This window comes from Nicotiana attenuata, unplaced genomic scaffold (assembly GCF_001879085.1).
Source record: "Nicotiana attenuata strain UT unplaced genomic scaffold, NIATTr2, whole genome shotgun sequence".
Lineage (NCBI taxonomy): Eukaryota > Viridiplantae > Streptophyta > Magnoliopsida > Solanales > Solanaceae > Nicotiana > Nicotiana attenuata.
The window spans coordinates 78,714-148,817 of record NW_017671586.1 but is presented as its reverse complement, the minus strand read 5'-3'; the positions used below and the strand labels follow the sequence as shown (position 1 = coordinate 148,817).

The 70,104-nt window shown below is 38.2% G+C and overlaps 5 protein-coding genes across 10 annotated transcripts; 1 reads left to right on the top strand and 4 right to left on the bottom strand.

The window, feature by feature from the left end:
- The first annotated feature begins 19,356 nt into the window (after positions 1-19,356).
- On the top strand, positions 19,357-20,086 carry LOC109209132 (14 kDa proline-rich protein DC2.15-like). Its single transcript, XM_019372323.1, has one exon. It carries the CDS (start codon positions 19,460-19,462, stop codon positions 19,847-19,849), a length of 390 nt encoding a protein of 129 aa, XP_019227868.1. The 5' UTR covers positions 19,357-19,459; the 3' UTR covers positions 19,850-20,086.
- Positions 20,087-39,738: 19,652 nt separating this feature from the next.
- On the bottom strand, positions 39,739-40,848 carry LOC109209136. The gene is made up of 3 exons (XM_019372328.1): positions 40,057-40,848; positions 39,940-39,963; positions 39,739-39,873 (listed from the first exon to the last, which is right to left on the bottom strand). The coding sequence occupies exons 1-3, from the start codon at positions 40,846-40,848 to the stop codon at positions 39,739-39,741; spliced, it is 951 nt and encodes a 316-aa protein (XP_019227873.1).
- Positions 40,849-40,871: 23 nt separating this feature from the next.
- LOC109209135 lies at positions 40,872-42,404 on the bottom strand. The gene is made up of 2 exons (XM_019372327.1): positions 42,355-42,404; positions 40,872-41,373 (listed from the first exon to the last, which is right to left on the bottom strand). The coding sequence occupies exon 2, from the start codon at positions 41,361-41,363 to the stop codon at positions 40,872-40,874; it is 492 nt and encodes a 163-aa protein (XP_019227872.1). The 5' UTR covers positions 41,364-41,373; positions 42,355-42,404.
- A 12,989-nt stretch (positions 42,405-55,393) lies between these two features.
- Positions 55,394-57,000, bottom strand: LOC109209134 (ATP synthase subunit b', chloroplastic-like). Its single transcript, XM_019372326.1, has 2 exons — positions 56,996-57,000; positions 55,394-55,860 (listed from the first exon to the last, which is right to left on the bottom strand). Exons 1-2 carry the CDS (start codon positions 56,998-57,000, stop codon positions 55,521-55,523), a joined length of 345 nt encoding a protein of 114 aa, XP_019227871.1. The 3' UTR covers positions 55,394-55,520.
- A 151-nt stretch (positions 57,001-57,151) lies between these two features.
- LOC109209131 (U11/U12 small nuclear ribonucleoprotein 25 kDa protein-like) lies at positions 57,152-61,198 on the bottom strand. Of its 6 annotated transcripts, none has more exons than XR_002065313.1 (6): positions 60,704-61,172; positions 60,250-60,349; positions 59,609-59,708; positions 58,454-58,542; positions 57,387-57,774; positions 57,152-57,292 (listed from the first exon to the last, which is right to left on the bottom strand). XR_002065313.1 is itself a non-coding variant. In XM_019372319.1 (6 exons), exons 1-6 carry the CDS (start codon positions 60,891-60,893, stop codon positions 57,584-57,586), a joined length of 585 nt encoding a protein of 194 aa, XP_019227864.1. In that variant the 5' UTR covers positions 60,894-61,194; the 3' UTR covers positions 57,152-57,583. The 6 variants fall into 6 exon arrangements, 5 of the variants coding, with proteins under 5 accessions (XP_019227864.1, XP_019227862.1, XP_019227865.1 ...); XM_019372319.1 differs by having other exon boundaries at positions 57,152-57,645; positions 57,731-57,774; positions 60,704-61,194; XM_019372322.1 differs by lacking the exon at positions 57,152-57,292 and having other exon boundaries at positions 57,543-57,645; positions 57,731-57,774; positions 58,458-58,542; positions 60,704-61,198.
- Positions 61,199-70,104: the final 8,906 nt, after the last annotated feature.

Below are 70,104 nucleotides of genomic sequence, written 5' to 3'. Positions count from 1 at the left end.
AGTAGTAGAGGGGGGGGGGGGGGTTAAGAAGAGCATAGGGTGAAAAAATGGGGCTGATTGGACCACTACCGGCGGCGGCGCATGGTGGTAGCAGTGGTGGAGCGGCGGCGGCTTAGAGAGAGGGTGAGAGAGAGAAGAGAGAAGGGGAGCGGTTTTAGGGTTTGGAAAATAGGGAAAAATCTGGTTTTTAGCTTTTATATTTTAGTTAGGGATAAATTCTGGCCATTAGATTAAGATGGAGTGAATGGCCATGATGGATTTTCATTTACTTAACCAAAACGACGTAGTTTTGTCTTGAAACTACGTCATTTTAAATCCTCTCATGCCAGCCCCTTGTCTTGCACTCTTGGCCACTTTCTCTTTCAAATTTGGCCCAACTTCTTTCTTAATCATACTTATTAAACTAATTTTACACAAACAAATAAATTAATTAAATAACTTATTAAAATGATCAATTAACTAGATTAATTCACCAATTGAACGGTTAGTTAATTCCTAAAATGCACAAAACGAAAAGATGAACTATTTTTTGGTATTTTATGATAGGAAATATGCAATTAAAGACACAAAATTGAGAAAAACAATTAAAATAACAAAAGACTAATGACTTTAGGAGGTGTTAAAATTATGCAAAAATTAGGTGTTCACAGAGACGATAATTAAACTATACTATCTTTGGCTAGCAATCATCGGTTTCGTGTTGTGTTTTGCGCTCGTCAAGTGAGTCAAATAGTAAATATACTTTTAGAAAGCTCATTGCATTGTAATGGTGAATATATGGAGGAGATACCATATGAGAATTAGCCTACCCAAGAGGATGAACATATACAAAGAGAAGTTATCACTCTACAAGAACACTATGATTCAATCGAGATGATAGAAGATGAGGCTTTGGTTGATTGCGAAGCAATAAAAGAAGAGTTCAAAACTCCATCTACCTTTGTACATTTACAGCCTATACTGTAAGAGAATGAGAAACAACTGGTCTTGGACATACCACAATAATCTCATGACCTTTCTTTTTTGTTTTCTTATTCTAACATTAATCATGTGGATTTTATTTTGAGGATTTATAGAAAGATGCATAGAGTGATCATATAAAAGAATGCAAAAACACATTGAGAATCATCCTGCACGAACAATTCACCGCTTAAAATGAGGCCAAGCAAGAAAGAAAAGAGCGGATCTTGCAGATATCCTCAGAGTGCTTTGGCCTAATGAGCTCTATAAAGAAGTTCGAGAAGCGAAAACAAGGAATGAATTCAGAATTGGGGGTGCAGTTCATAAGTTCTCGGAAAAGAAAAAAATTCAGGGGAGTTTTCTTTACCTCTTGCTTTTTACTTGTGTGTCATGGGGACATGCCACAATTTCAAGTGTAGGGTGAGGGGTGTAAATATGTACATGTGTATTTATTTTTCTTCTTTGTTTAATAAAAAAAATTTAGACTCTTCCCAACGATGGATTTCCTTGACTGTCTTCATGAAGGATTTGAAGTCGAAAAAAAATAATACAACAAAAAATCCCACCCCATAGGGATTGGTTTGTTGCACTATTTGAACTACGTGAAAGACGTGTACTCGAAGTGACGAGTGTGTACACGACTTTTTATGTGGAAATTTGACTGGTTTAGACTTTTAGGGTTCTTATGCACACTAAATTGAAGTTGCTCTATCATGTTATGTCCTCTACTGAGTCACTCTTATATACCTTATTTGAAGTTGTTGGTTCCTGTTCTATCTTTTGTTGCCAAATTTACTCATACATGCTTTAACTCTAATTGTTGCCTCTTTATTTCTATGTTATCTCTTTCATAGTTGAGTTATTCTTATTTGAAGTTATAGTTACATGTATCTCCTTCGTAGTTGAGTATCCTTATTAGAAGTTATTGTTACATGTTATCTCTTCAGTAGTTGGTTATCCTTATTGAAGTCGATGTTACATATTCTCTCTTATTGTTGAACTACTCTTACTTGAAGTCATTATTACTTGTTATGTATTTCATTGTTTGAGTACCCAATTTTTTTCTCATATTTTTCCAAATATATATATATATATATATATATATATATATATATATATAGTGCACATGCATCATCATTTCATTTACAAGCATGCACAAGTATTTTTCATAGTTTTCCAAAGTTTTTAAAAGCCTTAAATCAATTTATATGCATTTTATTACATAAATATCCAATAATTATCTTTCATATTATTTTTATGATAATTTAATCATCTAAATTTATCATTTGCACCAATATGAGGTCTTAAATATTTTCAGTGCATTACATTTGTATTTTTAAGGTTAAATTGCACATCTTTGCAATAATAGTCCATATTAATTTATAATTACTTTATTAATGCAGAAAATGGTTTTTTATATTTTTAAAATGTTAAGTAATTATTTTAAATTATTTCAATGCACAAATGATATTTTATTATATATATCACATTTATAAATTATTTATTTATTAAATATTGGGTATTTAGCAACTAGCCTAAACATCACCCATTTTCGGACCAATTGCTAGCCCAAACCTAACACCCTAGACCAATAAATATCAAGCCCAAACCAAAAAACCCTTTACAAAACCCAGTCGGTACCCACTTTATACGACCCGACCCGTTTATCTTTAATNACCCGTAACGACCGCCGCCGTCCTCAAAAACCCCTCCCCCTAATCCCCTCTTCTAATCGGGATTTCCCTCTCATCTCCTTACCATATTAGTATCTTTCCGCTGCTTGGTGTTTCTCCATGGTATTACTTAGTACTTGCCTAAACATGGAAAGTACTATCTCTCCGATTCTGTCCAAATGAGTTCTATTTCTGGAATCTTGATTGTATTTCGTCTACACGCGTTTAATTCTGTACTATGTGAGTCCGATATCGTTTGGATTTCTGGGATCTACACCTTTCCTAAAAAACTAGTGTTTACCGAATTTCTTTCTCAAATCGAGATCAAAATTGATTTGCATATTTTCTTTCCTTGTTTCTTGTTTATTCTACTTTGTTTCCTTATATGTTTGCCCGATTTTTCTTTTATATTTTTGTCAATATTCATCTGGCCCTAATTTAGGGTTTTCAGATCTCTTTAGATCGGACCAAAATTAGTTCGATTCTCTGATTTTTAGTGTTATTTGTGTCTATATTCATCCTATGCTATTGTTTTTATGTATATTTCGTTGATACTTGTTTTCCTAAAAACTAGGGTTTACTTATTTTTTTTCCCAAATCTAATTCTTTATTGATTTTGTATGTTATTGCTTCCTTATTTGTGTTTGATTTTACAGTTTTCCTTGTTTACTCGTTCAAACTCTGCTACTATATAAACCCCTCCCCATCCCCCTTTTAGGATAGACCTGAATCGCGATAATCTCACTAAAATTTGAAGTTTTGTTCTGTGGTTCTTTCATTATCTTGTTCTATACTCTGGTTCTTGGCCGGCTGAAAGCCAACGCCACCGAAATTCTGGGTTCTTGCTCTTGTTGATATTCAGAATACTGTAGACTTTTATTTTCTTGTTCTTCGCTTAACTGGTGAGTTACTAGACTTTGTAATTTCGTTCCTATGTATCTATGACTTGCATATGTTCTCATCTCTGAAGTTCATGGCTTAATGTGTTTCTGGGTTACTTTTGTGTGCAACTCTGTTAGCTTCACATTCGTTTTAAATCTCTTTAGTATTTTAATTTCACTTACTGCTAGTTCTGAGATTGTTCGCGTCTAACTTGAATGATCTGAACCCTCATAAGTTTGTTTAGTTAATGCATTCAGGACTGCTCCTGTATGCAACTTTGTTAGGTTTGCACTTGCATTGAATCTTTTAAGTTCATATTAGTCTACTGGTCAATACCTGAATGTCTACAATACTGATCAACCTAAGTCTGTTTTCCTACTCTACTTTGAGTTCCTGCAATGACTGCTTCACATTTGTAACAATTTGTGACTTGCTTCCCTGCTAATATGTCTCTCAGCATGTCTTTGCCTCACTTGATTCCATATTCCTTCAGTGATTACTTGACTCTAGGATAGTTATCAAATTTGTGTTTCCCCACCATGTCTAAATGTTGTTTTGTTTCCTGATGTGAGTTAACATGGCTTTATTTTGATGCTGGGATGTACACTTAGCATAAATTGGACCTTTTAAGTTTTAACTTGTCTGGTAATATGCACCTGTGTACAACAATCTTTGAAAATACTGCAAATTGTTTCTCCCTAACTCTTTCAATATGATTCTGCCTATGTATTGTTTTGCTAAATGATAAACCTGTTTCTAAGTCTTGTTGACCTTTTGATCAACTGTTCTGTGTTTTAAACTTTGCTATGTCTGCTTCCTAAAACTAAGTACATCTTTTCAAATTCTGTCCCTTAACCATTGCCCACTCTCTCTCATTTGTTACCTATCCTATTTTGAATCCTCATTCTTAGCCGGCTGAAAGCCAATGCTATTTAGGTTCTATCCTTGACCTCCCTAGTGTGAGAACTGCTCGGGGTCCATGTGATACCCTTGTGAACTCTGACACACTAGGATTTGGTCTCTAGTCTTCCTTGAACTCTTTCTGATCAGTTTCTCTAGTGTGAGCACTGCCCTGGGTTCTTGAAGCCCTCGGGAACTCTGACACACTAGAGATTTGGGTTCTTTATGCTTATCCTTGAACATGGGTAAATCACTCACCACTGGTCATGTTGTATTTATGAACATGGGCTTCTGGAGCTATTGTGATTTGAAGGCCTGGCATGTCCAGGTGTATTTGGGCCTGCTGTAGGCTTCCTATAGTTATACTTATTCTATAATTCACTACATTCATTTCTGGGTCTGTAATAATTATTGTAATAACATTTTAGGGTGTTAGTGAAATTGGGAAAGGGATTTTTGTATACTTGCAACAAATTGGGTAGAAATCCTGCCTATAGGTTCAACAACATTTGTATGTTCAGTTATTGTGTGTTAGAAAGCATGCCTATAGGTATCCTATTATGTTCAGTCGTTATATGTTAGCAATCCTTCCTGTAGGTTCAATACTTGGTTTAATTGTGTTAGAAACCATGTATATAGGGAATTGTACATTCAATGTGCGTGCAAAACCTAATTCACATGCCGTTCTTTTTGCAAATTATAGAAATCATGTCTATAGGATCTAAAATTGGAACAAATTGTACAAAGCATGCCTATAGGTTTGAATCAACCAAATAATCATTTATGCCCGTCTGTTCACGAGTTTCCAAATGATGCGCTGTTACTCTCACTAGAAAACATACCTATAGGATTCAACAAATAATTCTGGATCTATGACCTGCCACTGTTTCCTATTGCATAAATCATCTAGATATCGTGCCTATAGGTTTAACCGCTTACAATGTATAATCATTAGGCAATTGTAAGGAATTGGATTCTATATATGAAACTCCCTGCCCATTAAAATCCAGAATCACATAGAGACCATGCCTATAGGATTCAATAACTTTAATTAGTCTAAAATCAGCAACTAACCTTGTTAATCTGACTTGCATGCATTTGTTGTCTAATTGCGAAGGCCAACTTGAGCCCTTATCTGCTTATAAATGAAAGTCCTAATTTTTTGTCTGTCACTTAGTATTTTTCCCTTTTGAGCAACCTAAGTTAAGGTCTAGAACTACCTAAATATAGGTCCAAAGCCTCCTAGACCAGAGGCGTGGGACGAGTAGTGCACACATAGGGTACGGTTTAGAATCAACTAGTGCACTTTAGGTAACAACATATCAGGTAACAGGAGATTATAGTCTGTGCCCGCTGAATAATATGAGTAACACCCAATCTTGAGGGAGTTACGAAGTATTATTTATGTTGCACTGGGTGATTCTTTAGGCTAAAAAAATTAGGACTCCCCCCCCCCCACCTTGTCTTTCAGTCAAGTATTTGTGTTTAATAATGAATTTCCCAGGTTCCTTATTTTTCTTATCTTTGATCACATAGACTAATTCATATAATTGAGTTCGGCGGGGACCCACAGTTGTGGACCTCGAAGAGTGTCTAACACCATCTTTTCGAGGTAATTTCGAGCCCTTACCCGATCTTTGGTGACGCAAACTGGTTAAACAGAGTTATCTGCAAATAGGTGCCCTAACGCACCTTAATCCGTTAGGTGGCGACTCTCTCTTTTAATATTTTCCTTAAAAGAGTTGTCACATGTCGCCGATTTTGCGAGAAAAGGGGGCGCGACATTGTTGAGCTTATTCTTCCACTTCATTATATTGTTGTAATTCTTATGTTAATTTACTTGTCGTACCCTCGTGTTATTGTTGTTCTTGTTGTACTAGGTGTTGTCGAGCCGTAGGCTATGTGTGATTGTGGTATTGGAATTGTTGTTGTGAAAACATGTAGTGCGGTTTGTTATATTATGTTGTTATATTTTGGCACATGTGGTATTATTGAGAGAATTTTCGGAATGTTTGCACGTGAGTTGTCTGTGCTATTATTATTAATATTGATATTTATTTTCACATGCGTGTGACAAGGCGTGCTATATATGTTGGGTTTGTGCATGTAGTGAGACAAGGTGGGATAATTGTTATGCGCATGTGGTGAGACAAGGCAGGCATTTACTTTATTATAGCGCACGCGGTGAGACAAGGGGGACTATGTCAAGGACGATTTGTGATGACCTTGGGGCATTGTTATTGATGATATTTGAGTGGTGGTGTGCCTATCACGGGTTTTATTGTGTTGTTTCCAATGTGCCATACGTTGTCTCCGATCTTGTTTGTTGAATCGAGATGTGATAGCACATTTGTACAAACATACACTGTAATCTGTCACTTATATTAGTCCAAGAATATGAACCTTGATGTTGGATGATAATTTACATGTAATTTCTTTATACCTGCCTTTTGTGCGCGAGTTGTACTATTGGCATGTGGGTTATCCGTGCGGATATGAGATATTGTTACTATTGGCACGTGAGTTGTCCGTGGTATTGTTACTGTTAGCATGTGAGTTGTCCATGCAGATATGAGGTATTGATAGTATTGGCACGAAAGTCATCCGTGCAACACGTGAGTTGTCGGTACGGTTGTGATTGGTAATGTGGGCACACGATGCCAAGTGATTAGGGTCTGTGATTTAGGACCCGTGATTGGTGATTATGACGTGTGATACTGTCACGACCTAAATTCACGTGACCGACACCCGGCACACTATCCGACCCGAGCGAACCAACCCATATGATGCACCCACCATATGCATGAAAACCAATTTAACTGTGGAAGCTCTTTGAAAATTTTATATATTTTCAAGTTAAACCATGGAATAATTTTTCAATTCAAAATCATACATGAACCCTCTCATAATCATAACAACGAGGCTAACTAAATAAATATATTTTCATGTATGTCGCATACAACCCCATTACTACAAATTTTCACAACTATCTATGGAGCCTATTTACCAAGGAATAGAACTAAACACTTGGGATAATGCCCGACTAACATAAGTTAAGAAAACAACATGATAGCTACCACGAAATAAGAGTGGTGCCTCACCATCTACATCAAGAAGAGAGTCATCCTAGCCATGTCTGTATGCCACGTACCATACCTCATCCAGAAACATGTAAAGTAAGTGGGACCCTGGAGGGGGGCCCTAAGGGCTGAGTACACCACCGCGGTACTCAGTAAGTGTCATAGACTCTCTCTGACTCAAGTTCTTGGGACAAGATTTTACAAAAACTATGCAATCAATATTGGACATAAAGGAATAAATAGTTACATAAATCATGCTCTTTATTATTTTAGATAAAAGACAAGTAAAATGTAAGCCATACTATAAAGTTTTAGAACATCTCTATCAACCCAAGATTTTTATAAAAATCATATAAAACCATTTCAATCTCATTAAGTCATGGAAATTGCTTTGACTACAGAACCATGCTTGTCTGTTGGAGCGAATTGGATGATCGGGCCGAGGGCTGCCCCCTCTTCCCCTCATCTCCTACCACTTTATTTTATACTCTATCCAGAAGATGAGAAATTTTTTTTTTAGATTTAAATAGAGGTAGTCCTAGATAAAAATATTAGGAATCAAAGCAAGGAAAGTAGCATTGATGGAACGGGGGATTGCACCTTCAGCGAAGAAATAAGGTGACCAGCTGGAAGTTTTTGAAATCCCAACAATATTTTCTATATAAAAAGTAATTTAAAAGTTAAATCGAATTTTCTATTCTTACTTATTTTGAGTCTTTGCTAAATTTCGGCTCCTTAGGCCTAAACATAAGAAAGTTCTCTTTTACCTTTCACCGGGAGTACTATATCGACACCGACATAATAAACAACTACTAGGTGATCGACCTAGTAACAAGTATTTGACCCTACTTGTCTGGGCGGCTTCCCGTAGTGCCGTACGAGTCGACTTAACGTTATTACTTTAAGTAATGATCATTTGCCCTCTCAATGGAGGACTTTATCCCACAAACCTTGGCTTAGCCTAGGAACGTGTCCCTACACCGACACGTGTAGTTCTATGGTAACGAAATCAACATTTGCACCAATCTTGGTGGTCTTCACTAGTAATTCCCAAAACATTTGATATTTCAAAAATAGATTCACAGCATAATTGCCTCAAAGGATCTAATTTTATCAAATCATGATTTTCATAGCCAATCCAAACCATTTGAACAAGATCAAATGAATAAACTTTTTTTTGTAAAAGCCTTTAGCAATTAACATCAATCATAAGATACAACAGGTGCTTCCTTTGTTAAAATTTCAAAAGATAAACTTGTTCATGAAAACATATATTTTTAGCACTCAAGCATTTTATACACTTATCAACAAATAAGTTTTGATAAAACTCACAAGAATTTTCTTAAGTGTCATCTTGCCAACACATTTTGAAAACAAGACTTTTATAAAATCTCATGACACTTCATAAGAAACAATCTAGAAACACATGGTGACATCTTTCCCGCTTGTCCCCACAAGTACGGATGCACATTTACAAACCAACTTACGTAATAACTCAAATATGATTTTTAGAGAAAATACCTCAAGAAGAGCAAGTATTAATCAACTTACCTCAACCTTCAAGCTCCGAAAATACTACAATGCTCCAATTCATTAAAATGTCCAAATAGCACCCACAATTCAATATCTACCATTAGATACTCCAACTACATCAAAACAAATACGAAAAGATTCATAAATATCCATGTAGGCTTCACAATTCCGTAACAAGCCTTCAACCATCACAAATTCTTCAATAGGCTCACCCATTAGCCTATTAAATTCCATTCTTATCATTTAATACTCATTTGGAGTCATTAATCATATTACGTTAATTACCCAACATCATCAAGTCGCTATTCATTGTCTTTTCCAACAAAAATCTAGGTTCAAGAACACCCATTCCAAGAACTAGTGTTGTATCTTGTCCAAATGGTGATTCCTTATTCAATTCTTTCATCATTAAGTTATCAAGTCTATTGGAATCATTAGAAACTCAAAAAAAATCCTTTTATACCAATTCATCACTATTCATCTTCTTCTTTGCCCAAAATATCATTTTCAAGACCCTTCCTTAGCGTTCATACAATATACCATATAACTTCAAATAAAACTCATAAACATGCTACCCATACTCCAATATGACATATATATGAAGCTCAAGTGAAGGGATTATCTCTTGGTGGAAGAATCTAACTTTTTCTCTTATTGGTGTTCTTGAAGATTCAACCCATTTCCTAGGGATTTGATCCATAATAATGTTAGTGTTATCACTAAATGATGTTATATAATCACATTTGTACCAAAATAACTTACCTTGAAGTGTATCCATGGTGGAAGGGATCCTCCTTTCTAGAAATCCGTTCCAAGTTAAAGAACTAACTATTTCTCTCTCTAAACCCCTAATTTCTACACTTTAAAAATGGGTCTGATGGGTGCGTAGCTGTCACGACCCTAAAATCACTAGTCGTGATGGCAACTAACTCAATCCACTAGGTAAGAAAACTAACAGAAAATACAATCCCAATGAGATTATAGGAAGAATAGAGAAGAATTATCAGAAAATTGACAAATTTACCCAAGAGTTGGTAGTACGAACCATGAGCTTCTAAGACTTGGAATGTACAAAGCTAGTAGAAATAATTACACGATCTGTTTGAAATTTACATACAGATTAGCAAAATCTACGCCACCAAGGACAAGTGGCAGCTATATTCGGAATGCACGAACATCTTCAGAGTCAGCACCCAACAACACTAGCAGCTCCGCTCCAAAAATCTGCACGCAATGTGCAGAAGTGTAGTATCAGTACAACCGACCCCATGTACTAGTAAGTATCTTGTCTAACCTCATTGAAATAGTGACGAGACTTTTTAGTTAAAAGATACTTACTGATAAAACATGCACCGTAAATCAGTAATTGAACTATACCACGATATAACAAAGAAGAATACATGAAACGAATACACAAAGCAATAACCGAGTGCTAGCAAAGATCACAATTTAGCATCTTCCAATACCTCGACCAATTCTTTCCTTAGAACGAAACCAATAAACCACGACAGTCACTTCATAAACTTCATAGCATGAGGAATGTACTCGGATATCAATGTCAATTACACGGCAACACCCTTCGTGCTTTTATCTCATCCGCTCCCAATATACGTATAACAGAACCAACCAGACGACAGAAATATGGATAACAGGAATTACAAAGTGGGAAATACACAAGTAACGATAATGAACGAGGATATATATGTGGGCAACGGTAAAAGACTAGGCGGGAAGCATGTGAGTAATGACAGCAATTGGAAAACAAGGAATATCAACTTCAATTAACTAGCATGATGGAGGCCTAAGTACAGATATAACAAATAAGAAGGAAACACATGATCTTTACAAGTTAACAAGTGGAGGCATGAATGACTAACATAGGAAAAAGGGCTTGTACTAAAATGCAACAGAATAGACACGACATGGAGGTAATTATAACAGCAGGAAATAGGCATGTGTTTGCAAATTAAACAAGTAGAAGATATGGACAACACAACAACGATTTAAATAGAGAGCAAGAACGGGACAATAACAACAAGTCACACGAGGTCTATAAATACGACAATAACCGCTCAAGATAAAGAAGTGAACATATACAAGCAAAACAGATATCACAACATAATGCATGTCCCTCATCCTCGCCTGCACGGAAACACCCATCGTGCCATGACCTCTCGATAATATAAAAGCGTAAAAATATAAATGAAATGGCACGACATCACCCTTCGTGCTTTTACTCCCAAATGATGTGACACGGCATCACCCTTTGTGTTTTTACTCTCAATAATATGGCACGGCATCACCCTACGTGCTTTTACTCTCAAATAATATGGCACGACATCACCCTTCATGCTTTTGCTCTCAAATGATATGGAACGGCATCACCCTTCGTGCTTTACCTCTCCCTCACATGATAATGTATAAACAATGGCACGGCATCACCCTTCGTGCTTTACACTCTTCCTTACCAAACATGTGTATATCAATGACAAACAAGGCAGGAAGCATAAATAACATCAATGAGAGTGTTTAAACGAATATTCCAAAAAAAATCCCAATCACAACTTTCCAAGCCAACGACAATTCAATAAATCCTCAAGAACCGTGTTATTCAAGTACTTTCACAAATCTCCCATATGATCAACAACACAAGTATAGAACCTAATATCTCAAGAAGATCGGTTGTAGCAATGTATTAATGACTACGCATAGTGATAACCAAATTAGACACATCAATGTATTCTCAGAATTTCCATCATTTTGATCAAGTTATACTAAGCTAAGTCTTGATTTCTAACGTTTAATACTATGTTCTTAGTATCTAAGAGTCAAGTAAGACATGAAGCAAGAAAGTCACATAATTCTACAAGGCAAAATTATACCATAATCCACCCACAAGCTTGATTAACCCTTGCACATACATATACGCTCGTCACCTCATATATGTATCACCCCCGCATGTGGCAAACAATGTCAAATAGGAGGAAAACTTCCCTCAACAAAGTTAGGCAAGACACTTACCTCAATTCGGCCAACTCAATACTCAAATTTAGCTTTTTCCTTTATCAATTCACCTCCGCTCGGCTCAATCTAGCCAAAGACGACTTGAATACATCACACAATGCAAGAGAAAATAATTTCGATTAATAAAGCTGTGATTTTTATTAGATTTCTAGAAAGTCAACAAAAGTCAAACCCCGGGCCCGCCCGGTCAAAATCTGGGTCCAAGGGTAGGTCTTGATTACCAATATCCTCACTAGCCCAAATATATATTTTGTTTTCAAATCCGATTCCTATTCGACTCTCAAATCCCAAATTTTATTTTTCAAAACTTTGACAAAATCCCCAAAATTTTCCCTAGATTTCTCATGAATTTGATGTTAAATCTTATATAAGATCATGAAATATAGTTGAGAATTGACTAGAGGCACTTACCCAATAATTTGGTATGAAAATATCTTCACAAAATTGCCTCTCATCGAAGCTAGGGTTCAAAATATATGAAAATGAAGCTAAGTCACGAAATTCTCAGCTATATGCAGGTTGCATATGTCGCATTTGCGATATGGGGTTTGCAAATGCGAACCTTGCAAATGCGAAGAACTCATCGCAAATGCGAAGATTGAAATTCTCTGTTGCCTTCGCAAATGCGACCGAAAAGGTCGCAAATGCAAACACTGGACCTTCACAAAAGCGACCAGTTGGTCGCAAATGCAAACAAACCCAGCTCAGGCCTATATCGCAAATGCGACACTGAGCAAATGCGAACTCAACAGGCCTCGCAGAAGAGGCGAATTCCTCGCAAACGCGAGTCGCAAATGCGATGACACCAGTACCAGCAATCAAAGATCATGGAAAATCATTCTGAAACCAATCCGAAACTCACTCGAGCCCTTGAGGCTCCAAACCAACCATGCACCCAGGTCCATAAACACAACACGAACTCGCTCGCGTGATCAAATCATCAAAATAACCTCTAAAACCACAAATCGGACGCCAAAACACATGAAGATCAAACTAAACTTCAAGAACTTCTAGAATCACAACCAAGCGTCCGAACAATATCAAATCAACTCCAAATGGTATCAAATTTTGCGGACAAGTTCTATATGAAAACACGGACCTACTCGAAGCTTCAAATCACGCATAACAACCTCGAAACAAAGAATCACACCTCAAGTCCAAGTCAATGAACTTTGAAACTTCAACTTCTACAATTGATGCCGAAACCTATCAAATCAACTCCAATTGACCTCAAATTTTGCACACAAGCCACATTTGCCATTATGGACCTACTCCAACTTCGGGAATTGGAATCCAACCCCGATATCAAAAAGTTCACTCCCGATCAAACTTCCTAAAAATTCAACTTTCGCCATTTCAAGACTAATTCGACTACGGACCTCCAAATTACAATCTGGACGTGCTCCTAAGTCCAAAGTCATCCAACAGAGCTAACGGAACTCCATTTCCAGGTCAAATGCTAAAAAGTCAAACTTGGTCAACTCTTCCAACTTAGAGATTAAATATTGAAGTTCATTATTTCAAATCGATTTCGGATAACTTGAAAACCAATACCGACAATTTATGCAAGTCATAATACATCATGTGGAGATACTCGAGCCCTCAAAATATCAAGCAAAGTGTAGATACTCAAAACGACCAGTCGGCTCGTTACAGTAGCCCCCTGCGTAGGCTACGTACAAAGGCTACGCAGGGTGGCCTTCCTTTCCTTTTCAATTGGCAGGTTCTGGATTTGCCTACGCAACGGTGCGTAGGCTACACTTTTATGGTACGTAGGCTACGCTACTATGTTGCGTAGGCTACGCAGACTCGCGTAGCTGTTCTGCCACCCTTTAGTAAAAAGGTCTTAGTTTCTTTTTGGAATCTCCAAATGACTAACGGTTTGAAGATTAGAAACTCGACACATATACCTTTCATTTGATAGTTATACACCATATAACTCTTCATATCTTGAGAGTTATGCTCATTTGTAGTTAGGTCTTATGCGAATTCACTTGAAACTTGATCCTATCATATAATTTTCAACTTGACTTAGACTTAGGTCTCTTCTTAGACTATAAACCATTCTTAATGCACTTCATACATATATTATTATGATCAATTGATATCATTCATATTATTAGTCTTATTCATACCCGAATTAATATAATTAGCATCGGTCAATATTCTTATGGTCTTAAAACACTTCAAAAATTTCCGGGGTGTTACAGATACCTTGGAAAAATTCTTGTATAAGCCTTGTGTGAGAGAGTTTGATTATTGGATTGTTACTTGTTCTTTCTTACTTTGTTTCACTGGACTTAAACTGTATTCTGCTTACGTTACGACGTTATTACCTGTTTTTCTTCTTGTTGCTAATTGTTGCTTCTAGCTTCCATTTGCAAGTATTATATTCTTGTTCTTACCATGTTTATCTTTATATTGATATTGTTCCCGGTTAGTTTATATTCATACTTGTACATGTTGTTATGTCTAGTAGGTGTCTTGACTGTTACTCGTCACTATTCCACCGAGGTTAGTCTCGATACTTACTGGGTATCGCTGTGGTGTACTCATGCTATGCTTGCTGCATATTTTTGCGCAGATACAAGTACCTCGGAGCGTCTTAGACATTAGTTAGCTGACTGTGAGTTGCAGCGGAGACTTCAAGGTATACCTGCCGTTGCGTTCGCATGCCTCGGAGTCACCTTCTAAAGCTTTATTTAGTTACTGTTTATTTCCATTCCAAATAGTGATGCATTTGATATTCTTAGTTAATATTAGAAAAGCTTATGACTTGTTCTACCGGTCTTGGGATGGTGTATATCTACATTAGATTTTTAGCTTGTATAGAAATTTTTGGTTCATGTTTAATTATTAACTGGTTTAAATTTATTGATAACTCTCTATATGTTAGGCTTACCTAGTTCTAGGGAATAGGTGCTATCACGACTCGTAAAGAAGAATTTTGAGTGGTGACAAGGAGGTTGTTGATGAGTCATGTCGAGGGAGATTATTGGATGTACAAATTAATAAGGTCAAATATATCGCCAGCCCCTTAAAGTTGTCTTCACTTTCACTTAGACATTCCATTTTAAGTCCGTTTCAATTGAACACTCCAACCACATCCCAAATGTGTCATTTAGACACAAAATTAATAGGCAGCCAAATACAAAAGAAGCATGTATTTCACAAGCTAGAGTGACGCATAATACGGGGACAAGTGGATATAATTTGAACAAATAAAAAAGAAATAATTGAGAAAAGAAAAACTTTTTTAAAGAGAAACAAGAACCCATCCCTTTGTCATCTTCCCCAGGACCCAACGACTCCCTTCCCCTCCTTCCGTCTTCTTCTTTCAAAAGAAAGAACAGAGGTATAAACTCACTCTCCTGACACCACTCTTTTTCCTCCTAATCTCCACCTCCAACCCTCTACAAGATTAAGAACATGTATAAAACTTAGAAATTAACTAATAATTTCTCTGTCACGGAGGATCAATCATAGATTTCCAGAAATCAAACCCACCACAAGAAATTTCACCCCTCGCTATCGAGATCTTCTGGAACCGAACAATACACCAAATATTCTATCATGGAGCAATTTTTGTCAAAACTTTTCTTTCTTTTTTTCTTTTTGTTGAAAGTTCCTTCTTTTAGTAATTGTTTGAAATCTTTGACCAAGAATTATTCACTAGAGATCGTTTCTGAAATTTTGAATTGCTGTGAATATGAGATTGTTTGGATTGAAATCTTTGGACTATTTTGTTGGGTTTCGAGATCTGCTTGAATCTCATTGTTTGGTTTGAAAACCTTCGGATCTGACTCTAAGCATATGAATGTTGAAGTTTGAATCCAAAAAATTTTGGAGCTCTGGTTATTGTGAAAAGAATCGTATGGGTTATTAACTGATAACTGAAATCGGCTATTGATTTAGTTCTTGATAATCAAAATTTCATATTAGTTATTGTTGAGGTTCGAATCTTTAGCGACAAAGAAGAACAAAACATTTGAGATTTTTCTGGCGATTTCTATTTATTCCGGCAATGGAAACTAGAATAGTAAGGTGATGGTGGTGGACTAGTGGAGGGAGAGAGGAAGGTGGTGACCTGGACAATGGCGTGTGAAAGAATAGGAGGAAAATAAAACAAGGAAAAAATTCTAAAAGGTAAAATTATATTCTCACGCTCTAAAAAATGGTCTATGTCACATCATCAAATTGGGTCTAAATGTATAAATATGGTTGGAGTGTTCAAATTAAAACGGACTTAAGATAAAGTGTCGTGGTTGGCGATGTATTTGGCCAATTAATAAAGCTCCACATTAATAGCCGAAAAGAAAGGACGTATGACCTGATATCAAAAAAACTTAAATATGATCCGTGATCAGAATCACATATCGAAAATCTGTATTGCTTCAATAATTGATGTATGATTCATCGGATTATTACTGTACAAACCATAGGACAAGGAAACATTAAAGAGATTGTCCATTTCTTTCCCTAACGATAGTCTTCTTATTATACTAGTTCACAAGCTGGATACGAACCCTTTCCTTGCTAGTGTAAAACAATTTACAGTACTATATCAGTGTAACTTAACGTACTTTTAATAGTTTCTGGTTCCTAATTTCACTTACTATGGGTAATATGTCTTTTAGCTAACCAACAACAATGTAAAAAGTCTTATATACTGTTTAGAAATTATTAAACTCTTACAAAGTAAAGAGTCTTGTAATACGTCTAGGTTTCAAATGTCCAAAACCGTACATATTTGAAGCATGCTTCATTTTGATAAATTCAAGACGTGTGCAATCTCAAAAATTGATACTACAACTCCATAAGCATTCCATCTCCAATTCGCTGGAAATAGAAGTTAATATGAACATAAATAACAATTTTTTGGTTTCCTGCCAAACCATAATCAAGACATCTATCTTGAGTTCAGACGATCCATAAATATAATCTGGTAAACTGTTTCTTCTTTCAGAATACGTCATTGCTAGGGGTGGGCATCGGCCGGTTCGGTTCGGTTGTGAATATTATCGGTTTTGCATATCGGTTATCGGTTTACGAATATGATAAACCAATAACCGAACCGATAAGATATCGGTTAATCGGTTATTGACCATTATCGGTTTAGTTATCGGTTTACCCGATAAGATAACTCAATCTAGAGTTAAGCAAAAAAAGAAGACAATTCACTGGACTTAAGCAAAAAAGAGAAAAATTCACATATAGTATGCTACTTATTTCTGCGTTCTGGCCACAACTAATATTTGAAGCATGCTTCATTTTGGTAAATTCAATACCTTTGCAATCTCAAAAATTGATACTACAACTCCATAAGCATTCCATCTCCAATTCGCTGGAAATAGAAGTTAACATGAACATAAATAACAATTTTTTGGTTTCCTGCCAAACCATAATCAAGAGATCAATGTCTTTTTTCAGAGTCTAATTGTAGCAAGAGCAACAAGAGTACTAGTAATTCAACAGTTGTCCAAACACAACTGAAATAGTACTAATTCTTATTAGGTTATCGGTTAACCCGTTAAGAAATTGGGCAAATCGAGGCCCGAACCGATAACCCAATAGCGAAAAAATATTAAACCGTTACCGAATCGTTAACCCAATAACCCGATATCGATACCCCCAATAAGCTTTTTTCAGTTTGGGCTATTGGTTATACCCGATATATGCCCAGCCCTAGTCATTGCAGCTAGCTACTATTCTCCCCTTGAGTACTAATACCCCGTTTGGCCAAGCTGCGAAAATCAACTTATTTTGAGAAGTTCTTTGTTTTAAAAGCGTTTTCTCAAAAAGTACTTTTGGTGGGAAGTAGTTTGTGTTTGGCTAATTAATTTGAAAAGCACTTCTGTGCAGCAATTAATGTTTGACCAAACTTTTTAAAACTGCTTCTAAGTGTATTTTTGTCAAAAGTGTTTTTCAAGAAAAGTTCTTTTTGGAGAGAAACTACTTTTTTCTGCTTTTGATTCTCCTCAAAAGCACTTTTTTCCTTCCAATAGCTTAGCCAAACACTTCAACTTTGAAAAAAAAATATTTTTTTATTAAAAAATATGCTTTTAGAATGGGAGAAGCTTGGCCAAACAGGATATAACATTCAAGAAAAATGTAGAAGTTTTGAGGCACAAATAGAATCGGCCTTAAACAATGTATTTGTAAATCATTAATACAATTTAAAAAAAAAACATGTAGTTGAAGAATAATAGCACAAAAATCTTCTCTTCTCTATGTTTACGTATCGTATGAAGATTTAATATGTTTAAAATTGCCGTTGGAATATTCTTGTGCGAAATTATAAGAAACTATAGCAAGGATACTATTTGTTACTCTAGTGTACTTCTTTGGAATGCACTCGTTATCGGAGGTTGAGCCAGGATTCTGATTTTATAGGTTCTGTTTAGAATAACTACTTCAAGTACTAATAATAAGGTTCTAAATTTAATGTTTATATATATAACTAATGATTTTTTAAAGTTCGAACAAAAGCTACTGAATTCGATCGAACATATAAACGGATTTCTAGCTTTATCCCTGCTCGTTATGTAAAAATTCAACCGTTGATCACCTCTTGTATATATATTTTTTGAAAAGATGAGTTGATCAGAGTGAAAATATGAGGTAGGTCCATAACACAATGTGCCCAGTGGCGTGCTTTGTCCTGTCGATGAAACACTTGCTACCGCCAAGGAAATTAACTACAAGAGGTCAAAATTACAACCAACTTTTCCACAAACTTACAAAAAATTACGACTGGTTCAGCATCATCTGTTTTTTCACTCTCTTCCACTCAATCAAACTTCCAACTTCAACCTCACAATTTTTCCCAAAATATGGATTTAACTTACATACATTCATAGTGCAAAAAACTTTTATACTATTAATTATTAATTTAACTTGTTATAGCATGTAATATATCTTATATTACTAATCTCATTTTGAATAAAGTTACTTGCTATCTTACTCAAATTCTCCAAATAATGTTGTTATACCTGTATCGAATTCTCCAAAAATAATGTGCATTATTTTTGAGGATCTGATAGGAGTACGTCAACATTTTTGGAGGATCTTAATAACATAGATGACCTTACTTATTTTTTAAGTAATTTGATAGTGTAAGAACTCTTTTACATTGTACCTGTACATGACATGTGGAATCTGGGGAGAATAGTCATGTGTACGCAAATCTTAATTCTATACCTTGTGGAGGTAGAGAGGCTGTTTCCAATAGATGCTCGGAGACCTTGCCCTCACCGTGTGCAGAAAGTTAAACTCTATAAATATAGCTCTTTTTTTCTCATACAAGAGCACCTACCCCTTAAACTCTATAAATATAGCTCTTGTTTTCTCATACAAGAGCACCTACCCCTAACTCTAGAAGCCAAGCTACTAAAGCTCTCTACAGCCATGGCCAACTTCTCCTCCACCATTTTCATTCTTTCCCTTCTCCTTGTTGCAACATTCACTACTGCTTGTGGTCCATGCAGTGAACCAATCAAGCCAAAGCCATCACCAAAGAAAGCACCCCCAGCCAACCCCTTTTGCCCAAGGGACACATTGAAGCTTGGTGTTTGTGCTGATGTACTTGGGCTTGTTAATGTAGCAGTTGGGAGCCAAGTGTCAAGTCCTTGTTGCTCATTGCTTCAAGGTTTGGCTGATTTAGAAGTTGCAGCTTGCCTTTGCACTGCAATTAAGGCTAATGTGCTTGGAATTGTCAAATTGGATATCCCTATTGCACTTAGTGCTTTGGTTAGTGCTTGTGCTAAGACCATTCCCACAGGTTTCAAGTGTAATTAAAGAGAGGGAAATGCATCAAGATTTGCTAACTAGTACTCCTGTTTTAATCCTTAATTAATTTTCAATCATTGGGTTGTAAAATGTTGTTTGTGTTGTGATTTATCTCTATGTTTGCCTGATTTGTTATCAAGGTAGCTTCCTTTATATTTTCACTGTTAAATTGTTTTCTTTTGGTTGTGTGTAAAACAATTTGTAATTTGTGATAATAAGAAGGTGAAACATTGTTCACCTTGTGAAGTTGCCCTTTGTACGAAAAGTTCAAGTCCAAAACAATGATATTGTAAAAGCAACTACAGGTACCAATGCACTGCAATTGCTATAATAAGCGATTGCTTGTATGGCTGAAAATGAAAAGTAACCTCCTATAATAAGTTAAGTTGTACCAATAATGTAAAACAAAAAAAGAAAAAAAAATCACCATGCATATAATAGGTTGTATAATAAATTAGATTTTTGTAGAAAATGTAATAGGTTGGTTATTCAGTAACCTCTTGTTGGTTTCCAAATACACGCAAATATACGTGGCCTTCAAGTAATAAAATGATTCGAAAGTCGGATGTCGAACCCACAAACACTTAAATTAGTCGAACTAAGCTAACTAAAATCAATTAAATGTCCAAGATAATCAAAAATATTATTTTTCCACTAAACTACTTTTGAAGAAATTGAACAAGTTATTAGTTAAACTAATTAGGAGCAAGCGATTGTGGTTGGATTTTATTCAAAGGAGATGAAGATTCCAGGGTTGTGGTCGGTTTATCAATCCTATTGGGTTGGTAATTACACATGTTAATCCAAATTATCTATGATTTCTAGTTGACCAAATCGTTTATATAAATAGCATGTTCCCACAATACTATCCGTCTATCCACAATATATCAACTCTATATTCCTATGGTATTGAATATATCATGAACGAATATAATACGGTATTCAACTAAGCAAGACTTTTAGGTATATTTCTTTCCTAACCGCGAGATCTTTCCCCGAGCCACGGGTTCAGAAACAAGCTCTCTCTAATTCTACTCTAATCTAAACACGGCTCTTCCAAGCATAGCATAGATAGTAAATAGAACTCAACTGGTGGCCAAACAATTAAGCAATTATGCACACAATTAGAGAAACAACCAAAGATGATAACTCGAATTAACAGTAATGTAATTAATAAACTTCAATATTCATGACAATCACAACTCTAGAACGTGAAGTTTAGCTCCACATAGATATGGTAGCATAACAACAAATCATCAAAAAAGCAAAGATTACTAAGTTTGATGGAAGAAAGATGGAATATGATGAATTCCGGGCCTCTACAGCGGCTCCATGCTCTCCCTTGGTCCAATGTATCTTCTCCCTTTCAAAAATAGTCTCCCCCTTCAAAAAACATGTTTTAGGATGTATTTACAGCGGCTATGGTTTGTATGGGGCAAATTGGGCTTCTCCTAATTCGGGTTGGAGAAGCTGATTTCGTCTGCTCCGGTCCCGGTCTGGCGAAGTGGCCCTCACTTCGCTGTCCGGGACTTTTCTGGTTTCTTCTGCTGTGGTCCCGATCTGACGAAGTGAACCTCGCTTCGCTGTCCGGAACCTGGGCACCAAACTTATACTTCATTGAGATTCTTCCCTTTTTGCTTCACTTTGCATGCAAGCTTTCCAAATCACTTTCAATTGACTCCTACACATATAAATCCCATTATTTAGCTGGAGTCACAAATATTCACACAAAAATTAACAAGATCGAGGTATAATGCAAGGCAAAATACATGTAAAAACATGGATTTTTAGCCAAACATAATCTCTAATCAGAGGCAGAGTCAGGATTTGAAGTTTATAGGACCGAGATTCTACTCCATTTAAGTAACTAGGTTCTCAGTTAATAATTTGTAAATATTTAATAAGTTTCCTAGAGTTCGGACTAAGTTTATTGGATTTGGCCGAACCCGTATTCTGCATCCTAGCTCCGCCCTGCTTCAAATGACCTCTTACCCCAACACCCGCTCCAAATAATATAGGAATATATTTTATTTAGTTATTAAAGATGTAAATATTTATTCATGACTTATACTTGCACACAGTTCAGTGTAACTTAACCAACTCCAGCAACTTATACCGTCCTCTTCACCAAATATTCAACCAATATGTTGTATAGATATTTACTTGCAACTGACTCTTTAATCACAGACTTAACTGTGTAATATTACGATAAATTTTAATGGATAAGTTAAAACTTAAATTCATTCGACAAGAAATTGGGAGTTTGGTTCTGGGCTTTTACTTGCAACTTGTACATGAGTAATGACAATGTTGCCCTCATTAGACTGTGGAAGCTGTGATTCACCCTAAGCAGGTCCAAATTAATTAAGGAAACCTAAAATAAGTAATCATATCGATCAATCAACTACTAGGCATTAATCTTATATTAGTTTGGATGGTTATATGTGTATACGGTCAAATTGGGCTTTCCCTTTTTAGTATGACTAATCGAGATCGGGGCGTGACAGGCCAAGGTTCGACCCCATATCGTACCGGATCGTGACACGAAGTTAGATAGCCAAGCTCGTGACTCAGGGACCGACCGAGATCGAGATCAGCCAAGACCGAAATCGAGCGGGAAAGAGGTCGAGTAAGATCAAGGGAAGTATGTCGAACAAAATAACGGAAAGCCAAGATATCCGCGATCAGGCGAGGATCACGGCGGAAATCTTGGCACGTATCAAGGAGAGGCTGATTTATCAGTTAATCATGAGATTTCTTATCGTATTTAGGATTGTACTAGGAGTAGGACTCCCCTACTATATAAAGGGGAGCTAATCATTTGTATTCATCATCATATTCACGTTACATAAAGGAGTATATTCTTTTTCTCATAAGCTCTCAATATTACTGTTACTTTGTTCATACTTTCCGGCGAAATATCTATTTGATTCAAGGGCAACCTAGCTCAAGGATCAAAGCTATACATTTCATTTGGTTTGCTTTATTTATATTCGCAGATAATTTCATTGTCAATTTACGTTTTCTCTCAATTTGTGCTAAGTAAATCACGTGTCCTTAAAACCACAGTATAAATTCAATTGTTACCCGTTTTTAGGGTAAACAGTTTGGCGCCCACCGTGGGGCTAAGGATAATAGTGATTGTCTGGTACAAATTTTCGTAACACACACTATTTTATGCTTGTTCTTTGAAGTGTCTTTGATTGCAGGATTAAAAGATGTCTAACTCTTAGTCATCACCTCAACACATTGACAATGATCTCAGCCACCACGGCGAGAATGAGAACATTGCACCAGGAAACGTTGCACCCCCTGCTGGCCTCGATGGAGTTCCGGCTGTAGACCCAATCGACATCAGTTCACATGTAGCCATCAATGGAAATTTGGCCGTCGATCCAGAAAGCAACGTTCGTGGGGGTACCCGAGCAGCTACTCAGAATGCACATGGCATTGAAGATGGCAGGATCAACCTATGGGTAATCTTCGAAATGTTGCAGGCCTAACAGACAGTAATAGCTCAACTCCAAAATCAGAACCAAACGCCAAGCAGGGTCGAACTCGAGCCGTCCCAAGAAGTGATACAGAGGGTCGAATCGGCTTCGAGAATATCGAACGAGAAGGAATCAGAGACCAATCCTGCTATTATAAAGATGCTTGAAGAATATACAAGGCAAATCGAGACGGGGGAAAAGAAGTTCGAGGAAAATGATAAGGTGGAAACCTGTAACTCCAGGGTCAACCAAATCCCGGGGGCACCCCCGATATTGAAAGGACTAGATTCTAGAAAGTTTGTACAAAAACCTTTCCCCCAAGTGCGGCTCCCAAGCCAATCCCCAAGAAGTTCCGTATGCCCGAGATCCTTAAGTATAACGGTACGACTGATCCAAATAAACATGTCACCTCGTATACGTGTGCCATCAAATGAAACGACTTGGAAGATGATGAAATTGAATCCGTATTGCTAAAGAAATTCAGGGAGACTCTATTGAAGGATGCCATGATATGGTATCGTAATTTATCGCCTAATTGTATTGACTCGTTTGCTATGCATGCATATTCTTTTATAAAGGCACACGCCTGAGCCATTAAGGTCGCAACAAGAAATTTGGACCTTTTCAAGGTAAGGCAGAAGAACAACGAGATGCTCATGGAATTCGTATCTCGGTTTCAAACGGAGAGAATGGATTCGCCACCGGTCACCGACGATTGGGTTGTTCAAGATTTCACTTAAGGTCTCAACATTCGGAGTTCCATAGTTTCATATCAGTTGAAGCAAAATTTGATCGAGTATCCAGTTGTCACTTGGGCCGATGTACATGATCGATATCAGTCAAAGATCAGGGTCGAGGATGATCAACTGGGACTCCTTCTGGGTCCGTTTATCCTAACAGGCCTGTGGATAGAATCAAGAGGGATATCGACCTAGATCCAAGGTCAAATAGAGATCGATATCAACCGTACAACAGAGACCGTAGAGGCAGTGGGTCTGGGTTAAACTTTGCACGGAATGAGAGGAGAAATGATCGAGGTCAAAGTTCATGGGGTACTCATGAGCAAGGGTGGTTTCGACAGGGATGTCGGGCCCAAAGAAGCGCCAAGACTGTCGGAATATAACTTCAACGTAGATGCATCTGCCATCGTATCAGTCATCAGACGTATGAAGGATACTAGATGGCCTCGACCTCTGCAGACCAATCCGGCCCAGAGAAATCCCAACCAAATATGCAAGTATTATGGCACCCATGGCCATAAAACAAAAAATTGCAGACAGCTAAGGGAGGAAGTAGCCCGATTGTTCGACGAGGGGCATCTTCGGGAATTCTTAAGCGAATGGGCCAAGAATCACTTCAAAAATAGAGATTCCAGTAGACAGAACAAGCAGGAATAACCGCTACACATTATTCATATGATCGCTGGATGGGTCGATACTCCTCAAGGACCAATGTTAAAGCGCACCAAGGTGTCAATCACAAGGGAGAAACGAACTCGGGATTACGTACTAGAGGAACCTTGTCTTTCAGTGACGAGGATGCAGAAGGGATCGAACAACCCCACAACGATGCACTGGTAATATCTGTACTTATGAATAAGACTCAAGTTAAACATATTTTGATTGATCCAGGTAGCTCGGCCAACATAATTCGATCAAGGGTCGTAGAACAGCTCGGCCTTCAGGATCAGGCTATACCTGCGGCCTGAGTTCTAAAGTTCAATATGGAATGTGAAACCACCAAAGGTGAAATAACTTTGCCAATAAAAATGGCTGAGACCATCCAAGAAATGAAGTTCCATGTGATCGAGGGAGATATGAGGTATAATGCGCTATTTGGGAGACCGTGGATCCATAACGTGAGGGCAGTGCCTTCGACCCTTCACCAGGTTCTAAAGTTCCTATTTCCAGAGGGAGTCAAAACAGTCTACGGGGAGTAACCCGCCGCCAAGGAAATGTTTGCCATCGACGAAGTGATACCGATATCGGCGCTCTCATCGACAAAAGGGTCAAGTTCGAAGGGAAAGCAGGAGGTTAAATAGCAACGACAGACACTGGCCATGACCCAACCGGAGGAGCACGGGACTTGTGAGGATGATGACTATATGATACCTCGATCCTTCATAATTCCCGATGATTCTAACGCCACAAAATAAATGATCGAAGAGCTGGAAAAAATCGTACTGATTGAGCATCTGCCCGATTGAAAGGTATACCTAGGCACGGGGTTAACTCCCGAGCTCAGGAAAAAACTTATTCAATTTCTTATAGCTAATATGGATTGTTTTTCCTGGTCCTATCCCGATATGATAGGGATCCCACCGGAGATCACTACTCATGAACTAAGCTTGGACCCAAAGTTCCACCCGGTCAAACAAAGAAGGAGGCCTCAGTCCGAGGTCGAACACACTTTCATCAAAGACGAGGCAACCAAACTTCTCAAAATAGGATCCATACGGGAAGTAAAATATCCCAAATGGTTAGCGAATGTAGTAGTAGTCCCTCAAAAAGGGAAACAAGCTTAGGATGTGTATAGACTACAAAGAACTAAATAAAGCATGCCCCAAGGATTCTTTTCCTTTGCCTAACATCAATCGCATGATCGATTCCACGGTCGGCCACGAGATCCTCAGTTTTCTCGACGCCTATTCCTAGAACAGCCAAAGACAAATGAACCCGGAAGACCAGGAAAAAACTTTGTTCATCACTAAGTATGGTACCTACTGTTATAATGTAATGCCATTCGGACTAAAAAATGCTGGTGCAACCTATCTATGCCTAGTAAACCGAATGTTCGAAGAACAAATAGGGAAATCTATGAAAGTTTATATTGATGACATGCTAGTTAAGACCCTACGAGCAGAGGACTATTTGAAGCATTTGCAGGAAACGTTCAGTATACTGAAGAAAGACAACATGAAGCTCAACTCGGAGAAATGTGCATTCGAAGTCAGGTCCGGCAAGTTTCTCTAATTCATGGTGTCGAATCAGAGGAATCGAGATCAACCCCGATAAAATCAAAGCAATCGAGGATATCACGATAGCGCATAATGTGAAGGTCGTACAAAGGCTAACCGGGCGCATTGCAGCCCTGGATCGATTCATCTCGAGATCGTCCGACAGAAGTCATCGATTCTTCTCTTTGCTGAAAAAGAAGAACAACTTCACATGGACCCCAGAATGTCAATGAGCTTTGGAGGAACTTAAGCGATACTTATCGAGCCCGCCGCTGCTTCACTCGCCGAAGGCAGACGAACAACTTTACTTATATCTGGCAGTATCGGAGATAGCGGTAAGTGGGATCCTAGTTTGAGAAGAACAAGGTATGCCATTCCCTATCTATTATGTTAGTTGGACCCTAGGTGAAGCCGAAACTAGATATCCTCATCAAGAAAAGTTAGCACTCGCTTTGATAAGCGCCTCTAGGAAACTTAGACCATACTTTCAATGTCATCCCATATGTGTTGTAACAACTTATCCTCTTCAAAATATTTTGCATAAACCCGAGCTTTCAGGGAGATTGGCCAAATGTGTCGTAGAACTTAGCAGGTACGATATTGAGTATCGACCCTGAACAACCATCAAGTCTCAAATCTTGGCAAATTTGTGGCTGACTTTACACCAACCCTAGTGTCCGAGGTTGAAAGAGAATTATTAGTCAACTCGGGTACATCTTCGTGGATCTGGACCCTCTTTACAGACAATGCTTTAAACGTGAAGGGGTCCGGACTCGGCATCGTACTGAAACCACCCGTAGGTAATGTGGTTGGACAATCTATTAGAACTGTAAAATCGACTAACAACGAGGCCGAATATGAGGCCATGATTGCAAGTCTCAAACTAGCCAAAGGCTTCGGAGCAGAGGTAATCGAAGCCAAATGCGACTCCCTCCTCTTTGTGAATCAGGTTAACGGAACCTTTGAAGTTCGGGAGGAACGAATGCAAAGATACTTGGATAAGCTACAAGTAACTCTACACCGGTTCAAGGAATGGACTTTGCAACATATGCCTCGAGATCAAAATATCAAAGCCGATGCCCTCACAAATCTAGGCTCGTCGGTCGAACACAATGAACTCAATTTGAGGGTTGTCGTACAACTCATGAGGTCAATGGTCGAAGAAGGCCATGCTGAGAAAAACTCTACAAGCTTGACCTGGGATTAGAGAAACAAATACACGGAGTATTTGAAGAACGGAAAACTTCCTTCAAATCCAAAGGAATCGAAGGCCCTGTGTACGAAGGCAGCCCGATTTAGCTTGTCTGAAGATAGAACCTTACTCCGAAGGATCTTTGACAGTCTGCTAGCGATATGTCAGGGACCGAGAGATACCGAGTATGTTTTGAGGGAAGTCCACGGAGGATCATGTGGAAACCACTTAGGTGTCGAATCACTAGTTCGAAACGTAATCATAGCCTACTATTATTGGATTGATATGGAAAAAGATGCGAAGGAGTTTGTGCGAAAATGTGATAAATGTCAAAGACATGCTCTGATGATTCATCAACCCGGGGAGCTGCTGCATTCGGTTTTATCCCTATGGTCGTTCATGAAGTGGGGGATGGACATCGTCGGCCCTCTTCCATCATCACTAGGTAAGGCTCAATTTGTTTTATTTATGACTGACTATTTCTCTAAGTAGGTTTAAGGACAGGCGTATCAGAAGGTCAGGGAGAAAGAAGTCATCGATTTTATTTGGGACCACATCGTATGTCTATTCGGAATACCATCCGAAATTGTATGTGACAATGGAAAACAGTTTTTCGGCAGCAAGGTGACCAAATTTCTCGAAGGCTTCAAGATCAAAAGGATTTTATCAATATCTTATCAAAATAGTGGGAATGGTAAAGCCGAATTGACCAACAAAACCATAATACAAAACCTCAAGAAAAGTTTGACCGACGCCAAAGAAAAATGGAGAGAAGTCCTGCCCGAAGTCCTGCCCGAAGTCCTTTGGGCATATCGCACAACTTCGAAGTCTGGTACCGGGGCAACCCCGTTCTCTTTGGTTTATGGCACCGAAGCTTTAATATCGATTGAAGCTGGGGAGCCAAACATCAGATTCCGATATGCGACGAAGGAATCAAATGACGAGGGCATGAATACGAGCCTGGAGCTATTGGATGAACGACGTAAAACTGCCTTTGTTCGATTGGCTGCCCAGAAACAATGAATCGAGAGGTATTAAAATCGAAGGGCCAACCTTCGATACTTTAATGTCGGGGACTTGGTACTGAGGAAGGTCACGCTAAACACCCAAAATCCAAATGAAGGAAAACTGGGTCCGAACTGGGAAGGGTCGTACCAGATTCTCAAAATCACATGAAAATGATCCTATAAGCTCAGAACGATGGACGAAGCTCAGCTACCAAATAATTGGAATGTAACTCATCTCAAACGATATTACTGCTGAGGTATGAACCCATTTCAATTCTTTCTATTTTTTGACTAACACTTGCAGGTTATCGACGAGGAGCGGTACGAAGCCTTTAGGCCTGAAAGAACGCATTGCACTTTTTTTCCCTTGAACCATTTTGGTCCCAAATGGGTTTTTTGGCAAAGTTTTTAATGAGGCAATAGTGGATCGTGCTACCTTATAGTTGAAAGCCGATCACGAATCGGTATCAAAGACTGTGTTTATAGTATCCGAGATTTCTCTACAATCAACCTCGAATACTAGGGGGCATTATCCTCGAATATTGAATTATTCTATCAAGGAAATTATTTCGAAATAAAAGGGTCTCAATAGGTAGGATTTATTTTAAGGGCCAAACAGTCAAAACGAACCATGCCCACATAGATTGCTCGAGCCCTAACATAGAACATGTACGCCATGTGTGCTTATTTTTGACAAGAATAAAGAAAAGTACTTTCCTTGCAACTATTTAATATCTTGGAAATATTTTCACTTTATAACCCCATACTTTTGATCTATTATGGAAACGAGCCCAAGGGTCGATTGCAATCGGAGGTGGGATAATCACTCCAACACTCGGGGATAGTTGTCCATAAAATAAACTCGAGCAGCTCGAACTATTGAACATCGAAGGCATAAGACCTCTTAGTCAACCCTCAAATTTTAAAGGCCACAGCCATAACCACTCGGGGACTGTTATCTTAGGCAAGCCTGGATAACTCAGGAAAGCAAGCTCACTGGGCTACACCCGCACTAAAAGGCTACGGCCCATTTAACATGGTTCGGAGATGTTCGAAATTCATAAGAAATATAGGCCTTACAAAAATAAAAAACTCTTTCACAACCGGTTCTAAAGGATACCCTCGGCATAACTTTAAAATTAAGATATTTTCGGGAAAAAACTTCGGTAAACACCGAAACCCGATAACGCCTTAACCCAAAAAGACAATAAAGGCAAGTTTTGTTTGAACCCTCAAACACAACCTTATTATTTTGTGATAAGGGACTCCAACCTTTGTGAATACAAGCAATAAAGCAAAGCAAAAAATTTTGAGCCGAAAAGGGTGGAAAGCCTTATATATATAAACGATCGTTTCACAAAAGCCAAATCGGCCAAAAACAAAAGAAAGTAAAATACAAAGTCCTAAGGGTACTTTTACTTCGAGTTCGAAAGATCATTCTCACTCGACTAGAAAGCCTAAGGGCTATCTTATTTCGAGTTCAGGAAAGACCTCACTCGACTATTAAAGCCTAAGGGTTACCTTTATTTTCGAGTTCAAGAAACCACTCTCACTCGGCTATTCAAACTTAAGGGTTACTTAATTCAAGTTCGAATAAATGATCTCACTTGGAACAAAATGTAACACCCCGTAAATTCGGCTTAGGTGTGAATGTTTTAAATGAGTGGTAAGATTATATTTTGAACATGTGAAGTCCCATCGGGATGATTATGGGTGAAAATAGTTGTTTCAAAATCAAGATAGAAAGTAAGGTGCATAAGATTTGACAAAATCGACTAAGTTTGCAGAAGTTCTGTCTTCTAGCAGGATTTATTGAAAATTTGTAAGGTATTTGGGTTAACTCAAAGCACCAAAGTGTAGGCCATTCAAATTTCTTTCCAACGATATATTATGGAGCTTGAACAGATTTCTGTGCAAAATGTTATGTGCGTTTTGCAGAACAGTATGTGATATACACGCCCTGTAGCGCGCCCCTAGCGCGACCGCGCTAATTTTGAGGCAGTGTTACTACAGTTTTGCGCGGTCAGTAGCGCGGGCAGGTCTTCTGGTGCGCGGGCGCGCTTGTGAGGGGTCTTTTTAAAGCTATATTTCGTCCCCCACAGCCCCAAAACATAAAAACTTACTCTAGAAAGGGGAACTCTCAAAAACCTAACTCCTTAAGGGTCCTTCCACCACCCAAGGTAAGTTCTAATGGTGATTCTAAGTTAATTTCAATTTCCCAACATCTTATTAACATGGGTAAACCCTCCATATCATTAGATATTCGATTGGGACATCATTGTTGAGAGAAGGAAGCCTAGAACTCGAATTCAAAGGGTTTGAACTTCAAAAAGGTAATGTCTTCACCCTCTAATTGATTCTAGCATTTGTTTAATGATTATAAACTCTAGTTCATGAGATATGAGCTAATGAGTTTGATATAAAAGCATGAACGATTATAGGGTTGGGGTGTTGATTGTTGATTAGTGGTTAAGGGTGTTGTTTACCTCATGGGTGATGAAGAATAATGTTGATTATAATTATTTGAGACTTTAGAATTTATCTAGGAACAAGAGAATGGGTTGTTGGGTGTAGAGACACCATTAATAAGGACTATGAAGCTTTATTTTCACCAAGTATATAATAAAATATTTAAGTGACCAAAACATGAGCATCATAGCTAATATGGAATCCCTTTGACTTGTATTGCTATAGATTAAAGTTGAAAGGGTTGACAAACGTTGTATTACGCTCAAGAGCAGGAAGTTAAGGTATGTGAGGCTAACTTTCTATGTTTGGGAATTTTAATGATTCTCCCTACATTACGTTTCTTTTACGACGTAAGTAATTGCCTAAAAAATATAGTTTAGCCTAGTTCCTTGAATAGTTGCAGAACTTCTATTCTCTAACTTCATAACTCGTTCACCACTTTCATTCTGAACGTTGTGAGCTCAATGCGTATTCAATGTAGACTTGGGTTTGATGCCCCCGAGTCTTAGTATAGATTACTCAATATCCATAAACAGTTGATGTTTCAGTGTTCATAATCAGTTCAAGAATACATGTCTCAGTCTAGTCCTATTCAGTATTCCAGTATTATGTAACTCAGCGTGATCCAGTATTCAAATATAATGTAACTCAGTGTAATTCAGTATTTCACTATCATGTATTGCAGTATGATTCTCAGTTCCTGAATGTTTAACACCTGTATTTGGGCCTGAGGCCGCAGTTTATGCTTTATGCATCTTTGGGCCTGAGGCCGCAGTTTATGCTTTATGCATCTTTGGGCCTGAGGCCGTAGTTTATGCATTATGCATCTTTGGGCCTAAGGCTGCAGTTTATGCTTTACGCATCTTTGGGCCTGAGGCCGCAATTTATGCTTTATGCATCTTGGACCTGAGGTCGCAGTTATGTATACGTATACTTGGGCCCGAGGCCGCAGTTGTGCACATATATATATTGGGCCTGAGGCCGCAGTTTAATATTCAGATAAATAGGTTGTTCATCATTTAGAAGAGGGAGTATTAATATCCTTACTTCCTTTATCATTTTAGTTATCAGTTCAGTTATCCGTTATCAGTTATCATTTCAGTTTCACTTTCAATAGTTATCATTTCAGTTATCAATTATCAATTCTCAGTTATCAGCTTAGTTTCAGTTTCAGCATTTTTAATTCTTTCTTTCAGTTGCTTTACATACCAGTGCAATTCAAATGTACTGGCGTCCCTTTTGCCCAGGGCCTGCATCTCACGATGCAGGTAATGATTTACAGGTTGATGATTCAGAGCGCTAGGATTCTCGTACCAGCTATTTGGTGATCCCCAGTTCTTTCGGGGCATTATCATTACCTTATAGTCTTCAGTATTTTCAGATAGTCAGTATTTTCAGTACTTTATTAGAGGCTTCATACACTAGAGTAACAGTTAGACAGAGTCTCAGGCTTTTCATATTAAGAAATATTGGCTACATATATGTTTCAGACTTGTATTAGTATTTTCGCATTTTGATTTATATCATCCAGACTTTCAGTATATCAGCATGTGTTAGTTTATCTTCCGCATTCAGTATGTTATGATATCACATGTTGATTCAGCCAGCCAGTTGGTTCTCTCGGTCACATGTAGTTAGGCACCGAGTGTCGTGTTATGTCCAGGCCTAGGTTCGGGGCGTGACACAAAACCGCCTCAGTTCGAATTCGAGCTTTTGATCGAGGTTTATCGATCAGGAATGGTTGAGGATAGTACTTTACATTGGTCCTTACAATCTCAAAGCTTCGAATGTGATCCCTTTATTTCATGCTAAGGCACTTTGACCTTTGTATAAACTAACAAAAAGGCAGAAAATTTAGAAGCCATGGAAGGGAAGAAAGTTTTTAACATATATCTCAAAAACCTTTTACAAGGACCGTATGGATCGATTAAGAGTTCTTTACAAGGGCCGATCGGCTTCAAAATAAAAACAAAAAATTACAAAATTACAAAGCCTAAGTAGCATGGTCCTTATCAGAAAAGGCATCTACGCCCTCAGTGTCTTCTCCACCGTCGGATTCGCTCAAATTCTCGAAGTCTTCCTCGAGAAAATCCAGCTTCCGAGCCTTTGTTTCCTCTGCCCTAGCAATCTCGATTTCAGCAGATACATCAAAGTTTTGATCACAGGCCCCTTCGAGGGCTTCCCTTCTATCTTGCCATCTCGCATGATCCACCATGCTCTTGGCCTGCACTAGGGCAGCTTCAACATCGACCTTGTATTGGGTCGCATTAGCCTGGGCCTTATTATTGGCCGCGGTCACATCAGATCTGGCCACCTCGAGCTCTTTGGACAAGTTCGCTAAATTAAACTGAAGCTCCTCGATTTTCTTTGCCTGAACCAAGGCATTCTCCCTTGCAGCCCGAAGTTGAGACTCGGCCGACTCCACCTCTGCTTGGACAGCCTCCTTTTTTGAAGCTAAGATGTCCAGACACCCCTTGAACTTTTCAGCCTCGGATTGTACTTCATCTATTTGCCTTTGAAGGTCCTTGATCTGTTTGAACCTCTGTCGAACCTGCAGAATCAGATCTTTATTTGTTATCTCCAACTCATCTATATTATCATGAAGCACTCGGAATACCTACTCGGCCATCTCGGCATGCTCTTCTCGAGCCATCACCAAATCTGCCTGAAGCTTCTCACTGAGAAGCTTGTAGGTATCACATTTCTCCGTGAGGCCCCGAACCTTAGACTTGCGCTCTTCTTGAATTCGAAGGAAGGCCTCGTGATGCAACATTGAAGCCTGCAAGTAAGGAAGAAAATGTTAGAACTATCTATAATTCAAAGTTTTAAAAGATAATGGGATGGCCCTCGAACTTACCCGATTCAGAGCATGTTGGGCCTCGTTGAACAAACATGCAACTTCCACCTTGTCCATCTTGGCTTGGTCCTCTTCGGTGACCAAGTCGGTGATAGCTAGCCACCCTACGGGGGCAGAAAAAACCCAAGCATCCTCCGGGACCGAGATGATAATTGATCGCTTACGCTCAGGATCGACATTGGGGGTTGAAAACTGATTGTTCAGTTTAAAGCTCGAGGAAACCTCACTCAAGCCCTTCCTCGGTACATCCAAGTCACCCAGACCGGTGACATCTTCCACTCCAACAAAATAGCCACGGAAAGGGTCTTGTGCTCCATGGATCCCTTCACCATGGCAAGTCTCCATCGCCTGAGCATCATTGATCATCAAATAAGAGAACGAAGGCAATAGGGGGGAATCTCCAATCTCTTATTGCCCCGAGTAAATCTTTTGGGGTTCCGCCTTCATCTCGGGAAGCCTCTAGCATGTTTTCTACACCAGCATCGACCGCCTCCTCGGTAGCCTCCTCACCTCGATGTGAAGTGTCTTCAGCTCTTTCTGGCTCGGGGAATTCATCTAATCGAGGCTGAGCAGTTTCAGCTCCCGCCAACCCAATGGTTTCTTGAATTTTAGTGCCAGCACACGGGCCACCAGCCCGGAGTCTTCTTTTTCTTCTTCGTCTTCTTCGGCCTCATCCCTTAGCTGTTGGACTAACTCCAAAGTTAGGCAGATGACGTTCCCCTTAGTTTTACGGGGCCTCGCCGATTTTTTCTTTTTCGGACCCGGAGAGCTCAGAGCCCCTTTTCTTTTCTTCTCTTATGCCTGCTTCGGGGCAGGCGGAGTGGAAAACGCCTCTTCTTCAGCAGAAGGGAGCCTCATTGCTACATCCTTCCCGAGGCCTACAAAAAGAAAAAGACGAGTAAGTTCAATACGAATACCGAATGGAGACGGCTATAAGAAAAGAAGATTACCATGGTTACGGGCCTCTAATTGACCCTTTGATAACTCCATCCAAGCACGCTCGGAGTAAGACTTCTGTGACACTAAGCCCTCGACACATTGCTTGAGATCGAGGATTACTTCCGGCACGTCGGCCACAGCTGCAACACAAAAAACTTAGATGAGGAAAGAAGATGAGAAGTAAAACGACAACGTTAGATATTCAAGGCAAATCAATACTTACAATTCATGTTTCATTTTTCAGGAAACGACATGTCTTCGGCAGGGATTAGGTATGAAGTCTTTATTCGGACAAATCGGCCTATCCAACCTCGTTCTCGGGTCTCGTCTATGCTCGAGAATGGGGGTTTGGTGGCTCGACGGTAAAGCTTGATCAATCCTCCTCGATAAAGACGGGGACTATAGAGACGCATAAAGTGATCGAGGGTAAAAGGATGCCCCTCGCTCTTGCTTACAAAAAATCGGAGGAGGATCATGATCCTCCAGAATGATGGATGGATCTGGCCAAGAGTCACATTGTACCTCTTGCAGAAGGCAACGATGACGGGGTCTAAAGGACCCAATGTAAAAGGATAAGTGTAAACACTTAAAAACCTTTCCACATGAGTAGTGATTGATTCCTCAGGCGAAGGCACCACCACGTGCTTGTCAACCCAATTGCAGTCATTTTAAACTTGGTCGAGGAGACCGGCGGTAATTGTGCATGTGTATCTCAACATCAGTTCACATCGAACCGGTGTCGAGGGTGTATTATCTACCTTAAAGTCGGCAGCAGTAGGGCACTTTGTCGGAACGAAGTCCTCTAGGGGACTCCGCCACAGTTTTGTCACCGATGGGCCTTGATGAATAAGAGGTTTCCTTTTGCAAAACTATTTTTGAAGTCTTACCCATTTTACTTTTGTGAAGGAGAATGGAAATTGGGAAGAAGCACTTGGAATTTTGCGATGAAACAAGCGAAGGAACCCGAAGATCTGGGAATACAAAGCTTTGATGAAGGGGAAGGATTTTGAAGACTAGAGTGAAGAAGATTTGGAAGTAATGTTTGAAAAGTGAAGAAGAAGGGTATTTATAATTGCACAATGACGGTTCAAAGCCAGTAATGGCCGACCGTCGACTGACGCGTATTAAATGCCTGGGAAACTGTACCTACGAGACGTTTCGGTTATCTCTGCTACTTGCATCATGGTGCTTACGTCAAGATATATCGAAGTGAAGATCGAAGGCTCAAATGGTTCTTGTCATAACTCTCCAAAAAACGAGGGACTATCTGTATATGGTCAAATCGGGCTTGCCCTTTTAGTATGACTAGTCGAGACTGTGGTGTGACAGGCCAAGGTTTGACCCTATGTCGTACCGGGTCGTGACACGAAGTTAGATGGCCAAGCTCGTGACTCAAGGACCGATCGAGATCGAGATCAGCCAAGACTGAGATCGAGCGAGAAAGAGGTCGAGCAAGATCGAGGGAAGAATGTCGAACCAAATAAAGGAAAGCAGAGATATCCGCGATCAGGCGAGGATCGCGGCAGAAATCTAGGCACGTATCCAGGAGAGGGTGATTTATCAGTTAATCATGGGATTTCTTACCGTATTTAGGATTGTACTAGGAGTAGGACGCCCCTACTGTTTGAAGGGGAGCTAATCATTTGTATTCATCATCATATTCACGTTACATAAAGCAGTATATTCTCTTTCTCATAAGCTCTCAATATTACTGTTACTTTGTTCATACTTTCCGGTGAAATATCTATTTCATTCGAGGGCAACCTAGCTCAAGGATCAAAGCTATACATTTCATTTGGTTTGCTTTATTTATATTCGCAGTTAATTTGTCAATTTACGTTTTCACTCAATTTGTTCTAAGTAAATCACGTGTCCTTAAAACCATAGTATAAATTCAACGGAAAAGGGCCAAAAATACCCCTAACCAATTGAAAATGGCTCACAAATGTCCTTCGTTAACCTTTTAGTCTAAATATACCCTTAACGTTTTCTTTGAGTTTAAATATACCCTTAAAACTAACGGAATTCTGTTATAACTAACTGTTCGAACGGTTAAGGGTCAAATATATCCTTGTACTATCAAAAATAGGCCTTATTTATCCCCCGTTTGAGTTTCTTACCAAAAAAAATCCCCACCGTTATACATTATTTCTACATTTATCCCTTAGCCGTTAAAACACCCTCTCAGATTTTTAAGGAGCACGTGGCATCCTATGATTGGACCAGACGACCCCGCCCATTCTTTTAATTTAACCCGCCCGACCCAAGACTATTAAACCCATCGTTATATTTGTTCCATTTTCCATCGAAAAGACCTAGGATTTTTTTATCAGTCGCTACTTTCAGCTCCATTGAAAGGCCTTCTCTCCCATTTCCTTTCTTCTTCGCTTAACATACATTGGGTTTTGAAGATTTTCCACCATAGAAAGTTTTCTCATGTCAGAAAGTAGTTATTCATCAAAGAGGAGGTGCCATTGTGGGGAAATTGCCAATCACTTCACTTCAACGACTCCATTTAATCACGGAAGGAGATTCTTTAAGTGCCCTAAAACTGATGTACGTATTATTTCGTATATTCTGGTTCCATCTGATTTTTTAGATAATTTAAATTTTTCCCTTGTATTATTGGTTCATAATTACAAGTCCTATGCTTTGTGTTTGGTAGATAAGCTCGTGCGGTTATTGGGAATGGCAAGATGATGTGTTACCAGATCGAGCGGTCATTACAATTAACAATATGAATTACAAATTGGATGCCGCTAATGTTAAACTCAACAATATGAAGTCAACGTTGGATGCGACTATTCTTGAAAGAGACAGATTAAAGGAAAGAGTGGATAGCTTGAAGGCTTTAAAGAATTCGGAAGCGAACAAAGCCCGTAAATTGGAAGAGAAAGTCCTAAATATGAAGATCGTCATTATGATTTCATGGGCAATATTTATGGGATTTGTTGCTGCAATGCTAATGAAGTGAAGTTGATATATGAAGTGCAGCTTTTCATGTTTTTGCATTGGTACTTAAAGTTGTAAACAATGAAGTGTTTTAGGTCTTATATTGACCCTTAACAGTTAGGTAATTATGTAGTTGGTAAGAAAACTGTTTGTCTGAGATTTCTAACTCAAAGGAACATTTGAAATAGCCTACTATGATTACAAGACCATTTAATATACCTGCATCATTTTACACCAAGAACCGTGTTGATGTTTTTCTTGGAGCCTACTGATTAATTTATCTTTTGAAGTTGAGAGGCAATCATAAATTTCCTTCCATTGGCTAAGTTTTTGTTTATTGCAAATGTCACCAATACTACATGTTGTTGCTTTAGTAAGATAAATACCTTGGTATAGGATATGGCAACACAATTCAATAGCTTTCAAACAACTGAACTAAGATAAATACTAAGAGCTTTCAATGTATGCAAGAATTCAATAGCACTACACAAACAACAGAACTGCTATTACACAAACAAATAGCACATTTCAAACAACCAAACAAATGCAGTTGGTTCTGCCCAGCACTAAACAACCAAGCAAGCAAACAACTAAACTAAAATCTGAAATTTTCATAACAGCAGCAGTAAACAAATCTGCCCAGCACTACACAAACAGTTTGATGGACTGTTGGATGCTAAATTATGACCCCCAAAAACTTACAGACATTTGGTCATAATAAGACCTCCAATTTACCATCAAATTGAACAAAAAATAGCAGTTGATTCTACTGTCACAATGCAGTAACTACAAGCCCAAAAGACATCCTAGATCACACATCATTTGTTTCTCTTCCTTGGCACCAACTTCTCAATTCTTTGCTTACTTTGCATTTCCAATTGTCTTCCAGTAATAGCAGCTTTTCCCTTCCATGTAAGGCTGCCTGGTGAGTAAGAAAGATTTGATGGAACACTTACACCATTATGATCACCTTTGAATGCAATTACCCTTGATCCTGAAGGTTGTGATGGTTGTTGTCTCTGTTGAAGCCTTGTTTTTTCTTCTGACACAACCATAGGCCTTATAGCTGATTTATCTTCTTGTTCTGGATGCTCAAAAGCAGCAGCACAGCTTGAAGTCTCCCTATAGACACTTGGTGTAGGCATGAAAACAAACTCTGGGCCTTGACTTGCTTGACTATATTGTGGTGCAGTAAGGTTAATTTCTTCTTGTGGATGTTGCCCCACTTCTTCATCTTCATCAAGCATTCTTTGCCTTTTCTCCTTGTTGGGTGGCTATTAAACAAGTTAGATGTTAGATAGATCTAATAATGAGTTAATGAATTTACTAAATTAATTATTACCTTGTCACATCCCCTAGAATTATGCTTTGTCTCTCCACAATTGTTGCACGTCATAACTCTTCCCTTCCTAGAAACTCCCCATTCACCTTGCCTCTTGATTGCTTCATCTTTTTCCCTTGTTCTCTTGATTTTAGGCCTCCCAGCCAACTTGACTAACTCGGGTGGTTTCATTGCTTGAGATTCTTCAACTTTCCAAAATTTTTCACCCCGGACTGGCTGCAATTTGTGTTTATAAGTAAGCATGTATGCTTCTTTGCTATACCACCAATTTATTTCCTCCAAAGGATCCATCTTCTTGTACTGAATGGCTTTAATGGCATGGGGGCATGGAATTCCAGTGAGATCCCATGTCCTACATGTGCATCTCTTCATAGCCATGTTGACAGTGTGTGTATCTCCATCTTCTTTGACTTCATATCCAAATTCACCATTGGAGTTAACAAAACATCTATTAGCAATCTTCAGGTACTCATTGTATAACTTCATGCTATGTGGACTGAAAAATGTAGCCCATAATCTAGCAGATTCTTCTCTCTCCCTCAACTGGTTCATAAGCTTAATCCTTATATCCTCAAGCATGTTTATGATTGGCTTCTGTCTAGCTTCTAAAATCCATGCATTTACAGATTCTGTGAAATTGTTGTCAACTATTTGGTTCTTACACACTGTGTCAAAATAGGCTCTACACCATGCTTAAGGAGGATATTTGAGTAAAGCTTCAGCAACTTCCTTATCCAGTTTGCCAATGCTCTTCAACTGGTCCTTGAAGTCTTCCTCATATGAGCACCATGAACACCACCATAACAACTTCTTAAACTCATCTGTTCTCTATTTTTTGCACCAGTTTGCTTCAATGTGTTTAACACAATATCTATGATTTGACTCTGGAAGCACAGTATGGACTGCCTGAATCAATCCCTACATAAAATAAATAGAAATAAGAATAGTTAAAAGATACAAATAAGATAGACTTAACAGTAAGGAAATAGATAACTAGAATGGAAAGACTACCTTTTGCATGTCTGACATGAATGTAATTCCTTCGCCCTCTTTGAGATCCAATGACCTTTGAAGCAATTCCAAGAACCAATTCCGTGTTCTCTTAGTTTCCTTGTGTACAATTGCCCAAGCTAGAGGATAGGTTTGGTTATTACAATCCAAACCAACAGCAATTAACAATTGACCTTTGGCTTTCCCTTTAAGAAATGTCCTATCCAAGCCAATGAAAGGTCTCAAACCTTCCTTAAAACCCATCTTAAGAGCATGGAAGCAAATATACATTCTCAAAAATCTTCTAACACCTTGAGCAAGTGCATCCTTTGACAAGTTAATGATCACATCACTCCCTGGATTACTTTCTCTAAGTTCATTAGCATATGCCTCAAGTTTATTGTAGCCATCTGTAAAACTGCCTTCTAGTTTCTCTAAAATCTCTCTTTTAGCCCTCTTACACTTTTCATAACTGACATTTGTATTAAACACATTTTTGATATCTGCTCTCATCTCTTTAATCTTATACATAGGGTTATCTTGCAGCTTTTTCTTGAAATAAAGTGCAATTGTATGATAATCAACCCTACTATTATCAAATGCTTCATCACACTCATGCTTTAGGTTTAGTGTCTTTATCCTAACACCTGGAAGGTCTCCATCTTCAGAAATGAGAACAACAAAAGGGCAACCAGGAACACATTTGTACCTTAATCTTTCTTTATCACTTTTTTCTTGTTTTAAATCCTTTTTGTTTGCCAGGGAATATAAGTTAATACATTTTCTTGCTTCAGGTATGTCCTTGAAGCTCATACCCTTATACAATTCCTTGTAATTTAGCAGTCCAACATCAATTTCTCTATTTTTTGACATGCTATTGTTTCTAATTCCTCAGAATCATACCCTACCTCATCACCCTCACTGTCATTGTCACTCTCACACTCAACCTCACTACAATCTGTACCAACTTCAGTTAGTGATGGATGTGAATCAAAATAATGGATAATATTAGGAACATTCACAGATAATTCACATTCATCTACTGCATAGAAGTTAAGACACTTAAACTCATCAGATATTAAAGTCAATAACTGTCTTATCCCAGAATCATCAACTACTTCATAATAGTTACCAGAAGGTCCATTTACAATTAGTTGTTGAACACCTATATACATCAATTCCCTAGTGTACTCATTTACTAGATCAATAAAGGAAATAAGGTCAGAGTCATAACCTTCCCAAGAGTGAACAAGCTTCTTAGAATATAACACATGGGGTTCTCTAATCCAATCCCTACCATGATGGAAGATTATGTCCACCAAAGTCATATTTAATATCCTGAAAAGTATATAAAATAGGTCACTATTATGATTCAATAGTGTTAACAGATGAACTGAAACTGACAACAATAGAAAGTTAAACTGAAATTAAGACAAAAAAATTGAAGGTTAAACTGAAACTTAAGACTATTAAACTGTTAACAGATGAACTGAATGATAAATAGAAATTAAGACAAGAATTAAGACAAAAACAATTGAAGCTTAAACTGAAGGTTAAACTTGTAGTAGGCCATAGACAGACCAATCTCCATTCACCAAGATATACAACACACCTAAACAATAAACCCTCACTCCAAATGCTCACTTCAAATGCTCCAGTTCACACAAAAATCTGGAGGCACTCAACAAGGAACTCTAACCCCACAAACCAAAAATGAATTAAATAATGACTATTAAACAATGACTATTAAGACATGAATTAAGACAAACAGTATAGAAAAAATGACTATTAAATAATGACTATAAAACAATATAGAAAAAGTATCAAACAATGAATTAATGGACCACAAGGAAAGACAAACATGGGGACCAGAAAATCTATTAAATTTGTAACAACATGACGACATAGAATAAAAAAGTAAAGACCCACTAGCTTTAAAATATTCAGTTGGGGTCAACAACCATACAACGACAAAAAATACCTTAAACCCCAAACTTAAGACCCCATAATCTCAGTTCTGTCACCATTTTTTTCATTAAACAAACAAAAAGGCTTCAGCAGACCACAAACTATACAAAAATCCAAAAATAAATCTATCTCGAATAAACACAAACGGAAAACCCACCTAGACAACCCATGCAAACAAAATCCACTCATAAAAAACACAGCCAACGATCAACTATAAATATTTAAGCTCATACTCAAAACCATAACATGATTGAAGAACGAAATCCCTAAAAGTGACTAATTCGCGGCAGATTTAAGCAAGAAAATACATATAACAACTTCAACAAACATTTACTTGAAGAAAGCACTTACCTTTGGTTCTTGTTGTTGGAGAAAGCATGTGGAACGAATGGATTTGAGTGGGGTGTGATGAACCCTAAGTTTCTTTCTAAGGGATATGAAAGGAACGATATGGGGGGGTTTCAGGAAAATTGATAGAAAATAACGATGGGTAAAAGAAGTTATTGGGTCGGGCGGGTTTTAATTAAAATAATGGGGCGGGTTTTAATTAAAAGAATGGTCCAATCAAAGTATGCCACGTGCCCATTAAAAATCTAGGAGGGTGTTTTTAACGGGTGAGGGACAAATGTACAACTAATGTATAACGGTGTGGATTTTTTTGGTAAGAAACTCAAACGGGGGATAAATAAGGCCTATTTTCGATAGTAGAAGGGAAAATCTGACCCTTAACCGCTGTTCGAATATAACCCCACTCATTTATTAAGGAATTAAACCCACGACCCCCTTTCTCTCTTCGTGTTCTGTAACTCCATTTTTTTCGTCTTCGTAAATTTCCTTCTTCCTATCTTTCTTCCACTTTTATTTTGTCATAATCTCATATAATTTTTGCATAATTTTTTTTATCTTGTGTACTAAAATCATAACATAGCCATTAAATTATGCTAAAGGGACGAAGTCCACTCGAAAATAATCGAAAAACAACATAAATCTCGAAATTACCAAAACCCGACCCTCGGTTCCGCTTCTCAAAATTCGATATAATTCACATCAATAGATTCCTTATCTCCCCACGAGTTCATACATATCAAAAGTTCCAAAATCCGACCACAAATGGTCTTTCAAATCCTCAATCAAAGGCCTAGGTTTCTAAGCCCTAGTTTCTCTAATTTTACCCTTAATTACAGCTCTAATCCGCGAATTAATACCATAGAAACGAGTTTTTAGGTCCAAAATCCTTACCTCAATGAGTTCCCCTTGAATCCCTCTTCAAATCACCTCAAAAGCGCCAAGAACCGACTAAAAATGGTGGAATAACTCTGAAAATCGCGAAAGAAATAGCTTATATGTTCTGGCCCAGGGATTACTCATCTGCGGCCAAATTCCCGCTTCTACGGTACCGCATCTGCGGTCAAGACCACCGCATCTGCGGTCGTCACTTAATTCCCAATTTTTCGAATCTGCGATGAACATTCCGCACCTGCGCCTTCGCAGATGCGGTCCCACAACCTCTTCTGCGGTTCCTGCCTTCCCAGCCATTTTTCGCTTCTGCGACCTATCTTCCGCATCTGCGGCGTCGCACGTGCGGTCCCCAATCCGCAGGTGCGGAAATACCAAAAGCTAAAAATCTGCAGCTTTCTTCAAAAATTCCAAACTCTCTGTCAACCATCCGAAATCACCCCGAGGCCCCCGGGACCTCAACCAAAAGTACAAACATAATCCATAACCTTATTCAAACTTATACCAATCTTCAAAACACCTCAAACAACATCTAAACAGCCAAAACACATCGAATTCAAGCCTAATGTTCTAAAATCTTCCGAAATCCACGTTTGATCAAAAAGTATACCAAACCATGTCCGAATGACCTGAAATTTTGCACACACATCCCAAATGACATAACAAAGCTACTACTACTTCTGGAATTCCATTCCGACCCCTATATCAAAATCTCACCTATCAGCCGGAAAACGCCAAAAACTCAATTTCGTCAATTCAAGCCTAAATCTACTCCCGACCTCCAAAACATATTCCGATCACGCTCCTAAGTCCCAAATCATCTCCCGAAGCTATCCAAACCATCAGAACTCACATCCGTGCCCTCTAACACATAAGTCAACATCCGGTTGACTTTTCCAACTTAAGCTTTCTTAAAAGAGACTAAGTGTCTCAAACCTTCTCAAAACTTTTCCGAACCCGGGCCAACCAAAACGATCACCTTTAGAACCAATAAACAAAGCAAATAGAAGCAGAAATGGGGGAAACGCAGCGGTAACTCATGAGATGACCGGCCGGGTCGTCACATCCTCCCCCTCTTAAACAAACGTTCGTCCTCGAACGAGTTAAGAAACATACCTGAAGCCTCAAATAGGTGAGGATATCTGCTCCGCATCTCCCGCTTGGTCTCCTAGGTAGCCTCCTCCATGGGCCGATCTCTCCGCTGCACTTTCACTGAAGCTATATCTTTTGATCTCAATTTCCGAACCTGACGCTCCAAAATAGTTGCTGGCTTCACATCATAGGTCAAATCACCCTCTAACTGAACCGTGCTGAAATCCAGAACGTCAGACGGGTCCCCAATATACTTCCGGAGCATAGAAACATGAAACACCGGGTGCACACTCGACAAGCTGGGTGGCAAAGCAAGCTCATAAGCCACCTCCCCAATCCTCCGAAGTACCTCAAAAGGCCCAATGAGCCACAGACTCAATTTACCCTTCTTCCCAAATCTCATAACACCCTTCATGGGTGAAACCTTCAACACAACCTTCTCACCAACCATGTAGGACACATCCCGAACCTTCCGGTCCGCATAGCTCTTTTGTCTCGACTACGCTGTACGAAGCCTCTCCTGAATCACCTTCACCTTGTCTAAAGTATCCTGTACCAAATCTGTACCCAATAGCCTAGCCTCACCCGACTCAAACTAACCAACTGGAGATCTACACCGCCTCCCATACAAGGCTTCATAAGGAGCCATCTGAATACTCGACTCGTAGCTGTTGTTATAAGCATACTCTGCGAGCGGTAGAAACTGATCCCATGACCCTCCGAAATCAATGACACAAGCGCGTAACATGTCCTCCAATATCTGAATAGTGCGCTCGGACTGCCCTTCCGTCTGAGGGTGAAAAGTTATGCTCAACTCAACCTGAGTACCCAACTTTCACTGTACAGACCTCCAAAACTGTGAAGTAAACTGAGTGCCCCGATCTGAAATGATAGAAACTGGGACACCATGCAAACGAACAATCTCCCGGATATATATCTCTGCCAACCACTCTGAAGAGTAAGTAGTACAGATCAGAATGAAGTGCGCGGACTTGGTCAGCCGATCCACAATCACCCAAATGGCATCGAACTTCTTCAAAGTCTGTGGGAGCCCAACTACAAAGTCCATGGTGATCCGCTCCCACTTCCACTCTAGAATATCCATTCGCTGAAGCAAGCCACCCGATCTCTGATGCTCATATTTCACCTGCTGACAATTGAGACACCGAGTCACAAATCCCACAATGTCTTTCTTCATTCTTCTCCACCAATAATGCTGCCTCAGATTTTGATACATCTTCGCGGCACACGGATGAATGGAATACCGCGAGCTATGGGCCTCCTCCAGAATCAACTCCCAAAGCCCATCCACATTAGGCACACATATCCGGCCCTGCATCCTCAACACCCCATCATCACCGATAGTCACATCTCTGGCATCATCATGCTGAACTCTGTCCTTAAGGACAAGCAAATGAGGATCATCATATTGGCGCTCTCTGATGCGCTCATATAAGGAAGATTGAGAAATCACACAAGCCAATACCCTACTGGGCTCCCAAATATCAAACCTCACAAACTGATTGGCCAAAGCCCGAACATCAACTACAAAAGGTCTCTCCCCAACTGAAATATACGCCAAACTCCCCATACTCACCGCCTTTCGGCTCAAAGCGTCGGCCACCACATTGGCCTTCCGTGGGTGATACAAGATAGTAATGTCATAATCCTTAAGCAACTCCAACCACCTCCGCTGCCTCAAATTGAGATCCTGTTGCTTGAACAAGTGTAGGAGGCTACGATGATCAGTATACACCTCACACGACACACCATACAAATAATGCCTCCAAATCTTCAACGCGTGAACAATGGCAGCCAACTCCAAATCATGAACGGGGTAGTTCTTCTTATGAGGCCTCAACTGATGAGAAACATAAGCAATAACTCTACCTTCCTGCATCAGAACACACCCAATACCAACTCTCGAAGCATCATAATACACGGTATAGGAACCTGAAGCTGATGGCAATACTAACACTGGAGCTGTGGTCAAGGCAGTCTTGAGCTTCTGAAAGCTCTCCTCACACTCATCAGACCACTGAAATGAAACACCCTTCTGAGTCAACTTGGTCAAGGGCGATGAAATAGGCAAAAATCCCTGAACAAACCGGCGATAATAACCCGCAAAAAGAAGAAAGTTGTGAATCTCTGTAGCTGAGGACGGTCTGGGCCAACTCTGAACCGCCTCTATCTTCTTCGAGTCCACCTGACAACCCTCGTTGGACACCACGTGCCCCAAGGAAGCCACTGAACTGAGCCAGAACTCACATTTGGAGAACTTTGCATAAAGCTTCTCCTCTCTCAATCTCTGCAACACCACTCTCAAATGCTCCGCGTGCTACTCCTGACTATGCGAGTATACCAGAATATCATCAATGAAGACTATGATGAACGAGTCGAGATACGGCCGGAACACACTGTTCATCAAATGCATGAACGTTGCTGGTGTATTAGTTAGCCCGAAAGACATCACCAACAACTCATAATGACCATATCGGGTCCTAAAGCTGTCTTAAGTATATTTGAGTCCCTGATCTTCAACCGGTGATAACCCGAACGGAGGTCAATCTTGGAGAACACTCTCGCTCCCTGAAGCTGGTCGAACAAATCATCGATACGAGGCAAAGGATACTTGTTCTTAATTGTTACCTTGTGCAATTGCCTGTAATCAATGCACATTCTCATCGTGCCATCCTTCTTCTTCACAAAGAGAACTGGCGCACCCCACGGTGACACACTAGGATGAATAAATCCCTTATCCAGGAGTTCCTGAAGATATTCCTTTAACTCCTTCAACCCCGCTGGTGGCATACGATATGGTGGAACAGAAATGGGCTGAGTGCCCGGCACCAGGTCAATACCAAAATCTATATCCCTATCCGGTGGCATGCCCGACAGGTCTGCAGGAAATACATCAGGAAAATCCCTCACAACTGGAACAGAATCGATACTAGGAGTCTCTGCACCGACATCCCTCACAAAGGCTAGATATGAAAGACAAACTTTCCCAACCATACGCTGGGCCTTCAAGAAAGAAATCACCCTGCTGGGGACATAATCGGTCGAACCTCGCCACTCAATTCGTGGCACACCAGGCATAGCCAAAGTCACTGTCTTGGCATGACAGTCCATAATAGCCCGGCACGGAGATAACCAATCCATGCCCAGAATAACATCGAAGTCCACCATACATAACAACAATAGATCTAATCGGGTCTCCAGACCCCCAATAGACACAACACACGACTAGTACACACGGTCTACCACAACTGTATCGCCCACCGGCGTAGAGACATGAACAGAAGAAACGAAGGACTCGCAAGGCATATCCAAATAATGTCCAAAATATGATGACACATAAGAGAAGGTAGAACCAGGGTCAAATGACACAGAAGCATCCTTGCGACAGACTGAGATAATACATGTAATCACCGCATCTGAAGCAACCGCATCAAACCTAGCTGAAAGTGCATAGAAGCGAGTCTGACCACCACCGGATCGACCTCCCCCTCTGGGTCGACCCCTAGATGATTGTCCTCCACCCCTAGCTGGCTGGGTGGGTGGTAAAGTGGCTGGGGCTGAGGCTGATAGCTGACCCCTCTGCTGAGATGAACCCCCAAGACGACGAGGACACGACCTCCACATGTGACCCATCTCTCCACACTCATAGCAACTCCCGGGTGCTGGAGACGGGAACTGATGGGAACCCCTAGCACCGGAATGACTAGCAGACGCACCTGGCGTAGAAGAATCCTGAACTGATGGAGCACGGGACGAATGCTGGGCTGGAAGTGCACTGAGTGAGGAATGAACCTGCTGAGAACCATGGCCTTATGATCCCCCACGATAACCTGGGCGAGCTGACTGAGCATGCCTGAACTGACGGCCTCTGCCGTGTTGAAACTGGCCCCTCAAAGGAGCACCCCCATAACTACCCTGACCACGAGGCCTCTTGGCCTCTCTCTCCTAGTGCTCCTGGCGACGAACTGACTCAATCTCACGAGCAATATCCACAACCTCCTCAAATGTAGCGCCTGACACTCTCTCCTTAGTCATGAGAACCCGAAGCTGGTAGGTGAGGCCATCAACAAACCTCCGGATCCTCTCTCTCTCCGTAGCAACCAGCCAAATAGCATGTCGAGTTAACTCCGAGAACCTCATCTCGTACGGAGTAACAGTCATATCCCCCTATTGTAACTGCTCGAACTGCCTACGCAGCTCCTCCCTACGGGACTGTTGGACATACTTCTCCAGAAATAGAGCGGAGAACTGCTGCCAAGTCAAAGGTGCCGAACCAATAGGCCTACACCTCTCATATGCCTCCCACCAAGTGAAGGCAGCTCCGGTAAACTGAAAGGTCGTGAATGCAACCCCGCTGGTCTCCAGAATACCTGCAGTGCGAAGAATATTCTGACATCTGTCTAAGAAACCCTGGGCATCCTCGCCGTCTGCACCACTGAAAGTAGGAGGCTGGAGCCTGCCAAACCTCTCCAATCTACGCTGCTCGTCCTCTAGCATAACTGGAGCTACATAACCCTGAGCAGCTGCCACCGGCTGGGCTAGTGGTGCCTCCGGTGTCTGTAATCCCTGAACCAACTGATCGGTGTGCGGGCAGCGGGAGTCTGAGAGCCTGCCGCTGCCTGAGAAATAGCTGCGGCAGTAGAGACCGCGACCGCCTGAGCAAGACTCGTACATACTGTCAAAATCTGGGTCAAAGTCTCATGAAGACCCAGAATCACAATGGGAACAGCTGGTGCGTGAGCTGGTGCCGCTGGAGCGTCCACAACTAGGACCTGATCCTGAACTGGGGCGACTGGTGGATCTGCAGGTGCTGCCCCAGCTATTGTGTGGGCTGCACCTCTGCCCCTACCACAGCCTCGACCGCGTCCTCGGCCTCTAGTGGCTCCAACTAGTGGTACTGGTGGTCGTCCATCCTGACCGGTAGCGCGTGCCCTCACCATCTGTGAGAGAATAGAATAACAGAAGTTTAGTTTTTGATCAACAAATTCGCACGACAAGAATTTCAAGAATATGGAATTTTCCTAAAGGTTCTGTAGCCTCTCGAGGATAACTACAGACGTCTCCGTACCGATCCGCGAGACTCTACTAAACCTGCTGATGACTCGTGAGACCTATGTAACCTAGGCTCTGATACCAACTTGTCATGACCCTAAACCCCAAACCCGGTCGTGATGGCGCCTCTCGTGAAGACAAGGCCAGCCGACACACTTCCAATTCACTTTAAGCAATTTAGATAATAAATACTAAGTCTTTAACATGATAAAAATTCCAAAATAAGCAGTAAACAGTATAATTTGCGAAATTAAAAACTAACACAACCCGATATCGGGGTGTCACCAGTCATGAGCATCTAATACAATACTACAAGTCTGAAAGTCTACTCCACTACTACATAACTGAATCAGAAAGAAAATAAGATAGAGGGAGATTGCACTGGGCTGCGAATCGCCGGGCAGCTACCTAGTAAATCTCCGGAAATCCGCTGGACAGCTCTCAACCCTCGCTAGCAGGACCTGTAGCGCCCGAATCTGCACACAGGGGGTGCAGGGAGTAAAGTGAGTACTCCAACTCAGTGAGTAATAACAATAAATGAAGACTGAGCGATATAAAATCACGTTAAACATAACATTAAGCTATACGAGGCATAACAAAATCAGTAAACATAACTAAACAGTGAAATCTCATAAAACACATTTTAAGCAGTCAAACAATATATAAACAACTAGAAATGGTAAACACATAAGAGCTGCCCCTCGGGCAAAGTAACAACAGAATCGGCCCCTCGGGCAATATCACAGAACAATACCAATCCCTCGGGCTATATCTCAGATCTCAATGGGTACCCGCACTCACTGGGGGTGTACAGACTCCGGGAGGGGCCCCTTACGGCCCAAGAGCAATATCAAGCCATCTCGTGGCATCATAAACAGGCTCTCGGACTCATATAAATCACAAGTCACCTCGCGGCGAACAATCTCAGGCCCTCGGCCTCATTATCATAATCAGTATATCACTGCCGGGGCGTCAGCCCGACCCAAAAGTATCCTCACAATACAGGCCCTCGGCCTTACTCAGTCAGAATCTCATAAGCCCCTCGGGCAACAGTAAAACATGATACTTAGCTCAAAATATCTTTTTAAAATATCATTTAAAGTGTTAAAACAGAGTAAACATGGCTTAGTTGTGAAAATGGTTAAATATATCATGACTGAGTACAGTATAGAGTCATAACAGTGAGGAAAATAGTAGTAAATATCCCCTAAGAGTTTAAATAGTTGGCACGAAGCCCAAATATGGCATTTAGCCCAAACCATGATAATATCAGACAATTTGAAAACAAATACGTAGTAAAACAACCATACGGGATGGACAAAGTCACAATCCCAACGGTGCATGACCCCACGCTCGTAATCTAGCGTGTGCGTCACCTCAATATAGTCGAACGCTGTGTAATCCGGGGTTTCATACCCTTAGGACAGCATTTAAAATCATTACTTACCTCAATCCGGCCCAAAATCTAGCTCGCAATGCCTTTGCCCCTCGAATCGGCCTCCGGATGCTCCGAATCTACCAAAATCAGAACGTAACCATTAAATTATGCTAAAGGGACGAAGCCCACTCGAAAATAATCGAAAAATAATGCAAATCCCGAAATTACCAAAACCCGGCCCCTGGGTCCACATCTCAGAATTCGATAAAATTCACATCATTAGATTCCTTATCTCCCCACGAGTTCATACATATCAAAAGTTCCAATATCCGACCACAAATGGTCTTTCAAATCCTCAATCAAAGGCCTAGGTTTCTAAGCCCTAGTTTCTCTAATTTTACTCTTAATTACAGCTCTAATCCGCGAAATTAATACCATAGAAACGAGCTTTTAGGTCCAAAATCCTTACCTCAATGAGCTCCCCTTGAATCCCTCTTCAAATCGCCTCAAAAGCTCCAAGAACCGACTAAAAATGGTGGAATAACTCTGAAAATCGCGAAGGAAATAACTTATATGTTCTGGCCCAGGAATTTCTCATCTGCGGACAAATTCCCGCTTCTGCGGTCAAGACCACCGCATCTGCGGTCCTCACTTAAGTCCCAATTTTCCGCATCTGCGATGAACATTCCGCACTTGCGCCTTCGCAGATGCGATCCCACAACCGCTTCTGCGCTTCCTGCCTTCCCAGCCATTTTCCGCTTCTACGACCTATCTTCCGCATCTGCGGCGTCGCACCTGCGGTCCCCAATCCGCAGGTGCGGAAATACCAGAAGCAGAAAATCTGCAGCTTTCTTCAAAAATTCCAAACTCTCCGTCAACCATCCGAAATCAGCCCGAGGCCCCCGGGACCTCAACCAAAAGCACAAACATAATCCATAACCTTATTCAAACTTATACCAATCTTCAAAACACCTCAAACAGCATCTAAACAACCAAAACACATCGAATTCAAGCCTAAGGTTCTAAAATCTTCCGAAATCCGCGTTTGATCAAAAAGTATACCAAACCACGTCCGAATGACCTAAAATTTTGCACACACATCCCAAATGACATAACGAAACTACTGAAACTTCCGGAATTCTATTCCGACCCCTATATCAAAATCTCACCTATCAACCGGAAAACACCAAAAACTCAATTTCGCCAATTCAAGCCTAAATCTACTCCAGACCTCCAAAACACATTCTGATCACGGTCCTAAGTCCCAAATCATCTCTCGAAGCTATCAGAACCATCGGAACTTACATCCGAGCCCTCTAACACAAAAGTCAACATCCAGTTGACTTTTCCAACTTAAGCTTTCTTAAAAGAGACTAAGTGTCTCAAACCTTCTCAAAACCTTTCTGAACCCGAGCCAACCAACCCGATCACCTATAGAACCAATAAACAAAGCAAGTAAAAGCAGAAATGGGGGAAACGGAGCAGTAACTCATGAGACGACCGACCGGGTCGTCACAACTGGGTTGAGTAAAAAAAATGGAAAAGGGCCAAAAATACCCCTAACATATTGAAAATGGCTCACAAATGTCCTTCGTTAACCTTTTAGTCTAAATATACCCTTAACGTTTTTTGAGTTTAAATATACCCTTAAAACTAACGGAATTCTGTTATAACTAACGGTTCGAATATAACCCCAATCATTTATTAAGGAATTAAACCCACGACCCTCTTTCTCTCTTCGTGTTCTGCAACTCCATTTTTTTCTTCTTCATAAATTTCCTCCTTCCTATCTTTCTTCCACTTTTATTTTGTCATAATCTCATATAATTTTTGCATAATTTTTTTTTTTTTATCTTTTGTACTAAAAAATTGTTTCTTTTGTCCGAGAATAGTATTTTACCTTTTGCCAAGCTGAAGAAAAATTCCAGTATTTCGGGTTAGTTTGGTGCTTAGCATTCACGGAAGACTCGCTACTTGTGATGAATAGCATGCTCAAAGTCCTCTATTTTGACTATTTGTTTTATTGGTATTTTGGAGTTGACTTTCAGAAACATTAGATGATAAAGAATGTAATTTGCCAACTCCATCAATTTTTATGTCTTTCTTTCTTTCTGTTTTTTAAAGTCAACACCTTAATTAATGAATCTGCTAACTATAAAATATAGAATTGACCAAAACTCGATAGAATGGTTATCATTTATTAGGCTGGGTACAAAAATGCATGTACGAAAAACTTGGAATTCATGGATATTTATGAAGATAGTATAATGTTTGTTCTTTTGTTTGGGAGGAAGCAAAGTTCTAGGACATTCTTGCACAAAAAATAAATTTTTACGCAAAGACAACAGAAAATTATAATAAAGAAACTGGAAGAAAGGAGAAGAAGAGAAGGAGGAAACATACTTAGACTGAAGAAGACAAAATGTAGTTGCAAAACAGGAAGAAGGAATGGGGCATTTGCATCTATATCCGCTTTTTGGGTCACGTTTTAAATTATACCCCCTTTGCAAAAAAAAAATTGCAAGCGTACCCACTTTTCGCGTAACTTCAGGCATACGGGCCTGAAGTAGCAAAGACAATCACGCAAACATCAGCATTCTAGTAGACAGGCCTGAAGTAGCAAAAATTGACCAAGTGTTGGCTGAAGTTTTTGTTTGTAATTGCTTAACTTAAGCATTCTAGTAGCTGAAGTTTTGTTTCTCTATTTGCTGAACTTCAGCATGTTTTAGCTGAAGTTTTTCGCATAACTTCAGGCATACGGGCCTGAAGTAGCAAAGGCAATCACGCAAACTTCAGCATTCTAGTAGACGGACTTGAAGTAGCAAAAATTGCTGAACCAAGTGTTGGCTGAAGTTTTTGTTTGTAATTGCTGAACTTAAGCATTCTACTAGCTAAAGTTTTGTTCTCTATTTGCTGAACTTCAACATGTTTTAGTTGAAGTTTTGTTCAATATTTGCTAAACTTCAGCATGTTTTAGCTGAAGCTTTATTATGTTTGTGATGAACTTCAAGGCTGAAGTTTGTTTTGTATTTGCTGAACTTCAGCATTCTAGAAGCTGAAGTTTTTGTTTATATTTGCTGAACTTCAGCATTCTTAGAGCTGAAGTTCTAAAACAACAATGACAAGTTGTCATTAAGATCTAGTTGCTATAATAGAATTATCAGGAAATTCAGCATTAAGAAGAACCATCTTTAATTCTTTTTTGGGGGAATGCAATTTCAGATGTACTTAACGCAAAATTCATACCTAGGGATGTTCATAAAAACCCGAAAAACCGAACCAAACCGAAAACCAAACCAAACCGACCACAAAAACCGATACTTTTTGGTTTGGTTTGATTTTGGTTTTGAATATTAAAAATCGATCAAATTTGGTTTGGTTTTGGTTTTAATCAGAAAAAACCGAAAAAAACCGACTATAGGAGTAGCTATTTCAAATTTATTATTACACCTATATATATGTATATTTTATACAAAGTTTCAAAAGTTTTATGGTAAATGTTAATAGTTTGCACTTTTAGTATAGTTGTTTACCTTTACATTCTAGTTTGATTGGTAGTTTTCTTTTGTTAAGTGTAAGAATCCATTTCGTGTTTAAAAAAATATATTTTTAATTGAGTCCTTAAATTATTCATCACTATTTGATTCAATTATCATCAATATATCTTGGTAAATAATAGATTTCTCAAAGGGCAATTGATTTGATAGTGCTACGTTGAAAATGTGGTCGCCGGAATATGTGTTTGGTAGTGTATGTCTTATATTTAAGAAAAATCCGACAAATAACCGAAAAAACCGACAAAACCCGACTTAAACCGAATCGAGAAAAAATCGACTTAATTGGTTTGGTTTGTTTCTAATATTTGAAAAACCGACTTACTTGGTTTGGTTTCTTTTTAGGAAAAAACCGATCCAAATCGAACCACAAACACCACTATTCAAACCTTAGTGCTAAATCACTGTGTATTTCATATTCAATCAATATACTTACACAAAGTCTCATGTGTTTGAAAGAGAAAAGAAGAAGAAGAAGAAGAAGAAGAAGAAGAAGAAGAAGAAGAAGAAGAAGAAGAAGAAGAGGAAAAGAAAGGAGGAAGAAAGGAGCGCACAGGTAGCAGGAAGAAGGAGGCGCCTGAAGTTGTAAAAATCAGGGTATAGGTTAAATAATTTTAAAAATATGGGTATAGGTTAAATGGGGGTGACCAAATAGGGCGACCCGTGTAATTTTTTTACAAATAATGGGTGGATCTTATTGTTAGTTTCAGGGATATATTTGAACTCAAAGAAAATGTTAAGGGTATATTTAAACCTAAAGGTTAACGGAGGGCATTTGTGAGCCATTTTCAATAGATTAGGAGCATTTTTGGCCCTTTTCCATAAATGCAATTGTTATCCGTTTTTAGGGTAAACAATATGAATTCTCTATATCGATCAATTAAACTTTATTCATGCCTATTTTACTTCAATACTACAAGAAGTACAACTGACAAGCAAAATTTGAGCTATAGCTTTCAAATGTGAGTAAACCTGAAAATTTTGAGCTATTAGCTATAGCTTTCTTTAACTTCTTTAAAAAAACCTGAAAAATTTCTACTAAGTAAAACCAAGAAAAGAGTAAAAGATGATGTGCACTACATGAGATTCACCATATAAAAGGACCAAGTATATCACATTTATATTTCTTTGATCAAACAGTAATTAAAAAAAAAAAATTATACTACTACAACTTTCAGAATTAGTTACTGAACAGGAAGGACTTTTTTGACAATCTCATCACTAAGAGCAGCAATCTGAGAATCAAGACTCTTAATAGTCTCCTCCTTTTGCTTATCCAAGCTAGCCAAAGCTTCTTGTAACTCAGCCTCAACTTTCTTTCTCCCTTCTGCAATCTTTTGTTCAACTTCTAGTTGAGTCTCTTTCTTCATTTTATTCAATGCTGCTGATATTTCAGCTCTTGCAGCTCTCATAATTGCAGCAGCTTGATCTTCCAATTGCTTCACTTCTGCAGATGTGTCCTTCACACTGTTTAGTTTCTCTTTAATGGAAGAATCNAAAGAAAGAACAGTGCAAATATAGGCACTCAATAATTATGACATTTGATCAACAAATACACACACAGGCGTGCACAGTGCAAAAATAGGAAAAAAAGTATTCTGAATCAAAAAGGGAGGCTTTTTCAATTTCTTCTGCTAGTGAAGGTGGTGCTATGGCCAATGAGCTAGCAAGAATTACTGAAATGGACTTGAGGTTTGATGGGATGGAGAGGGGTTTGAGGGATTTGGTTAATTTGGGGAGGGGTATTTTGGGAAGGGGGATTTGTTGGAGGGAAAGTTTGAATCTTGGAGATGGAGATGAAGTGATTATGGCTTTGGAGGAGGCCATGATCATGTTGGTCATGGCTTTTCTTTTTCTGTTCTTCTTGAAGTGTAGATAGTTGGGATTTTGCTGTGGTAATTTCTTATTTTTTGAGAGGGTGTGATTCTTGATTTTTTTAGGGTTGTGTTTTGAGAAGGGAAGAAGGAAAATCTCAGAAAGGCTATCTCAATCTATGCCACACATTATGATGAGGCTGAGATCTTTTTTTTTCTAAAACAGACCCCCNGGATTTAGTATGCACAAAATTGTTTGTTATTAGTTGGTGAGAAGTCTTATTGTATGCCTCACCAATTGACATTAGTTGTGCGAGACTTCTTTTCTCTAACAAATTTGTGGACCCCAATCTTAAACTTCTGGATCCACAAAACTGTGAGACAAAAAGATCCTCATACAAGTAGTGTCAGTTGTATGAGACACAAAATAATATTTTCCTCAGTTGATAGTCTTTTGATTTGATTCACCCCAGAGTGACCTATAAGTGATTTATTTAAATGTAAGTTTATTTTGAAAAGTCTTGGAACTTCAAGGTCTTTTTCATTTTCTTGAGCCGATGGTCTATCGGAAACAGCCGCTCTACTCCATCGGGGTAGGGGTAAGGTCTGATACACACTATCCTCTCCAGACCTCTCACGTGTGAGATTTTTAGTGGATTCTTGTTGTTGTTGGAACTTCAAGGCAATTATCATTGTAGAACTACTAAGGAGTGACTAAGAGTTTGAGAATTGTTATCCACAAGTTAATAATATTTACTTGTTCTGTTACTTGGATCTAAGCTGTATACACTATTAACTCATTTTTACTAGATTATCAATTATCCAACGAATTTACTTGTAATTACCTCATTAGTCGCCTAATCTTATAGTAGTAAGTAACTTTTTACACCTTCAATGCATACAATTTTAAACTCTTTCCAAATACCTGTTGAGATCCCAAGCCAGATCACAGAAGTTCAAGTCTTGACAATCAATGGATTTGCTTTTTGTGTTCTAAGGCAAAAGGACGAATATCAGAATTCGATTACATTGAACCGAAAAGTGGTGTACATCAAGAGCAAATATCAGAGTTTCTTTTGCACAATTCCAAGACTTACATGCCCAATCCTCAGCTAAATCATGTGTACATAACTAATTGTCATCTGCAAATGAGGAAATGGAAAAGATGCTAGCAAGAGTGCTAATCTTCTATGCAGAATCAGTTTGGACACTAAAATCAAAAGTTTGGAGGTTCACCTAGAGATGAATGCTTTCCAATTCACTCTTCAACTCTCTTTGACGTTCGCAAACAGTTTGGAATTCCAGATTTCGAATGATGCTGGTTATGCTATCCGGCTCTTTTTGAAACTTGCAGTAATCACTGTGCAACTGCGTTACCTTTTAGGACTCCATAAGAAAACTATACTCTGATCTCGATGCACTTCTTTTGTGTGTTATTCTCCTGTCTGGGCTCGCCAATTTGTATGAGAACCACCCTCTAAACAAATGAACCAACCTGGATTCGCAATTGGTAACAACACCCCTGTTATTTTCATGAATAGCATTTTGATGGTTCCTTAAGTCATCTTGACGGTGATTACCCTCTTGTTGACCTTTCCGCTGTCTGGCTTCACAGCCTTTGGATCTGCAAAATGCATTTTCCAAGATAGTTTTATCTAAGCTGCTCTGATAAGTCACAATGCCACTATGCTAGCCCAAGTCACAAATATACTTAGCATTGTGGAGAAAAAACCAAAAGAAAATAACTTCATCACTGGAAGAGCGGAAAAGTTATATACCCCTGTCTGCTTATAAAAGGATGACAAGTCCTTCGAGCTAAAGTTACAAGGAGGATTGTGTAGCACTATTGGGCATATGTAAACATAGGGAATTTGTTTCGTAATTAGCAATAAGCAGAAGACAGAATATACACCATTTCTGGTTCAGCTGAAATTTCAGGAGGAAGGAGAAAGTTTCCAGAGTCGCCACTTGCCAATTAGCACTGAAAATTCAAAGATCATGCAGTATGTGCATCAGCTAGCTAATGTTTTCCTCACTTCCATGTAAATAACTATTCAATTCGTTGAAATACTCAAATGGCTAAAATCTCACAATGAAGAGGCTGAAAATCCCTAGTCTTTTTTGTTGTTCAATAAACCAATTGGAGAACCCTTCTCCCGCACCCCAACCACTCAAATACTACCTTACGCTTTGATAGCAGAGCAATAGCATAAAAGGCATGGGTAAAGCGAAATATTAGTATCATGAACCAACAAGTACCCACTGAGAAAATAATTAGGATGAAGCCAATATAGAGAACTTACATACTAGGTTCATTTTCACAGCGGTCCTCTCTCTCCGATCGTGTTTTGACCAGATTGTAACAAATGGAGACATGCCTCGTAAAACTAAGCTGCATGTGCAAAAACTTCAATCATGAGAGCATTAAGGAAATATTCAAACAGCCCCACTTGCGCTAGCGAGCATGCAACAGAGATCCCTTTTGTTAAGGAAAAAGAATGAATATCAACTGATGGGAAGCTAGGCATCCATCTGAAACCTCTAAAAAGATTAACTTGTAATGAACAGATTTTATTGCTTTTGCAAATATTCAGCTCTTTAATCTTTTTTCTTAACCCCAGGGTGGAAAAGAAACTGCTTAAAACTCAGAAAGCAAAACACAACCACAATGGCTAAATAAACTATCAGCTGTTTATATTTGGTCAATACACCATCATAAATGGCACTAAATAATTCTAGTAAACCAATTTATCCTAAGCTGTTGGAGGAGAATCTTGCAATTATGCTCTGAAATTGTTGTCCACATACTGTTTTTGTTAGATGAGGAAGTGTCCCTCATCGATTAGGAAGAGCTCTCTTTTTCACTTAATAATGAAATGAAATATCCTTAAGGACATCGTCTTTGGCACACCTCAAGCTTTGAAAAATTTTCGTGTATTTCCATGATATTTCCAACAGTTTATACCAGATTGTTGATCTCCACAATCCATCGTAGATATTTTTCTGTTCGATTGAGGTCACTGAATGGCACTCATAACTAGCTCTGTGACATCAACTTTCTTACATGCTAACCAGGCATGAGTAATTGAACCTGCTTTTTACGTGTCTCTCTTGGGAGTTTATTCACCTCTTTTAGTGAACAAGAAATGGCCATGTTTTCACATGAGAATTATTTGCTAATGAAGATGTATCAAAAGGAGCTTAGTGGCTTCTTACTTTCCAAACAGATCCTATATCAAACCAACACTCCTACAATGCAACTATCCAAATTTATCTAATTATTAAGTTTCTCCAAAATTTGATAGGTTGAAAATAATTGGAGTGGTTTTCCTCATCCTATAATCACCTATTAACAGATTGCATATTCCAGTGCATTAGTAACAAGCGAACACAAGAAAACCATGTACAGATTAGATTAAAGCAATTTTCCTAGAAAGTCCAACGAATTGAGAAGAAACCTTATCACCATCCTTGATCCGATAGGTTCCCAACAAATCACCATCAGTAAGTAGCTTCCTCCCGTCATAGCTCAAGCAAAAATGTCCCCACACATGTGACCTGCAAACAGTGTCACAATAAAATTAGTGAGCTAGAAAGAACTAGCCAAGGTGATATATAGTGAAAAAGCTGGTATATTATGTCAGACAGAAATCGGCGTCCATGACATTCTACCAAGTTTATATAAAGTAACATCATTCAACTGTTAGTTCCTTTCAAACTGAGTCATATTTTTCGATTGTTCATAAGAGAATCAAGTTGAAATCATGAAAAAGTTACCGCAGAAGAAGTTTAGTTGATAAAATTTAGATCTTTACATGCTATATTGCTATTAGTTTGTTGCCTAGGAACACATTTTAAAAGAAGACATGGGAGAAAGCCCTGATGTCAAAACTTCACTTGGTAATGTACACAAAACAGAATTCCTGCAGAATTGTAGGAAATGCCCAATGGTACTTAGTTCGATAAATTGCTGAAATTAATATATGAATTTTCAACTACAACTCCTTGAACCTACTACCCGCAACTCCCACCCCACATACATACTTGCGCGTTTTCTATTTTCTATATTTGCAGCATTATCCTTTGCGAATGCACATACCATGAAACCTTGCCTGTTCCCGTCTTTGGCAAATGACTAAAGGCAGCTTCCACCGCCTGCTTGAGATCTGCCACTGTCGCATTCCTCGTTACTTTAATATCTGCAGAACACTAAATTCAATTGATCACAGACCATTTGATCAAATAATACATCAATGCTGGCGCATAATGGGAAGATCTAGGCCGTATGCATTGGGTGTGATAGTACCCATTGTCCCACTACCTTTAACTCGAACTCTATATATACATTAAAAGATTAAAAACCATATACATATATGTACACTCAAACAAGATAAGGAAAAACAAGGAAAGAAACACGCGCACACATATATTCTAAGGGTGTACAAACATCAATTTCAGTATCAATTGAACACACCGACTCTAAATTTATTTACATATACACAACAAAGATCAATTGCACAATTCAAGTAGAGGAGAAAATTAAGAAAAATTACCAAAGGAAGAGCCATCCAATTTGAGGACAGTGAGCTTGAGGGGTTCCTCAGGTAGCTTGTTATAAGACAAGCTCTTTTTGGGGATGCTATCAATGAGCAAGAATGGTGGAACTACACAAGACAATGATGATCCATTCCTTTGAAATGAATATCTAGGGCTAACGTCTTCCTCCCTCTCTAAAACTTCCATAACTAAAACAGCAAACAAGTACTAAAATTATAACTTCTTCTACTCCTATATTGATTCATATCACCATTTTAAAGAGCTCTTCTCCTCAGATTACCTAGTCTTAGAGATAATTATTAATATTACTATTATATATTTTGTGATTCTTTGGTGCAGATTTGAGGTTGTGGTTGGCTTATGTGGGAGGAGATTCTTGGAACAGAAATGATTGAATTGCTTTCTACTCTCACTTTGTGCTTATTGTTTGGTGCTTTTCCTGTTCTGGGGATTCCTGAGAATTTTTTTTATTTGTTCTCAACGGATTCCTGGGAATTAACCGTTCCCATCACGCGCCATAGATGGAGCGTGCAGTAATTGAGTGACAAAATTTAGACCCCCGGCAGACCCATGATTCTATTAGGCCCGGTTCTTTTTTTTCGGTTACATATAATTAATACGCAGAAAATTCATAAATAACTACTCCCTCCGTCCCAATTTACGTGAATCTGTTTGACTAGGCACGGAGATTGAGAAAAAATAAATACTTTTGAAATTTGTGGTCTTAAGTAAGTCAAAAAGGGCCCTAGAGTATTTGTGTGGTTATAAAAACTTCTCATTAAGGGTAGAATTGTAAGTTTAAGCTAAATTGTTATCAAATTTAGAAAGGGGTCACTCTTTTTGAAACGGACCAAAAAGAAAATAGATTCGCATAAACTTGAACAGAGGGAGTACTTTTTAGCCCTTGTAAGGCCATCTCCAACCTTACCCCATTTTCCCATAATGGGGGCAATTTTTGGGGTAATGAAGCTCCAACCCTCCCCCATTTTTGCCCCCAAAATGGGGAATGAATAGTGTTCCCTCAAATATGGGTAGAGGTGTCAATGGATATTTAAAAACCGTCTAAACCGACCGAACGGTACCGCACCGAACCGATTTTTAGGTTTCTTTTGAAGAAACCGTAGGTTTTTATATAAATTTATAACCGTACCGATAATTAGGGTAGGTTTTTTATTTTATAAAAATAAACCGAAAAAATACCGAACCGTACCGAATAAATTTTACATGTGAAAAATATATTTATATAGTAAGTTTAAAACTAATAAAGCATTAAATTTTTCATTGGGCCTTGGAATTATGAAAATTGTTACAAGCCAATAAGTAATTAAACTTAAAATACTAATTCCTAAAGCCTATTATGTTACTCATACTTAAACTAAGCTATTTCAAGTATCTTTATTAGCAAGACACAAAGTATTCTAGCAATTATGAGTAGCAAACTACAATGTATTGAATATGTTTCCTTTCATATAATTTTGATTTATCTTTTTGAATATTTAATATAGACTTTATTCTTGAGTCCCAACTTGGTTAATATCTTTCCACTCGTGTGATTTATATTTTCTTTGCTTTTACTTGGTTTCTTTTACGTTGCTGTCGAATTGTTGTATATCTATACTCTAGCCATCTTTCATGTTTTTTAATTCATTATCCTTTAAACAGTAAAAATGTCTAGAGAGTTTTGTTAAGTCCTATAAAAGAATGTATGTTATTGCATTCTATTTTTACTGGTGAATTTTACATGACATTTAAAAAAATACCGAAAATTAACCGAACCGTACCGATACCGAAGTGAAACCGACATGATCGGGACGATTTCGAAAAGTCTAATTTTGGTTATACATAATAGAATAATCGAAAAATTGGTATGGTATAAATTTTATAATTTAACCGGCTGAACCGAACCATTGACACCCCTAAATATGGGGGTACACTATTCATCTCCCCCATTACTATTCATGTATATTTTATTATTTAATCTTTTAATTTATCTCTTTATATATACCTAATTATGTTTATGCAATATCTTTATAATATTAATATTTTACATCTTAACTTTGGCGTATAATTTTGATAAATTAATTTTTGTGCATTTATTATTTTTATGTAAAATTATAAGTTAATTTTATTATAAGTTATAATTGTACAAAAAATATATAATCATCTCAAAAAATTAATGGTGCAAATATAAAATATTAGATGTTGCTAAAATTGAAAGGTGCGACTATAAAATATTAGATGTTGCTAAAATTGAAAACTGAAAATTGAAAATACATTTAATTGGAAATATATGACAATTGAAAATAAATTAAATTAAAATACATAAAAATTGAAACAACGGTAATTCTTGACCAAAATCAATGTTATCAACAATATTATGAATAAACAAAAAGTAAAAAATTCACGTTATCAAAGTAACATAAATTATCACTCATCGAGAAACCAACCAGCACCCAAGAAGCAGAATTCATCCGATATGAGAAGTTGTCAGATTTAACTACAGACAACAGTTTTCACTGTTCATCGGTATGAGAAAATTGGATTTCATTCAAGACAAAAACAAGTAGTACTGAACAAGAGTAAGCAGCAAAATAGAGACGATTGAAGACTATGGACTTTTTGGCCAAACTGAACCTCCCTAACAATATGCATATAATGCTCCCAGTTCAGCCTTGGGACGGACTTTCTATCCCTGCAAGATGATAAAATAATGTGAATTAGTTTTATTTCCATGAAACTATCGCTTTTGGAAAATAGAAAACCTCAAGTACAAAATAAAACACTAACTACATCCACAGTACACAAGAATGATAAAATGAAGCAGATTAGTTTTAAATTTCAAGAAAGATAAAATGGTTTCTGAAATTAGGAGAAATTCATTTTTGGTTTTTTGGGTTAATGAAGTCAAGAGAAACTAATGGGAATGAGCAACCATTTGACAAGAAACCCATGACTAGGAACATCATGTCACATACCATATATGCAGCTTCAAAGGCTTCAGTTCCAATTAGAAAGAAAATTTTGGGTGAAAGGAATGATATTTCCAACTCTTGTGTAATCCATACAGCCTCAAATTTTGGACTAAAACCAGTTCACTAGATTCAACTTCTCATAGTTCTGGAATTACCTATTTCTACTTCCTACAGTTATGCCTCAGAATCTGAGAATGATCAAGAATACAACTTTGTTGTTGATTCCTTGTATAAGCCATATGACTCTCTCACTAATACCAACTTGTCACGATCCAAAATCTCACCTTAAAAGTCGTGATGACACCTAGTCTTAGAGACTAGGTAAGCCTACCACATAACAATATTGCAAAGAATATAACAACTTAAATATTAAATAAAACTGAGAAATAGGCCCCCTGCCCTGGGCCTAAGCATCTAGGCTACCAGCCAAATAGGTGTCATCAGGTCCTCGATTCAAATCAAGCAAAGTGGTTCTCTTGATTCTCAGAAATCTAATGATAATCAAGGGTCATTATAATATGCTCAAAATTCCTCGAATCAACAAGAAAAAAAATAGTAACTTGGAGCCAGAAATGAAGATAGGGGTAGAATGTTACGTTCAACATGATGAAGAAACAACATACTTGGACTAAAGAAATGGTTATGTCGCTCACTTGATATTTCGTACCATGGAGATTCACCCTCATATATCCCATTAACTAGATTAATATTCTCTGAGCGGTCATCCTACAGAAAAATACAAAACTAAAAGAAATAGTGTAGGGAGGTATTGTCAGGATAATAGAACTAAGGTTTTTCAGGCTCGTAAAGATATCGTCGGGCTAACATAACTAAGGTTTTCCTGATTTTCAAAGAGGTTTCCTCTATCTCTCCATTGCTTCATACTTCAATGAAATAAAAAAAATAAACTCCTATTTCTATTTACAAGTTACAACATAATCCGGATAAGAAAAAAGGATTGGGTCCGATCCATCAAGTCTGGGCTTGTGTTAATCTGACTTCAAGGAGGCTGGTAGAGGGAGGGCGGGATGCTCGTGAAAATAGCATGGGCTAACCAGTTTTTGGATTGATTGAGAAATAGCCAGCGTTTGCAAAATTATTAGAAAATAGCCACTATTTTGCTGCAATACAGAAAGTTCCAGCATGCACCTGTGTATGAAATTCCAGCATATTATGCTGGAACTCCAGCACACGGAAAGTTCCAGCATAATATACTGGATATTGGAGCATTGTGTATGAACTTTTAGCATATTATGCTGGACTAGTATATTATGCTGGAACTCCAGTATATTATGCTGGAAGTTCACATGTAAAAAATTCGAACTCCAGTATATTATGCTGGAATATTTTCCGGATTTTGAACAGTGTTTTCGTTCAGATTTATCCTAACGTGAAAAGTGCTAAATTTCGATTACTTTTGAAACTGTTGCTATTTTTCAATGACCATTTGTAAATCTTGCTGTTTTTGAATTTCACCGGGATGCTCTGCTATTGGGCTTTAACGTGCAATGGCCTCCAATGGAAGTTTTTTTAATTATTTTTGGCAAAGTGTCTTTTTTAGCTGAACTTAATTAAGGCCCATCTCATTCTCATAGATAGCTATTTATGGAAGAAAGTCCTTAGTGTCCTCTGCATCTAATATGTTTTTTCATGTATCACAATTATGAAAAGCAATTAACTATTCTCAAGGTGTTCATAATAGTATAAATCATTCATAAAATCCATCATGTATAACCTTCCATTACATTTAGGAAAAAGCTAGCATGAAGCTATTTGGGTCCACCAGCCCAGCGTATTACCTATAGCTATACTATCTAGAAATTAAAAATGCTCTTATACGTTTAATGGTTTCTCCGTTTCTTCATTTGATAGAATGGCAGGATTATACTTTTTCAAACTCCAAGCAAGCCTACATAACATTGACCGGTTGGAGCCTCTAGATGGTCCAGATGACAAGACTGTTTCTTACTACTTTAAGGTATGACTTCATTCAGTTTAGTTTAAGTATGCCAAACTACATGGATGAACCCTTATATGGCACTAATTTTCATTTACACCGATAAGTGTTCAATAGGTTAGACATCAAGTTAAGATGTCTAACTGAAAATAAGTGCCAAGTTAAGTGTCGTATATGTATTTGGCGATTTAAGTATTCTCTTGAAAGTATGTACTTAATCATGATCTGTTTTGCAGGTACGCTACCAAAGTTGCAAAGAAGAGAGCAAGTTGGCTGCGAAGCTTGGCTTAAAAGATCACAAGTTGCCCACAGGAGATTCCTGCAACATGGCGTACACGGTAAGTTTTCTGGAGCCCCGTTGCCTTAGTACACAAGAAATTAAGAGTTTTTAGCTTATTTTGGTTCTTTTTTTTTTACTTTTAATATTGTGCAAATTGTGCGGCATCAAGGGATGGGTTGATCTTGTTGGTCTTGGCAAGGCCCTTACCCCTGGTGACACCAATGTCACCCTGATGTGCATTCGTACATATGGATTTGACCTACTAGAGCCCTCTCTCAAAGGGGGGCTTCAGGATTTACAAGGTTAGTTCTTTTTCAAATTGGTGTGTTTCATATTTTCTTCACCCGCTAACTGTAACTTCATTGCAAACCCACTATCTGTCATCTCCCTATCCAACCTGCTCAACATCCATGCAATGACCATATCATTGCTTCTAAACCAAAGCTCTAATAGAAATATTATGCAGGCTCGCTTGGAGTTTGAAAAAGTATAATCATGCCATCCTATCAAATGAAGAAATACAGAAACCATTAAACGTACCCTTTCTCCAACTCCTTTACCCCGTTCAGTTTATGATAACAAGTTAGCTTTCAATAAGCACGTGTTTAAGAAAGAAATATTTTAAAAAAATATTATAGTCATAAAGTAATGTGTTTCTTAAATTTTAAAAGTATTAGTATTTTTGGAATATACTAAAAAAAAATATTTTCACATAGAATTGAGATAGTGGGAGTATATATTATGTTAGCGTTTTTTTTTTGCGTGAACGAGATGAGTTAAAATGTTTAAAAGCCAATCATAAACATAAAAATTATGCAACAATAATTAGTTGGATTGAATATTTTATGAAGTCTAAAAATATTTTAAAGGTTTGTCATTAGTAACATATCAAGAAGCGTAATTAATGGATACTTCTAATACTAATAAATTTATAAAGCAAAATATTAAATAATATAATTGAAAAAGGAAAAATATGCCAACAAGCATGTGGGTAGGCGCCTGGCTATTGATTGCATTGTTTTAGGGCAAGTGCACGGATAACCATTCTCTGAGATGCTATTTAGAGATTAATCAGTACTTATTTTGGCCTAAAATTTTAAACTGAAAATCTCAACTTTAGGACAACTCAGGACATTTTTGTCCTGAAAAATTATAATTCTGGTTAATTCCTAAATAGCAGCCCTTTAAAGTGGCTGCCTTGTGTCATTTCTACATTGTTTTATGGCACTTCTTTCAAATAGTTATGGGACAACTCGTATTTCTTTTAAAAAATAACTCAATATTTAGTCACGTTAGAAATAATATTTGTATGTAGTTGTTAATTTAAACAACGTGGAGTAACTATTTAAGTGCAGAGTGCGCACTAAAGACCTAAATTACGAAATTGCCTTTCTTGTGTTTCTTGTTATTTTCTTCTTCTGTATTTTCCCAATATGCTTACATTTATTTCTCGTGTCCTTTCTAGCTTGATTTAATTAAGTTAATGATTTTTTTTAATTCTATTTTTTATTCACTAAATCTACATTTGACCGGGTTTTCTAGATGCATATTTTGCAAATTTACTTTCAGAAATTTGGTGAGGTGTGAGGTCTTTTTGACAAATAATGTTGTCTTTTAGTAGTACATAATTTGTGTCCTATCTTCAAATTATAGGAAAATTTATCTATCAAAGTATATTGCTGAGACAGATATTGAAGAGATTCTTATTAGTTTACTTTGAAATTTATTAATTTATTTTTGCCATTCAAATTTTCACTAAGTTGGATTGGAGAATTACATAATTTGTTGTTTTACAGGTATAAAAGAAATAAATAATAATGACAATCACGAAAGAAAATAGAACCGAAAGAACAAAAACATAAATTCTACGAAAAAATCTAAAATTTCCAAAGTTCCATTAATAATGAAAATAAATTCACATGTATTGATTAATCTAATTTTTTTTATTTTCACAAAATGCACTTTATTTACATTTGTTAATCTTCTTCGGGCAGTGAATCATCCTTCCATGCAACACATCTATCGCGAGGCGAATATGATGATACGGGCGCGCGCTCTTACCTAGGCCTCGCATAAATTAGTTTAAATTGAAATTATTTTTTGGAATTACCCTCCTTTACTTGCCTATTTTCATTTTCTGCAAAGATTACTATGGGACTGGGTCATCATGATTAGGTTTTTTTTTTTGAGAAAATTTCTGTCTTTAACTTAAGTTCCTTTCATTTAGTCAAAACAAAATAAAAAAGATTCTTATGCAGAAGCCGAACACTTGGGCCCCAAAGCCATTCTTCTAAGGGGTAATTGCAGAGATAGCCATTCTCAGGGATACTATTTAGAGATTAGTCAATACTTATTTTGTCCTAAAATCTTAAACTAAAAATCTTAACTTCAGGACAACTNGTTAAACTTCTCAAAATCCTTCATTATAGCCCACACATGATCAAATTTAAAACCCTTTTTGAAGTTCGGATCTTGCATAAGTAAAGCTTTTGCTTGTGTAACAGTAGAAATGGCAGTAGATGAAAATCAACGATTTCAAGAATTTTTAGCTCGACATAGAAGAATTAAGGACAAAGATGCTCATTTTGCACTTCGTAATGCATTAATAGATCATTTATGGGAGAATACTAGAGGTTGAAGTTGAATATTTATATAGTATTTCGAATGAATTTTATCGTTATGTAATATGTATTTAATTAATCTTGTATCGCAATGATTTCACTTTTATTTGAATTATTAGTTAGTCTATAATAATTGCTTACAAATTATATTATTTAAAATTTTATGGAATTTAAATGGAAATTACAAATTAATGAAAATAAAAGATGAAATTTGTTTAATGGAAATTAAAGATAAAATTGAAATGAAAGATAATAATATAATATAGAAGAGAGAGAAGAATATAAAAAAAAAAATTGGGGGAAAAAATGGGAGAATGGTTGGAGTAAGTTGTCCCCAAAATGGGAAAATCCCCATTTGGGCAACCAAAAATGAGGTAAAGGTTGGAGATGCCCTAATTGAAAAAATAATTACTACCATGAAATTTTAAATTTTACAGATAAAACCTCATAGAAGTTTAATTTAACTATAAATTTTAAGATTTCGTGACGCTTGCTATTTTCCAATTATAAAAATGAACAATGGCTAGCTCATGAGTGACATGACGATAGTTTATAGTGGTCATGAGATTATAATTACTCAAATTCATAGCACTTATCTCTCAAACTCCTTTATCTCTTTCTTTTTGATACTTGGTTGGTAGAGTTAGATCCTTGCTGACTAAGAGAGCACATTTAATTATAAAGCTCTTTTTTTAAAACCAAACCATTTTTATATTGAGTTACTACACAATCTGTTTAAATATACATGTTTTAGGTTTCAACTCATGTAAAGACTATAGTACTATTCAAATTTCACAAAGGAAACAAACTCCATATCGTTTCTTTTTAAATTGAGATTTTATATATTGGCATTCTACAAGTGTTTACCTTTATATTGTATAGTTAATAAATTCTTAATTTAAAATAAGTTGGGATCAGAATTCTTTGTATCCATTCTACTCTATTTAGTATTCAAAGGATTCATCATATATAATTAAATCACTTTTACACTGATGTGAGTTTAAAACTGGTCATTATGCCTGTGAAGCTCATATCAGCTAAGTTTAGCCCTATTGTGCGACAAATCAATGGCTTTCTTCTTCCTAATTTCTTAATTCAAAACAAACATGGCAATTAGACGAATCTTATCGATATCTTCCTTTATTTTTTTGTTCTTTCCGAAGATCATAGATGAGCCACAGCAAATTGTTCAATCATTGCAAACGTCTTTTTCTATTTACTCGTGATTTAGTCTGGCCGACCCAATCATGGAAGGAAGTGACTTTTTCTCGGTAAAAAAAATCTTGCAACTACAAAAACTACAACATAAGCAATGATGTTCGGCCAAAAAAAAATACATATATTTATCCCTTGTTACTTCATATATTCTAATACTTTGAATCGTCCTTTGAGTATTAATTTTATTACTTTGTGCTAAATATTATATTTTAACTCTGTAGGAATAAAGCGGTGTGAAAATAAAGAAATTTGGAACAAAATTAAATAAAATGCGGAAGAAAAAAAAGAAAAATAAATAATTAAAAGAGTAAAAAAAGGGGAGGACACCCTTTGGGTTTTGTCCCCCCCT

What these genes read in the sequence shown, in the direction of transcription:
- LOC109209132 (XM_019372323.1), top strand. Translation starts at nt 19,460, where the DNA reads ATGGCCAACTTCTCCTCCACCATTTTCATTCTTTCCCTTCTCCTTGTT.
- LOC109209136 (XM_019372328.1), bottom strand. Translation starts at nt 40,848, where the DNA reads ATGAGCTTCAAGGACATACCTGAAGCAAGAAAATGTATTAACTTATAT. An exon ending in TCATGTCAGACATGCAAAAG is followed by an intron (nt 39,964 to 40,056) that starts GTAGTCTTTCCA and finishes TATTTTATGTAG; the next exon opens with GGATTGATTCAGGCAGTCCA. An exon ending in TGATTCAGGCAGTCCATACT is followed by an intron (nt 39,874 to 39,939) that starts GTGCTTCCAGAG and finishes TGCAAAAAATAG; the next exon opens with AGAACAGATGAGTTTAAGAA.
- LOC109209135 (XM_019372327.1), bottom strand. Translation starts at nt 41,363, where the DNA reads ATGACTTTGGTGGACATAATCTTCCATCATGGTAGGGATTGGATTAGA.
- LOC109209131 (XM_019372317.1), bottom strand. Translation starts at nt 60,893, where the DNA reads ATGGAAGTTTTAGAGAGGGAGGAAGACGTTAGCCCTAGATATTCATTT. An exon ending in GGATCAAGGATGGTGATAAG is followed by an intron (nt 58,543 to 59,608) that starts GTTTCTTCTCAA and finishes TTGCACATGCAG; the next exon opens with CTTAGTTTTACGAGGCATGT. An exon ending in TGTGAAAATGAACCTAGTAT is followed by an intron (nt 57,775 to 58,453) that starts GTAAGTTCTCTA and finishes TGCATTTTGCAG; the next exon opens with ATCCAAAGGCTGTGAAGCCA.